The following is a 61,818-nucleotide window of genomic DNA, read 5'->3' as shown; positions in this document are numbered from 1 at the left end:
ATTAAGTTGCTGGCTTCGATCTCTTAGGCACAGGCTAAAGTACAATGTAATATGCTTCATCTTGTTAAACCAGCTACAAGGCTTCAAATATTTCAAGAGCTGTAAAATATGCAGAAATGCCCACAACTGCATATGCACAGTTTTTTGCACAATTTGGTTCTTGGATATTTTTATTATATCAGTTGATATGTTTTTGTTTTGGAAACTTTGTTGCATAGAACAAATTCATTGTTATGTTAAAGCCACAACATCAATGAAGGTATGCTATCCTTTAGGGTATGGTAGGTCCGTGGGGCTTAATCAGGACTCAGGAGGGTGGGATACATGGATATTGTTTATAGTTTATGAGAAAGCGTTACACGGTTACTGTTAAATACAGACCCTCTGCAGAGATTCCCTACAGAGTCCACACCACTGAAGCTTGTAACTAAATGCCTTAGATGTTGAAGGCAAATAGGAGAGTGAGAGTAAATGGTTATAGAAGTCCAATGATTCCTGAAATCATTTCCTATCCTTGTTGACTGTCTAATGACTAATGGTCGTACCCACTGGTTGGGACTGTTTTCAGGACGTAAAATTGCAGGACCTTATGATCACAGGCTTGGGAGATCTGGGAAGATCCGAGAATGCGCTCACTCTATCACGTGAGCTGCAGAGAAGGCTTTCCCTTGATTTCATGACTTTTATAGTTGTATTCCTGCAAGTGTTTGCTGCCTATGGCCATAGTATTGGGGAATCCTGAATTCTGACAGTAAAATCTTCGTTCTGCTTCCTAATCTGTCTAAACTCTCTAGATCTCTGAATGGATTTCTCTCCTTCACTGTTAAAATCACCCGTGTTGTCGTGCTATGTATTGGTACAGCAAATACAATTTCAGGCTGTAGTTTTGTTATATTTTCAGAACAGCATCTGAACTAAGGTTTTTATTCTGCTCAGATAAATCTCTATGACCTGTGTTTACTCGTTTTTTTGGGAGAGACTAATGAGTAAAAAAAAGAAACTCCGTACTAAACGCAAATCAATAGTAAGTTGAAATTGCATTATAGAACATACTTGTGTTTAACTCGAACTGAACTGAATATTTTATGAAAGGGGATATTAGGAACGAAACTGAGCTGAACTAAACTGAATTGAACTTAAGCTGAAGAGAACAGGCCCTTAAATTTGTATTTGGTTAAAACCGTATTGAAAAAATATACTCCGTGATTGAAAGTTAAGACCAATCTAAATTAACGGGTAACGTTAATTTTTTCAAAAAAAAAAAAAAAAATCACATTTGTTTCAAATTATGTGCAATGATTAATTTTTTTTTTATTTATTTATATTTTATGTCAAATCGTTACAAATAATTTAAAACGAAGGTAGTAAAAAGATCGACGATAGAGATCGTTTGGTCTCATGTCTCAAATTATCCACACATATATAAATTGTGGCCAGATTTTAGAGAGAGAAAGGATAATAAAATTTTGATACACTCACATTTTCTATCTCCTCTGTTTCTCCACACTTAACCATGGCTTCAATCTCATGTCCTATCCAATTTGCAATCAATTCAAAACCTTCAACTTCTCATTCATCAACCTCTCGAGTTTTGAACTTGCGAAATGGGTTTCTGGGTATGCCCAGAAACGTAAGTGGGCCCAATTTCAAGCCCACTACGAAGCTGGGACCCACTAATGGTGGCAGAGCTAAGTGTTGGTTCAGGTTTAATGCTGAAGGTGCTGGCATTTATGGTAGTCAATCTCGTGATGATTTTGATAGAGATGATGTTGAACAAGTAAGTTTTTTTTGTAATTTTATCATAATTCTCTGTTATTTTTTGGAATTAGTTGTTCTATTGATATTTAAATTTATGTTCCAAGAATATAGTTGGTAAGTTTGAATTTCTATTTGAGTAGAACATGTTTTTAGATTAGTAGTTTTGTGCATATGTCAATGTATAATTGGTACTTCAGTCTGAATGTAGTTGTAACATACAGCGTAATTCGTGATTATTAAATCCTGCCGAAGTTTAGTTGTTTGATCCTAGTAGTTGGTTGCATATGTCAAATGTATAATTGGTACTTCAGTCTGAATATAGTTGTTACAGCGTAATTTGAACTAGTAACGTGCTGATTACATCCCGCCGTAGTTTAGTTGTTTGATCCTAGTAGTTGGTTGCATATGTCAAATGGTATAGGTAGAAGTTTAGTTGTTTGATCCTAGTAGTTGGTTGCATATGTCAAATGGTATAGGTAAATTTAATAATCAAATGTCCGGAGACAAAAAATGTTTAGTTGATCCTGAGGGTTACTTCATGCCGTCATGAAGATGGCATAGGCTACATTGTTTGATGTTTAATAAACTTAGCTTGGGTGCCTAATTTTTGCACTAACTGCACTGTGCACACTATCTCAATTGTTAACAAAATGCATGTCTCACATTTCGATTTTTATTAGCAATTGAGTTAACAACTTAACACTTCTTTTTTTTTTGGGGGGGGAGTTGCATAAAAGACCATAGAAGTAGTTCATCTAGGTGATACATAAAAGACATAGGTTCAACATACAAATAGCTTAAAACACCTACGCATAGGAGAAACCACTGTTGCTGCATTCAAAGGGACTGGCAGCCAAATTCCACAGGACATCATGCACACCACGCACCTGACTAGCTTGGGACGCTAGAAGATGAGCTTGTTTGACCTGCTCCTGGTTAGACACTGAATTTTCTTCACCTGGCTCCCTGATAGATTCTCCCTACAAGCATAAGTGATAAGAAGTATTAAAGTAGACGTCTCTAATTTTCTAGAATCAGAGCTAATGGCAATATCATTCCATTGTTTAGTTTTAGGCTTTTAGCTCATGCCGAGGCTACCAGAATAGCCAAAAACTCAGCATAATTAGCATCACAAGCTTAGGTTTACATTAAGAGGAGGCATCCACTAGAATATTGGTCTGAGTGTTTATTGTCTCGTAAACCCAATCCAGTCACATAGGGGCTTAGCTTGTGAAGGGAGTGGTATATTTCAAAGAGGTGCTAAAAAAGGGATGAATTGCCAGCCAACTAGGTACTGCAGTGAAACCGGTAAACAAGAGTATACTTATCATATAGCTGTAGTCTGTAGAAACTGGGAGGAAGGTCACGACTTGACAGGTTAAGAAGACTCATCAGGACAGCATATAGCAAAAGAGAAACAAGAAAATAGAAAATATGGTGGCTTTTCACCAACATCTTTAGGGAAGAAGACAGCAAAAGCTGTGGTTGTTCATAGCCTGTTAGTCACAAGGATTAGTTCTGGAAAAAAAAGTGCTCTTCGTGTAGAATATCAATTTGAAATTGTTAGGGTGTAAACAAATCGCGCCTATAGTTTGTTTCTGTAGTCTAAATTTCAGATGCATCCAGTGCAAATTAATGCTTGTGCTATGTTTTTGTGATTCTCTATTTGCTGGATGAGTCTGTTAGTCACAAGGATTTGGTTCTGGTACAAATGTGCTCATCGTGTGGAATATCAATTTGGAATTGTTAGGGTGTAATCAAATCGCGCCTATAGTTGGTTTCTGTAGTCTAAATTTCAGATGCAACCAGTGCAAATTAATGCTTGTGTTATGTTTTTGTGATTCTCTATTTACAGGATGATCTGCAATGTTTTTGTTTAAATGTAATCATATGATAGTGCTAATCTTAAATAATGTTCATTGCATTGATTGTCCATTGCTCTTGCAGTACTTTAACTACATGGGAATGCTTGCTGTGGAGGGTACATATGATAAGATGGAAGCACTTTTGAACCAGAACATCCATCCTGTAGATATCCTACTGTTGATGGCTGCCTCGGAGGGTGACCAACCAAAAATTGAAGAACTATTGAAAGCCGGAGCAAACTATGACGTAAAGGATGCTGATGGAAGAACTGCCCTCGATAGAGCTAGTGATGAGATCAGAGATTTTATACTCAATTTCAAAGCACAAAAGGCTTAACATAGCAGTAGGCCTAGTAGCAGTGTTTGAGCCCTGCCTTTTCTTACCATCTTCTGTTTAGATGATTGAGATTGTGTTATCAATATGATGATACCACCTTCCTTTTTGTGTGAGAGAGTCTAGGAAGAATTTTAGCTACTTTGTGTAAAATCTCAGGTTTTGCTGTATAATATGGCTATATCGATATTTAGATGTTTATTTACTTGCTACCTCCGTTCCCTGTTATCAGCAGACTGCTTAGAAAGTCATTGAACTGTTTTCTATTTAATTTACCATTGCAGTATAAATGTCTGTTTCGATACCATGTAATAACTAACAACTTCTTAATCTATGTCACTATGTGTTTAACCTAATCATCGCATGCTGCCTAAGGCATCAGTCACATTGTAGATTTGTTTACAGCATTGGACTGAACCTGTTTGTATAATCGCTTATTAGTCCTCCTATGTTACACAGCTTCATCACTACATTCATTGAGATAATGAGAATATGAGATAGGAGCGAAAATAGAACAGTTGGTTAGCTTTCCGACTTGTAAGCAAAAAGCTTAGTTAGATCTCACCAAACTCATTTTACAATTGGTTCTTCCTTTGATAGATGTTCCTGTATCTTGCTGTATAAAGTCCATTATCACTACAACCAGTAAAAGAGAGCATGAAGATAAGCAGAGCCTGTTTTCATGCCAATACAACCAATTACTTATTGAAATCCACATACAAAATGTTTTGATCAATTTCAGTTTTACATTGACACCTTAAAGAGTAACAGGCTCAGATTCACCCCAATGTATATGGAGCCCCTGTGCGAATAAGAATAAATTGGGCCCTCTTTCAACTTATAGTATATAAATGCAACTTTTCAACAATCACAATTACTCCCGCCAAAAAATTAATTAAACGAGTCTAGCAATCCTCGAACACATGCTGCTTATAAACATGCTAAAGTGTTTAACCATTGAGCTACATGCGTACACCCCAATATTATTGAAATGCATGTAACTGTTTTTTATATTATCTAACTGTTTTGAGGCCCTATTAGCAAATGAGCCCTGTGCAATAGCTCACCCTACACATGCTAAAGGTCGGGCCTAAACAGGCTTAACCTATATTATTTTAGTCATTGGATATAAACTAGGGGTAAGCAAACCGGGTACCCGGTCAAAATTTTAGGACCCGGACTTGGAATTGGTTGGAACCGGGTCCTAAAATCCGGAACCGGAATTGGAATTGGAATTGGTTTAACCGGGTCCTAAAATTTAGGAATTGGAATTGGAACCGCCGGGTACCGGTTCCGGTTCCGGGTACCCACTTATGTATGTAATTTTTAAAATATAATACAAATTATAATTCTTATTTTAGTTAGTATCATTATTAGTTTTTAATACTTATATTTATATATGCATTAAGCTATTTGTATTCATGTTAGGTATTAATAATACTTTTTTATTTTACAAATTAGATACATTTAACATAATTTTATTATCTAAAATTTATTTAGTTTAGGATATATTGGGTAACCGGGTACCCAACCGGTTCCGGTTCCAAAAAGTTGAGAATTGGAATTGGAATTGGTTATAATCGGGTCCTTAATTTATTACCTGGAATTGGAACCACCGGGTCCAATCTCGGTTCCGGACCCGCCGGTTCCTAACCAGTTCCGGTTCCAATTCCTGGTACCCGGAATTTTTGCTCACCCCTAATATAAACTAGTAATCTTGTCTTAATTGGTCTATGAGTGTGAGTATACAGTACCTTGTTTGTTGTGTGGGAAGGGGAGTTGTAGGTGGGATTGGGAATGAGAATCAAATTGCTCTATTTCCATGATTTTATTACTAAGGGGGGTAAGTAATAGAGATGGTAATTGGGAATAACAAGAAAAAGACCATTTTACCATTAATGAAAACATAAGGATATAACATTAGTTAGTAAGGGTGCAATGTGTTATTGTAAATTTGATATTTATTCCAATCTATTCCCTCCACAAGAATCACAACTCAAACAAGGTGGCGTGTTGCCTATAGATTTGATTAGCTGATATTTTTACTGAAGAAGTTTCTAGTTCGTATATGAATTTATATGAACCAAGGTGTGGTAGAGGATATGATGTGGATATAAATGAAATTGAGTGTTGATTAAAAGGATGTTAGTTAATGAAAACAAGTTATATCTTCAAAAGTTTACTAATAATGTTGAAAAATCATTTTAGGTAGCTAGTTGTTTTCTTAAAGAGGCTTCTTACTTTCTCCACACACACACAATAGACTAGAAGTAGATAAGTTGAATTACAAGATGCTCTTCCTTTTCCTTTATTTATATCTCCAATGATTCTTTTTTGAGTAATTGTTATATAATGATTCTCAAATTTGGTCAATCCGAGGGTGTCAAATATATAAATATTTACAAGTGGTCTATCACAGACGACAAGCCTAATCCACCCAATTTAACAAGATAGTTTATTTTAATTTATTTTTGGTTAAGTAATCAAACCTTACTAATCAATGCTAGAATAATTATATAGCCACAAAAAAGAGCGATTTAACTTTGCCCATCCTGTATATTAGGATTTAAAGCTTTCCCCTCCCAACAGTATTTATAGAGATAGGCAGGGCTGGGGAGCTGCACACGGGCTACTTAATTTGGCTCAATACGATCTTATTGTAAGTCTGACATGACATGAGAAGCTCATCAACAATGGGTCATGAATAGCACATAAAAATCTTTTTTAATATTTAGCACAAGCTAAGCATGAAGCTAAGCTAAGGCTAAATCCACTCATTTTTAACCAACTAATAAAATAATTAAAAATTGTTGAGAAGGTAATTAGGCACAACATCGTGTAATATGAGCCTCATTTATGAAATATCAACACAAGTTTGACATGATACTATATTTCCTTAATTAGTGTGTTACGCATGACTAGCTTGAATAAGAATCCCGTCTACACATGACTTTTGATGTAAACTTTTTTTACATAATGAAAGTAATGAAATGTACAGTAGTAGTGAAAACCTTTTCCTGCTAATTAGTAGCACAAGAATAGTGAGGATTGATCTTCCATCCTCATGACACATGATTCTAGATGACATGATAATATAAAATTAGTAATTTACTTCTTGTACTACATTTGATTAGACCTACGTGGCTACGTACTAGATCTAATTACCACTAAAGTAAATTATATTATCAATCAAGTTAAATTGACTAATGTCTAAGGTTGCTAAAGCAACACATGTTGACCCTCTTTAGGTAGTTGATAATAAAAATTAATAGTTAATCCATTGTTTAAGGATAGAAGTAAAGCTCTAAATGGTCACTAGGAAGTAAAATTAAAAGAAAGATTATTTCACCAAAAAAAAAAAAAAAAAAAAAACTATTAAAGGGAAGATTATTATCTTAATGATCAATAATAATCACCCAACAAATTATGTTTTCTCACATGGAAGTTGTAGTACACACGGTTTCTTGGACACTTTTATAGCAAGTTTCTTAATGTGGGACCCATGCATGTCTTTTATAACAAACGGCCATTTCTGTTTGATTGATAACATTGAAATTTAGGTTTATGTCACACTTGCAACGTGATCAAACGTTGTTGTCAATGTTGTACTACACTACTACGTAGACTTGTAGCACAATTTAGCAAAACTAATTGATTAATTATTATAGGGTGATGATCAATTGATAGCTATATATTCTCTTCATATGTATATTACATCTTCCTATTTTTAGCTATTTTTAGGAATGTATAGTTGTGAGATTAGTTACTATAATTATATAATCATCATCAATATTATCTTGTTTATCTTTAAGTGTGATTATGTTTATTTCTTGAGGAACAATTTTGATCGGTTCAAATTTTCAATGATTGCTTCTTTAGCGAAGTTCGTTGGAAGTTGAAACAGGTACATAGAGGTTTTAAGCACAAAGTAAGCCTACTCCCAAAGTCTTTTGGGAACCTTGAGAAGCATCTCAAAGCCTAACTTTGTCAATTATGAAAATATTCACCAAAGCAAAGTATGAAGGTTACATAATACAACAATTCGGATCATTATTTATAGATTTCAAGATCCAGTGTATGTGAAAACTCAAGCGATGTTGGGGGATGCATCTCGATGACATATAATGTTGTTTGAGATCATATATAGTCACTAGTCAGTCACATAAAGGCTTGTTGTGACCTTAAATTAATTATGAGAGACGTGTACGTAGTAAACTAAATTGATAATTCAAAGACAAATGAATATAGTAAAATAAATTAGTTTTTTTCAAGCCCACCAACTACATTTGCTGCTTGGAATATTCTTAAGTGTTGACATGTGAAACTAGACTGACTTGACTTGTGATGTTGGTTAGTTTGATATTCCATCTTACCTTAAAAAAAATAAAATAAATACATATTTCCATACATTATTTAATTTCTAGTGCAAATTAACTCTTGCTTTGATGTGACATGCATGATTGCACAGCCCTTGCATTGTAGTGTATGTTTTCCATGCCACATATATACCTTAATACTAAAATTTTTTAACATGACGAAAGAAAGGAAAGGCCAAAAGAGGGTGGGTAAACCAGAAACTTAGAAAGGAACCAATTCTGTAGAATTATTTAGAAGTTCTTGGATCTATCAAATTAAATTGTGTATACTATATAGTCTTTAAATTAAGGTAGTTGTTATGGGATGGAGGCTAGATGGTTATATGATGATGACACTAAAAATGTTTTAGTCATCTTAATTAAGACAAACAATGACTATGCTAGGGGGTAGCTAGGGCCTAGGGCAATCAATCCTTTTTTCCTTAATATATGTTCATTAATACATGATTACAATGATAAACAAAGAGACTATGATTGATTGTTGGTGATCGTGGTGGATACGAAAACATTTGTGAGAAGGTATGGGACGGTAGACTCATCAAACACAACATGTCGATCAAATATATAGAGTTTACAACGCTAGACCTAATCACGTTAGGAATTCTAGATACAATAAACATACAAAATATACATTTAATATATCCTAATCTGCGACAAATATTATCCTAAATATAATACTTCCTCCATTTTCTTTTAGATGCAACACACCCTTTAACGCGGTAATTAAGAACGGTGGGGTTTACATGATATAATAAACTTTAAAATAGGATGAGTGGTTGTTAGGAGTGTAATTTGGTGGGCCATGTGCTTTAAATAAGGGATATAGAATAGTTTTTCCCTAAAGTAACTTTCCTTTTATAGTGTGTTGCAAGTATTGTGACATTTCCTTTTTAGGGAACTGTTGCAAGTAAAAGAAAACGGAGGAAGTATATATCAATTTGATTCTTATCACGCATCAATTTCTAAATTTATGTTTGACGATAATAATAAATTGGACAACGGATAGAAAGACTTGAGTGCAGGTCATTAATGCACAAGAAGGAATTGTCTATTATTCTACGTACAATTTTAACACCCCGTAATGATGCATCCTCGTTTATCATTGTCTTGAGATATGCCAAACGTAGTTAGTAGCAATATTAGAAGTTGTTAAAAACGTATAGGTACTAGAAGTCGGGAATTATAGGCTTAGACATTCAATGATATGATCTAATAGAGTACTCCATGCTATACAACTATATTATTGGATTGCTTTCTCCTATACACTCGACATTGACATTATAACCTAAGGTTCATTTTATATACCATATATTCTTCGATCAAAGGAATCAAAAGCATATAGTATAGTGTAAACAAGCAATCTAGCATCTACCAATTTGGTGGGTCAGGTAATGTTAGTGTCAATTACAAGTTTCTAAACTTATATTTTCCTACCTATAGTTTACTAACATTAACTTGTAGGGCCCATGCATGTAACAAGATTAAGACCTAACTTTTGTCACCTTTTCGTGTTACACTATCCAATTGGATTTTTTATTTTTTATTTATTTTTTTTTTATAATTTGCTTTTGGCGTCGCCAAATTTATATTTATACAACCCTAAGCCGAATTCTTGGATTAATTTAGGTTATAATAATAATAATTATTATTATTAATGAAAGTGCTAGCTTGGAGATGTATAACTAACGACCTAATCTATTACTTGGTAGTTTGGCCCCAATTAGTAGAATATCATATCTTAATGTAACGACCACATTATATTTAATTTAAGATTATGGTAGTCTTATACATGTATTTTTAATAGGCATATCAGTTGAAAGTTGGGGGGGGGGGGTCCATGCAAATGTAAGAGAAGTAAAGTCATTCTATGCAAATTTTTTGTGGGTCTTGTTTGGTGCCACGTTGTAGTTTGGTAAACTTCAAACACCTCCCCCCTCTTCATCTCAATCATTTTGGTTTATGAATTTTTAAAGAGTTAATTAGTGCTGATGACAAAATCTTATATGAGACGATCACTCGTAATTTGTTACTGATGTTGGAAGTAGATTTTGAGTGGTATATATAAAACGGTTCATATATGTATGCAATGAATCATCACAATATTTATTGAAAAACAAATTACTACATATGTGTTTTCTTCATCTTATTTTATACGAAGTAACTAGCTTGTGGGAAGATTTTTTTTTTAAAAAAAAAAATCTTTTAATCAAAATATAGAAGCCAACTAGTATCATTTTCGAATTAAAATCAGAAATTAAATTAAAGACTAGTGCATATAACAAATTAAATCAAATATTAATCATTAGGCATTAAATTTGAACATTTGAAATCACATTTATTTTGTTAGCAACCAAAAAAATATTATGCTACAAAGTAAAAAGTAAATTAAAAGGAAAAAGTGAGTATACTCTATTGCCCCATTGGTTGGAGAAATGAGAGTTGTACTGTTGCTTATGCTTTAATGTTTTTAAAGCTAAGAATCAAGGAATTCGTGACATTGTGACCTAATGCCCTATTTGCAGCTTTATATCTTTCCTTTATTCCAACTTTTCTAACATTTATACCATTGTCTTCACCTATTTGATCTAGATCTACCAATCAATGTGTCAACCATTTCTTTAATTTTGTTAGTGTGTATGTTCATCATTAGTATTTAATCCACTTCCTAAAATCATAATGTTAATTTTTAATCATGGAAGGATTAATCTCATTGAGAATCAATGATTAATACATTGCATACATCATATGATCCCTTTGTTTCTTAATTTATCTTGGCAATTACTATTTGCACAAGAAGTATATAAGAGGTTGAAAGAAAGTGGAAAAGTGAGGTTGTAATTGAAATTCTGAATAACCGATATAAAAGTAAGTACGTGGGAAAAAGTTTTCACATACTCTATTTTGACTATTGTTTGTAGCTCACACTTGAGAAAATGCATAATCATGTGGATCTTGTTAGGTTTATCTTAAAAGGAATGCTTTCACTTTCTATTTTTATTTTTTATTTTTTATTTTATTTATTTTTTTTATTTGAAACCAATTCTATATATATTTATTTACTTATGATGTTTTAAGGATATTAATGCTCCAATCTCTAAATTGATAAGCTTGAAAGTAATAATAATAATAATAATAATAATAATAATAATAATAATAATAATAATAATAATAATAATAATAATAAATAATAATAATAATAATAAGTACTTGTAAGAAAAAGTATTCATCTAACATTAGCATGAATATTTCTTACTTTGCACCAATTAATTAAGAATTTGCTTCTTTATAGAGGTGATAAAAAATCGGACCGAATTGAGCCTTAGTACAAAATCTTGTGCCTAAATCTTTTACACAAATAATATCTAGCTTATTGAGTTTCAAATTTTTTGAGTTAGACTTAGGGCCTGTTCTCATTGACTGAACTCAGCTGAACTGACCTGAACTGAACTGAACTCAGCTGAACTGAACTGAAATGAATATTTTATATGAGAAGGAAATTAGGAGCTGAACTGAATCGAGCTGAACTGAATAGAACTGAACTCAGCTGAACTGAACTGAACTGAATTTCAACGTAAGAGAACAGACCCTTAGGTTTTAAACTAAAATGATGTAGAATTGTAAATTGGTTTAGTGGACATGCCACATAATTTAAATTGGTGGCAAACCCTAGGTGAAACATTTGATTAAAAAAATGGTGCCAAAATTAATCATTCATCAAAAGTCACTATTTGTTCCCTCCAAGAATTTTCCTTTCCAAGCCCCATCCTTGCAATTGAAATTAACGTATAGCAAGTGTTTTTTTCATTATTGGTCCACGTGCAACTTTTTTTTTTTCTCTATATTTACTTAATTGTAACAATGAATATCTTGATTAACTACTGATAAATTTCATCAAATAAATTTTAAAGCATCATAAATGAGTCAAATGACCAAACAAAAACTGTCATGAGAGAAAGGAATTGTTAGAAGTTTATCTTTTGTTCTGTATGTCCGCCACGCCCACACTTCTTTTTAAAGCTTTAAGCCTTTGCCTTTCTTTGTCTTAAAAAATATAAATAAATAAAACCATACCTTCAATTTTCTTTCTCCCAATAAATGACCAAAATAATTTTCCTATATACTCCATTTTTTTAAAAAAATAAATGTTACTTTATTTAGATGTATATAATTCAAAATAATTAAGGGTCTGTTCACATTTACTTAATTTTAGTTCAGTTCAGTTCAGATCTGATCAGTTCAGTTCAGTTCAGCTCCAATCAGTTCAGTTCAGCTCTTAAGTTCTCTCTGACATAAAATATTCATTTCAGTTCAGTTCAGTTCAGCTCCAATCAGTTTAGTTCAGTTCAATAAATGTGAACAGACCCTAAGATTTAGGCATGTTCACTTCACTTTTAAAAAAATAATATTAAATAAAAAATAATTTCAATTCAGTAAAAATAAGTTTAGTTCAGTAAAAATAATTTCAGTCAGTAAAAATAAGTCCAGTTCAGTAAAATTCAGTTTTCTTATAGAAGAATTACAATAGAAAATCAGTAAAAACAAATAATTTCAGTTCATCAAAAAAAATTAGTTCAGTAAAATTAATTTAAATTCAGTAAAAATAATTTAAGTTCAACAAATATAATTTTGTTTCAATAAAAATAATTTCAGTTCAGCAAAAATAAGGTGAAATGAACGGGGCCTTACTTCAACATCATATATCTAGATGTAATTAAAATTACACCATTTTTTTAAAAATACATAGTACTTCTTTATTTATACACTTTACATTGACGCCATATTAAATATATGAGGAATGGAAATTCTAAATATAACTTTACACTCGAATATACAAAAGTAATACATGTAAAAATTACGTTTATTGTTTATTAGAGCTTGATAGAGTATAAAACATATTACTGGGCCTACCTCAACCATTAGTTTAAGCTTTTGGTTGAGTTGATCTTCTAACATGGTATCAAGAGCTAGTGTGACACAAAGATCACGGGCTCGAATCTCATCCACCCCTCCTCTAAAGTGGAATTAATTCACACATCAACTTGTATTTACTCTGTAATTTAATTATTTTTGTAGACTTGTAGTGAGTAATAAAAATTTTCACTTGTTGTTTCCTAGACAAAATAACGCATGTGTATGTCTTATCCCCAAGCGTTAAGACAATAAGTAGATGCATCCGTTCGATGTAATATAACATTTGTTTACTCAACTTAAGCTAATGCATCAATGCATAATTAAGTACAGTATATTTTAATTACCGGATTCGTAGCCGATTAAGGATTCAAGATTCAACGATAGGCAGATTAGTTTTTTTTTTTTTTTTTTTTTTTTTTTTTTTTTTTTTTTTGACAGATGCAGATTTGTTAATTTTGTATACGAAGTATATAACAAAATCCAAATAATATAAATTAATGGAAGCATCATATACATTATACGTAGTATTTGTCGAATTCCTTGAAAAATATTAGATATATTTGTCAAATAATAGTAAGGTTTATTAGAAACCACGATCCATACTTAATTCTACAACAACAAAGCGACAAAATACTAAGCTAAGACAATTAAGAACAAACCAAGTCACCAACTTTATTTATTTATTATCATTTTTGAATAGTGACTAACTTTTTTATAATCACAATTATGTTTGTAAAAATGAAATTCTTCGTTATTCCCTTAAGGCCTTAATATAAAATTTATCCAGGTAGCAATGCAGCCTACTTGATATTATGGTTTTTAAAGTCTAACGTAAAAGGGAGAAATAAATTTAGAGATTAATCCAAGAAAAGGTTTCTCAAATAACTTTGAAAAAAAATATAAGATACCATAATTATGAACATTATAAAATATACGGTGTATGTCAACATAACCTCAACTTTAAATCCAACAAAAAGATAAATCTACTAAAGATATAATTAAATTCCAAATATTGTACCACTTAATCTTTATAAGAAATTACGAGCTATTAATCGTCAATCCAATAAAAATTCCGTCAACTCATCATCTATCAAAGATTCAATTTATCATAATAATATATAATCCATATATATCCTAACTCATCGTCTATCAAAGATTCAATTTATCATAATTATAGTTTCATAAAATATAATCCATATACATCCTAACTCATCATCTATCAAAGATTCAATTTATCATAATTCTAGTTTCATAAAATGATTAATATGTACTCGTATATCAATAATCAACGAGATAAACCCACCCTCGACTCGAAAAATCTCAACAAGGGGTCCATTATCTTCACCCCATCAACAAACTAAGGGTCTGTTCTCATACGTTTATTTTCAGTTCAGTTTAGTTCAGTTTAGCTCAGCTCTAATAAGTTAAATTCAGCTCCTAATTTCCTTCTCTTATAAAATATTCATTTCAATTCAATTTAGCTGAGCCAATGTGAACATGCCCTATGTAACCAACATCATGAAATATAGGAAGTAGATAATTATTTTCAACGAACATTACCTCCCATCAGCCATCTCGTGGTTGACATAAATACCCCTACTCATCCACCTTCAAAACTCTACTTTAGCCGGCTATTTGGACTCTAACTTTTTTTTTTTTTTTTTTTTCTTTTTTTCCTTTTATAATATTAAAAAAACCCTCTAAACTAAAATTCAAATTCAATATTCTTCCTTTAACAATGAAAACATAAAAATCATCTCTTTATTTTCTCTCTCTTCTTCCTCCATTAATACATTTTATGGGACAAACCATCAATGAAGCCACCGGAAAAATGACACAACTTTGCCGGAAAATCGTCCGAGTTAACATTAAATGGCCGGAAATTCTCGACCGAGTCGCCGTACTCCGGCGATTTTTCCGATTCATTTGGAACAGAATTATTGTTTGTTCTTGTTGTACTAGTAACTTCAAACCGCCGTCAACGGCTAATTACCGACGGCTTGACCGGCCAAACTCGCCGGGAAACGCTGTTGAGTTTGAAGTAGCTGATTTACGAAGTGGGTATGAGAGTGATTCTAATTTGGTTAATCTCAAGATTAGTTTGTTGGGTGATTGCCAAATTGGTAAAACTAGCTTTGTTGTAAGTTTTAATTTTTTGATGATTTTTTTGTTTAATTAATGTGTTAATCTTGAATTAGATGTTAATTGATTGTGTTTATTGATTTAAAGTTTTGATTTTTTGTTGTGGGTAGATTAAATATGTAGGAGATGAACAACAGAGGAAAAGTTTGCAGATGAAAGGGTTGAATTTGATGGACAAAACTTTGGTTGTTAAAGGAGCTCGCATTGCTTTTAGTATATGGGATGTTGCAGGTAATTTAATTCTTCGGGTTTTGTTGTCGCGTTACTAGTTCAAATTACACTATCAACGCGACTATTAATTTGCAATAATCTGATAATTTTGTTAATTTCAGGGGATCATGGTTCTTTGGATCATGTACCAATAGCTTGTAAAGATGCAGTTGCAATCTTGATTATGTTTGATCTTACTAGCAGATGTACTTTGAATAGGTTTGCTTCTACTTGAAACTCCAATCATGCAGATTTTTGTGATTAATTAAGTTTTTAAGATGCATTTTTATTTGTAAAATTGATTAATTAGTGTTGAAAATTTGTGTATTTGCAGTGTAATTGGATGGTATAATCAAGCAAGAAAGTGGAATAAGGTACTAGATTTAAAACCAGAGCTTTCTTTTCTTTTAGCTTTAACTTTTCCCCTGAAGTTACATTGCATAATTAGCCACTTAAGAGCTTAAAATTTCAAATTATATTACTTGTATAAAAAGAAGTTAAAAATAGAAACTTAGAAAGTAAACTAATTTGTGCATATTTTAGTATTTTACTATATGAGTATATTTGGTCAAGTTATAAATATCTAGTATAGATAATTAAAGTGTATAAAATCAAAGCTTTCCATTCATCAAATCAATCCTAATTCTATTACGAGTATAAACTTAGGCGTAACCTCTGGTGTCATGTGGTACACGTGCATGCCATACGCTACCTAATGTTATGTTGTCGAAGTATAGATACAAGAAGTTGACTTGGAGACATGTAAATAAACATGGGTATATTACTAATTATGTACTTGTACTTGATAGATGGGTATATATGTATATTGTCATAGTTAGTGGAACTCCATGAATGAAAATGAAGCTTAGTAATGGCATTCATTACTAAGAAAAAGATCTATTTATGGGCTATTCTCTCTCTGTTAGGTAGAATTAAGACAAAAGAGAATATAATGTAACACTTGAAATGTCTCTTTAGCTAAGCTATTTAGTCTTCATCATAACGCTACATGAGAAATGTCAATTTTATCAACATACTCTTTAACTCTATAATTTTCATAATTAAACTAGTTGAAAGGTCTTAATTTCAAGTCATTTGGTTGACCCACGTTTGTACGAATGTTGTTTGTACTATTCCAAGAATTTGACGACTTAATTGTTTTATATCAATCTTTTTCTGAATTGATTTTACTTGGATAGTTGGATGGCTTGGGTGTATAACTTTTACCCTATAACTTTTTTCCACTTCTATACTTTATGTATATGTAAATCAAGTGGTAATTTCATAAATAATTTACGAAGTAACAACATTTCATTACATGTGGGCCTCATGAATTTTGATTTTATATTAAAAATGCCACGCTATTTGAATTTTTTTTGTTGATTTATTTAGGAAGTTGTCACTTGATGTACCTATTTTTGTTTGCCAACTTGGATTCTTGGAGTATTCTCTTATGTATTCTTTCCTCTCTTTAATTCGAGTGAGGTTAAATGGCTAACAATTAGTCATTAAGTGGGAAAACAATTTATGTGACTGCTTTTTAATTTTATAAACTCTAACATGTTTAAAAAGTTAAAAGCATATTAGAATTAGACGTTTTTATTTTTTTTATTTTTTATTTTTAATTTTTTATTATTATTTTTTGCCTCAAATTCCTTAATATGTGTTCCATGAATCATCAATAATTGCAGAACGCAATTCCAATACTAATTGGCACCAAGTTTGATGATTTTGTTAGACTTCCTCCTGATTTGCAGTGGACTATCGTCACTCAGGTACATATCTATTATCTACAAGTATTTTTTACAACAAATAAACAAAACTCATAACTATATATCACTCTCTTATTGAAAAAATGAAAACTTAACGTGTCATACAAATATATTCGTCGTAATGGATGATTTTCGTTGGAGTTTCTTTAGTTACCTCGGCCTAGTTTCCTTTCCTCGTCCATAAAAATAATTGAGGGTAACATGTATGTGTGCATCTTCTTTATGCACGAGTATTTTATTATTAAAGGTCAATTGGTAGTTTAAAATGAATATGACACCCCTGTAAATGACTTTACCAGGGTGTAAACACCCGTGTGGTATAATTTGGCTAGATTTGAAACATCTGGGAAATCTCTTACTACTATTGTTAATATTTTCTTTGTATCTTTATGATTTTATGTCTTTTTAAGTCTGATATAAGAAAAAAAAAACACGTTAACATCTTTTTGTTTTACAAAGCTGCTTTACTAGTTGGTTGGATTTTGATTGCTTTCAGATTTACAGAGTATTGCTTTACTGTATTGGATGATTTGGATTGTTACATGTAGATTGTATGTGTGACTGTAGAGTGATACGCCTAACACGGTGTGTGTGACTCATTTATCCACATACAAGGGAAGATAAGTAATTTCGTGAGATTTGATTATTGCTTAGATGTATATGAAATCGTTTGATGATATATTGCTCAATGTGGAGGATCTGGTTCGACAAATATTGTTCAATCATAATTTTTACCATGTATGCACGGATTGTGATCCTTTTTACATGTTTTATACAAGGGTGATATCTAGTGTATCAATTGACATTATAATCTACCTTGTGTTTTCGATATGTTATACAAGGGTGATATTCTAGTGTATCAATTGGCATTATAGTCTACCTTGTGTTTTTGATATGTTATAGAAGGGTGATATTCTAGTGTATCAATTGGCATTATAATCTACCTTGTGTTTTCGATATGTTATACAAGGGTGATATGTAGTGTATCAATTGACATTTTAATCTATCTTGTGTTTTCGATATGTTATACAAGGGTGATATCTAGTGTATCAATTGACATTATAATTACCTTGTGTTTTCGATATTTTATACAAGGGTGATATGTGGTGTATCAATTGACATTATAATGTACCTTGTGTTTTCGATATGATCATGTCAATATCTAATATATGTTTAATCTTAGTAAAACCTTTGATCTCGTGTAGACCGGACTAGCTAATAGCTTGATGATTTTGGATCTGTTTTTTGATTCAGGCAAGAGCATATGCAAAGGCAATGGACGCGACTCTATTCTTTTCGAGTGCAACTCATAACATAAATGTGAACAAAATCTTCAAGTTCATCATGGCCAAGCTCTTTAACTTGCCTTGGACTGTACAGAGGAATCTCACTATTGGAGAGCCCATTATTGATTTTTAGTGTAATTTTGTTTCCTTGTATGTACCTTCTTCCAAGTTAACTAGCTGCCCCGGTCGGGGTGTCATCATGTACATAGCTTCAAGATAGAATCATAGATACATGAACAATGCGATTAAAATTAAAAAAAAGCCACGAAAAAAAAGGGAGAAAAAAGACACGTAGTAAATGAGAATTTTGAATGTTTTGATCTACGAATTGTGTATGAATAGAAGTTCAATTTGTCTGTACTATAAATCTTGAATCGAAATGCATACCTCAAGAACAAAGTGCATAATGATATGAAGTGCCGCGTTCGATCAACACTATACATACACGCACAGCAAAGACTCTAGTTGCAGAGTAAAATAAAGGTTGAAGTCCATTGTAGAGCGAGGTTAGCTAAAACAAAAACTAAGGGCTTCGATGAAAATAAGAATTACAAGAACCAAAAAAGGGAAGAAAACTAAATCTAACCGTATATTTTGATTATTTGATCAAATTCACTTAGTTAAATACGTAGTTTACGCTTCGTGACTTGAATTGCACGGGCACAAAATCTAATATATAAATTTTAAAATGATAAGTTACTCGTATCTTGATTGAACATACTATAAATATTACTCCGCAGTTCTTTAATAGAATGATGAATTGGAAATCATTCAACGGCGTTGGCTTTTGTCATAAATTAAAATTCAATTTATGGGTCTATCCTTTTTAAGAATGTATTTGATACTTACATGTGGGAAATTTCAAAGCTTTAACAAGCTTTAACAAAGCTAACATCATGCCCTATGTACTGTTATTGACCATAAATTATGTCTAGAACTCTAGATAGATCGAGCTGGTTTATGTTTAAGGTGGATTTCCATATACAAGATGAACCAGACTACTAGGAAACTGTTTTTTTACGCGATTTTGGGTGTGAGGTAGGGTTCATGCACCAATTATGGATATGAGATATGAGTTACACTAGCAACAAAAGGTTTTTGATAGTGTACTGTCTATAATATAGTTATAGATTATACCACCAGAGTTGAATTTGTACAAGTTTAAAAGGACTCCAAAATTTTATTGTTAATAGTGGTATGTTTATACTAATCGAATGGATTTATTCACCATGTATGAAATTGTACAATCTCAAAGTGGACAAAGTCGAGAGATTAGAGATAAAATTGAATAAAACAAAAATTCTCAAAAGAAATTTATGTCATGTAAAAGCTCTGAAAATTCAAAGAAATAAGCTTATAATTCATCAAGAATATGTGACTACATGCATAAAAATAAAACTTAGACTTAATACTAGAAGATTAAATCTTTCATAAAACAAACAAAGAAAAAAAAAAAAAAAGACCGTAAAAAAGACATTTATTCATATTCATTGATGAAGCAAGAACTAGGTTGAACCTCTTCTACTCGCGCCCCTTCATAGATGACATCTATGAAGTTTTCGTCGATTACTCATGTTCATTGATGATGCAAGGCTTAGGTTGAACCTTTGTTACTCCCTTGGCATTATATATCAAGGACACCATCTTCCGAATAAACTTCAACCTTCAATTGCTTACGCTCTTGTGCAAGAACAGATTTTACGCCTCTAGCATATGCAAATCCCATTTGATTATCAGCCCTCAAGACGAGTTTTTGTAAGACACCAGCTTGAGTACTTAAATAAGGCAACAAATTCATTTCAAACCAAGTTGCTTGCATTCCTACAATCTCCACAACTTTCAACATGTTTGGCAAACATCCATGAATTGATGGTTCTACTTCAGCAAAATCTGTTATAGGAGGCATGACATGGAAGTAATCTTCCTCCATGTCTTCCTGTTCGATAGAATAAATTTAAACAAAGAAATTAAACACCTTTGAATAATTGTAACAACATACGAAGTATAATCAAATAAAACCAATTTGTAATAAATCATACGTAACATGAGTAAATAATTTATTTAATCTAAAGTGCTAATTTAATTATTTAATTTTACCAATCCATTTGTATAAAAAGTTTCAATTATGTACACGAAATTTTAATTTAACAACAATTTTTATAGCACACGGCCGTCACAAATTAATTAAATACATTATACAAATCTTTTATAGTTAAGTATTTCTCACATTAGATAAGTTACTAGCTTAGCATGAATTTTTTGATGATTAATTTCGATTTAGAGATAATATAATAATGGTTCTTTTTTTTTTTTTTAATGAGTCTCACGCGACTGTTATTTTTAAATAAAGCTTTCGATAATAAATTAATAATTGAGGTTAGGAGAGTTATTGAAAATATATTACATTACCCTGAAAATTACATGGTCTCCATGCTCGAACCGGACTTCCTCCAGGAAAGGGTAATTATCTAATAGCATACGTATTCCATCAAATTCCGATTCATCAAAAGCTGTTTTAATTGTTAGGTTTTTCGCACGGTTTTGTCCAAGGGGATTTAGTTTTACCCTCTCAAAAGAAATCACCTACAAGGTAGAAATAAAGTTAATTAATTATTACATGAAATTAATTAAAATAAATTAATAGAAGATTTTTTTTTGAGAGAAATAACTGAATAAAATAAGGTAAAAATAAAAACAATTTTATTTTAACAATTGAAAAAGAATTCAAAGTGACAAACGTAAAAATTTAATGGTTGAAAGATAGGGTGTTGTACCACAGGCATGTACACAACTATTGATGATTTTTTACCATTAAAATGCCAGTTGTCATATATAAGAGGACCGTTATGTTACGACCCATTTCACATTTTACATAAGCAATGCATAGAATTATACCTTTAAAAACCATTTAATGTGTCACATTAAAACAGAAAAAAACCATTGACGATTCAATTAAAAAATAAATCATGTTTATAATATACAAATTTCTAACAAATTTAATTAATAATTTAAAAATAGAGATAAAAATGATCCAAAAATTTATAAAACATAAATAAATAAATAATTTACCTGAAGGACGTAACTATCAACAATCAAAGACCTTGCGAAGTAGAGGCTATTAAGAAGATTAGCAATCTTTGCACCATCTTCCAAATCAAACATGTCGACGAGGCCGAAATCTAACTCGGCCTTCTCCAAGTTCTCAGACACGATGACACCAAATTGTACAACTTTGCCACTATACTTGAAACGAACAAGATTTGGCGCAACAATTATTAAGGTTAACAAATCAACGCATTTGTCTACGACAATCGTCTTAAGAGTGTTAGATTGGATATCATAATGTGCTCCTTGAAAACACTTAGACAAACTTAAGTTTTCGAGTAATGGACAACTTTGCAACATTAGCCTAAGGTTTGTTGCGTTTATAATCTCAACCCACGCTAAGAAGAGAGTTTTTAAGGTTAGACCAATAGCCGCGAAATTGTTCATGTCAAATCGACAAGAAGCCAATTTTAAGGACTCTAAGAAGGTGTAATTGTATACATCCATTGGAAGGTTAAACCTTTCAATGAAATCATTGTTTAAAGGGAGTTCATCTTCCCAACTCGAAGGTGAAAAATCGAGTTCTAGAGAGTTGGGGTGGTGATGAAGGGAATGCCTTATAAGATGCTCAATATTCTTTGGGCAAATATGAGGGTCGGAGAATCTAAGGCTAAAAGATGAGATAGATGGTTCAGCATTGGCGAACCACTTAAACCCGACTCTTTTTAGATAATATTGTTGGTATAATTTGTGAACTTCCTTTATTTGTTGAATATTTGGATGTTGTTCATCAATTCCCGTGAGAGGGGTGAGGAAAAGGCGGTCATTTAATTCGATATCAGGCCGGGAAAACCATAGCGTCCGCCATGGCTTTGCCAAGACACTTGTCCTAACAGCCTCTTTGAGTGAAATAAGTGAAAGGATGGTAATGAGAATTGAGTCTGGGAGAAACGTCAGACGATCTTGAAAGGGGGACATTTTCAAGACGAGAATAAAACTAAAGATTGGAGAAGAATCGGAGTTTGGGAGAAGGGAGAAAAGAGAGGGGAAGAATGCTTTTGGTGTAGGAAAAAGGAGGCTTTTAGGTGCAATTTATAGCTAAGAAGGGAAATGTAGTTTTTGCATGAGATATCAAAATATCATATCCTTGATATTGGTGGTGCTTCACAACAATGAGAATAATACAATAATGATTCTATAACAAGCAAAAAAAGGAATGTTGGTGTCCAAATCTTTTACTAATTGTTCTTTGTATTATTGGATGAATGTATACACTGAATCACACTATCACTAATAGAAATAGCGTGGATAGATCTTGGAATGATTGGCGTATTTATAATTTTGAAGCATAATGTCAATAATTTCGTTGAACCATAATAACTATTAACCATATCTATGATTCTTTCCATGATGGATTGATGTCAATAATTTTAGGTTAAAGGGCTTGGCAATCCATAGCAAAAATAAAATAAAATAAAATTAAAAAATGAATGATGAAAAAAAAAGATTCAAAAATAAATAAATAATTCTCGATTACAAAAGTTATTGAGATTTTGACGAACTTCTAAAAGTTAAGACTCGGTTGTAACGAATTATTAGAAGTTAAGATTTTAATTTAGTGGACTTTTAGAAGTTAACATTCAATTTAAATATGTTAAACGAACTCGTGAAATTAAAGATAAGTCTTGAATTTGACAAACTGTTAAAAGTCACCACTCAATTAAAAATAAAACTCGTCATACAAATTAAGATATGATTTTAATGAACTTTAGAAGTTAAGATTCAATTTTAACGAACTCATGGAAACTTTTGTAAGATTTGATTTTAACGAACTCGTAGAAGTTGAGATTTAAATTTAACGAACTTTTAAAGTTAAGATTATATTCATTTTTAATGAACTCATTAAAAGTTAATAAGATTTATTTGACTTTAACGAACTTTTTAACTAATTTTAAGATTTAATTTTAACGAACTTTTAGAAGTTGAGATTTAGTTTTAACGAATCTTTTGAAAGCTTACTATATACGTTAATATTAGTCGTTGCTACATACCAATTACTGGCTGGATTGCAAGGCAAACAAATGACCTAAAAACAAAATTTATGTTTGACGTGAATCTATATACGTTAAACGATCAGGTTTTTCCGTTATTATATGCTACCATGTTGTACCTAGGAAATTTTAATCACTCCGTTTTTTTTATTCTATGGTTATATTTTGACTTTGATTTAAAACTTTGACTATTAATATATATTAAATAAAAATTAAAACCTCCTGCCATATCATGTGGGATGTTATTAGATCAATTCGTCATGTAATGAATTTTCAAAATATCTTTTTAGTATTTTTAATCAAATTGATGAATACATACGTGCTCAAAGATGTGCATTGGAGACCATGCATGAAAATCAAAGTGTAACCATAGAAAAGAGACGAGGAATTAATTTATATACAAGGAAAAATACTTTTTTTCCCCTTTTGTTTTAAGAAATTAGAGTACATAGTTCAATATTTTTTTTCTGAAACAAAACAGCTCAGTATTTGAGTGGGAATCATTGAGGATATTCTGAATCAAGATTTTGTATGAAGTTGGATAAAATCGTATAGTAGGAAAGATCCAGTTAATTCTTATGCCATGAGAAGAATAAAAATAATGTAAAACAATTATATTACGTACTGTTGTAAAAATGTTCAAGTGGCTTAATTTCTAGTGGGTAACTATCTAGGTGGATTAAAATTTTCATATCATGTATCTCAGTCAAATAACGTCATTTTTTATATAAAAATATAATAATTATATGGGTTTCAAAAAAAAAAAAAAAAAAAGAATAATTATATGAAGACTTGTGCACTACCTCTTAATTTAAGTACTGTATGATCAACTATCCTTTTACAATTTTTGTGATTTTAATTAGAGAATGATTAGTAATTAATGTATATGTAAGAACAATAAGATTTATGTGGGTCTGTTATTTATGTTCATTTCATGTTTACTACTCGTACTTGTTAAACTCGTGGCTACCTAATGAGTTTTTCACTCACTCGGGTTTGTAAAATGTTTTAGGTTGTTCTATATATAAAACTTCTAGCTTGTTCTATGTTATATTTTATTTATTTTAACCCTATATTAATATAATGTAAGATAAATACACAGTACTACATATATTATGTGTCACTCTATAGACCCCGATAAAAATGCTTCCTAAGATAAACTTAAATTGAATGAATTACAACGTACTGCAACTTAATTATATAAACATAACAAATCAGACGAACATTGTGCAAATTGATAACAAATCAGACGAACATTGTGCAAATTGTGGTTAATTACTGTCATAGACAAAGAATTTTCCAAATTCACATTGTTTGTAGTTAAGGTTAGAAAAGGAGAAGAAGACAAAGAAAGGGTTAGAGGAGGAGGGATGAGTGGTGTATTAGAGAGAGAAATCTAGAGGTAGAAAAACGTGAACAAGTGTGAAGGACATGAAAATCTGGAAGAAAAAATGTGTAATAGTTTTAATTTAGTATGGCCCACCCGGTTCATCAGAACTTTAATTAGCTTTAACTACATTCACCCATCCGGATGTATGTAGTTAAAGCTAAAACCAACAACATATTTTCAGGATGAAGTTAATAGCAAAAACCAACAACATTAGCAACAACTACAGCAACTATAAACTTTAGCGGCTTAGCCCCATAATAATTTGGGATTGGCTAACATAATTCATCATAAGTAGGCATTTGCAAAAAAATGAAACATCAAGCACCAATTATTGATTAAACTAAAAAAGTACTATTACATAAAAATTAAATTTGACAAAGTCTTCAAACTGAGTTTTAAAAGTACTGATAACATAATACTATTACGAAATTCTCGGAGTATATAATAACTTGAACCATTTTCGACGATTTCACGCTAATAACTTGAACCATTTTCGACGATTTGACGCTGCTTGAACATCTTGTTTCACTAGTAGATGACACCATCTTGAGAGATAACTTGTACCTTAAATTTAAATTTCTGTTCCGCGACATACTCTTTTAAGAGGATAGCAAGATCCTCTCCCTTTTGATTAGCAGCCCTTAAGACGAGTTTTTGTAAGGCACCTGCACCTGCATATTTTAGCAAATAATTCAACAGATTTTTTTCATTTGGTAATCCTTGAAACCCTATCATCTCCACAACTTTCAACGTCTTTAGTACACATCCTTGTGCCCTTGGTTTCACTCCTTCCCAATATGTTAAAGGGCTCTCAGGCGCGTAGTAGCCCATGTCCGCCATGCCTTCCTGTTCGACAAAATTAATTTAAACCATCAAATTAAAACCCGACATTAAAATTTAATTTGTATCATCATATTTCAAATATATGTGACTATTATTTATGAATGAAGTATTTGATAATTGACTAATCAATTGAGGTAAATGATAATGTTACATTACCTCCAAAATGATGTGTTTACCATGCTCAAACCGGAGTTCCTCTAGCAAAGGGGATTTATCTAACAGGATACGTATACCCTCAAATTCCAGTTCATGAAAAGCAGTTTTAATTGTCAGATTTCGCACTTTGTTTCTCCCAGGGTTTTCTTCAGCAACAGGAAGTAACTTCATTGTAGAATTTAAAATAAAGTTAGTTTTTCCGCATTTATTACATGAAAATAAACAACTAACTGATTAAGAGTTGACAAAAAATAAATTAATTCAACGGAAAAAAAAAATTCAACGTAGCAAAAGTAATGTAAAATACACAAGTTATAAGATGACCTTCCTCCCTCCATAACATAATATACGAAGTAGTGTCTTTTTTTATTATTTTTATTTTTTTATTATAAACTGTTTTGAAGACAAGACTATAACCATCAATATATTTAATTAATTACACAAATAATAATATAAAAAATATGATATTATAACCTTAAGATGTTTCCAACAAAATGTCACATGATTATGTACGGTATATGTTGGAGATCAAAACTTAAAAATTTGATCATGAATATAGAATTAGACACGTTATCATCAAATAGATGGAGTACAATTCATTTCACATTGTAGGTGTATCATTTTCACAAAAATGCATAAAATCATCCTTTAAACACCCCAATGAAATTTTAATCAAAATTAAACATATGGCATATGCAACGGTTATGTATAGTTTTTTTTTTTTTTTTTTGGGGGGGGGGGGGGGCTAATTTAATTTTTAAGACAACTGTCATTAACCCAGTTGTCACCCTAGTGGCACAATCCTTTCACAATTCACAAAAGGAAAAAAAAAACAATTCTATGACACCAATTGGCAATAAAACCTCTCACAAAAGGGGGAAAATAGGGCAGTTTTCAATCAGAATTATTGTTTAAAAATAATAGTAATATGTATTCATTTCCTGAAAATTTAAAAGACGGTACAATAGTTATACCGCGTGACATATGCAACAATTACATATATATATATAATTTTTTTATTCAGTTTAAAAAATATATATATATAGTTTTTTATTCGATTATAATGATAAAAAAAATTATTTAAGAAAGAGAAACAAAAATAAAACTTATACCTGCATGACGTAACTGCTTACAACCAAAGACCTTGCGGGGCTGAGGCAGTCAAGAAGACTGACAATCTTCTCGCCACATTCATCATCAAAAAAATCGACGTACCCGAAATCTAAATCGACCGTCTGCAATTTAGAGGACACGGTGATACCGAATTGTACAACTTCACCACAATACTTGAAATGATTAACATTAGTTGCAGTGATTGTTAAGCTTAACATATCAACACATTTGTCCACGACAATCGTCTTCAAAGTGTCGGATTCAATCACAATATCTGTTGCACCAAAACACTTAGACAAACTTAAATATTCGATTTTCGGACAACTTCGCAACATTCTCATAAGGGTCGATACGTTTTGTAATCTAACCCACGCCAAAGTCACACTTTTTAAGTTACGACCGATAATCGTGAAATCTTCGTCTACAACAATTCCGCATGATACCAATTTTAAGGACTCTAAGAGGGTGTAATTATAGACGAATTCCGGAAGATCAAACCTTTCATGTTTTATATCGATTATAGGGAGTTTGTCTTCCCAACTTGGACTCGAAAAATCGAGTTCTAGAGACTTGGTGTTACGTTGAAGGGCAAGCCATATAAGTTCCACAATTTTAACTTCCCAATTTTGAGGGTTGGAGAAAGTAAGGCTAAAAGATGAGATAGGAGATTTTTCATCTAATAGCCATTTTAACCCGAACTTTAAGCAATGAAACTCTTGGTTGAGTTTGAGATTTTGCCTTTCAACTTCGAAATTTGGGTGTTGTGGATCAATTCCGGTGAGAGGGGTGGCAAAAAGGCGCTCGTTTATTTCGACATCAGGATGGGAACGCCACTTTTGCCACAAGTACTGCCACTTCTTTGCTAAGATGCTTGTCCTAACGGCGTCTTTGATGGGAAGAAGTGCAACAATGGTGATGAGAATTGCCTCTGGGAGTAAAGAGATACGGTCTTCAAAGGGGGCCATTTTCGATTCAGGGAGAAAAAAAAAACTAAAGATTGGAGAAGAATCGGAACTAGGGATAGAGTAGGGAGAGAACTAAAAATTTGAGAGGAATCACAATTGGATGGGGAGAAGAGGGGAGATTAGAGAAGACTAAAGATTTGAGAGGAATCGAAATTGGGGAGAATTGGGGAGAAGAAAGGAAAAAAAGAGAGGAATAAAATGCTTTTGGTGTAGGAAAATGGGAGGATTTAAGGATCAATTTATAGGAAACGAAATGTAACTTTTGCATGTAATATTGAATTGAAATATCATATCCTTAATATTGGTGATATTGGTGATGTTTCATGACAATAAGAGAGTAATAAAACCATGATTCATTTACAAGTAATTTTTAACCATCATATCCTTGATTTTTTTGAAACAATCATATCCTTGATTTTGGTAATGGTTCACAACAATAAGAGAATAGGAAAAAAAAAAAAAAAAAAAAAACCACCACCATGATTCGTTACCAAAGGAAAGTTGATATCTTAATCCTTTTTTTTTTGGATGCTATTGGATTGAATATATGAATGTATGCACTGATTATAGACACTTTCATTACATGGTAATAGCATGGATAAGAGCTTAGTATTATGGGAGTATTTATAATGTAACGAATAATGACTATATGAATCTATGATTTCATATGTTCATTGTATATAAAAATAGTCAACTATCACTATGATTTCTTTCCATTACGGTTTGATGACGATTTTTTTAGGTTAATGGGCTTGGCTCTCAGTTAATTGTCAATTGCCAAAAAATAAATAAAAAATATTCACAAAAGTTATTGAAATTTCAAAGAACTTTTAGTAATTTAAGATTGAATTATAATGTAACCAACATATAAGGGTTCGTTTGGTATCATTGTGGTTTTCTGTATTTTGGTTTTTTGTTTTTTAAAAGTATATTATATATGTCACATAATGAATCAAAAATTGTTTAAACTAATTAAAATCATGATAATTTTGAAAACTGACAACAGAAAAGTGAAAACACCTTTTTCTTGTTTCCTATTTTTGGTTTTTAGTTTCAAAAACAGAAAACTGAAAACCAAAAATAATGTCAAACAAGCCCTAAAAGTTAAAATTCAGTTCTAATAAGATTTAATTTTACCGAAGTAAAGAATAAATTTTCAAGAACCCATAAAAAGTTGCTCCATAATAAACTTTAAATTAGAAGTTAAAATTCAATATGTTCACGAACTCATAAATTTAAGATTTTAGTTTAACGAACTTTAAGTGGTTAAGATTCGGTTTTTAACGAACTCATAGAAGTTTAATTAAGATTTCATTTTGATGAACCAATAAATTAAGATTTAATTATCACAAACTTTTAAATATTTAAGATTTTATTTTAACGAACTTAATAAATCGTTAGCGGTTGAGATTCAATTTTAACGAACTCATGAAAACATTTGTATTTAACGAATTTGTAGAAGTTGAGATTTAAATTTAACGGACTTCTAAAAGTTAAGATTATATTCACTTCTAACGAACCCATAAAAAAAGTTAATAAGATCTGATTTTAATGGCCTTTAAATTTAGAAGTTAATATTTAAGTAGAGATTTAGTTAGTTTTAGCGAATCTTTAAAAGCTTACTATATACGTTAAAATTGTCGTCTACTGGATCGGAAGGCAAACTAATCACCTAAAAAACAAAATTCATAATTGGCGTGAATCTATATATGTATGTTATTAAACGAACAGGTTTTTTATATGCTAACAAGAATGATTTAGTAATACGTGAATTTTTAGGACTATTTAATTTTATAAAGATTCAACATGCTATACGTCAGAAGTTGTAATCCCCCGGTTTTTTTTTTTTTCTATGTTACATTTTGACCTTGGTTTAAAGTAAACTTTGACTATAAAAGTCATATCATATCTTTTGGGATGTTATTAGATCAATTCATATTGTAATGAATTTTCAAAATATCATTTGTTTAGTATTTTTTTTATATCAAATTTGTTGAATATCATTGAGGATATTCGATCTGAATCATCAAGATTTTGTATGAAGTTGGATAAAATCGTATAGTAAAGGATAGATCCAGTTAATTTTGAGGCTATGAGAAGAATAAAAGTAATGTAAAACAATGGCACCACTAAGTACTAACGTAAAAATGTTCAAGTGGCTTGATTTCTAGCTAGTGGGTATATATCTGGGTGGATTAAAATTTCGTATCATGTATCTCAGTCAAAAAGTCTCTTCTTTTTTTTTTTTCCTTTTTTTTTATTTATTTAATATATATATATATATATATATATATATATATATATATATATATATATATATATATATATATATATATATATATATATATATATATATATATATATATATATAATATGTGGATCAATAATCCTTTTACAATTTATCATTTATGTGTTTTTAAATAATAAAATGTTTAGTAATCTTTATATACTACGTATAAGGAATATTATATAATTTCATGTAAACTACTACTACTACTTGTATTTGTTAAACTCGTGACTACCTAATGACTTTGTAAAATGTTGTAAAAAATACATTTGGGAAATTTAAATTCTCATATGTATAAAACTTTTATCCGATAGCCATACTTGAAGTATAAATCCTCTAGCTTGTTCTACGTTTCATTTTATTTATTTTAATCCTATATTAATATAATTTAACACAAGTACACAACATATATATGTGTCACTTTATAGACCTTAATTATATAGATGCTCCACTGATAAACTTAAATTGAAGGATTAACATACTGCCACTCTTATTCATAACATAACTAACATGTATTGTGTAAGTTGTAGTGACATACCATAGACAAAGATTATCCCAAATTCGCATTGTTAGCAGTTAAGGTTAGAGAAGGAGAAGAAGACAAAGAAGGGGTCAGAGGAGGAGGTTATTGAGCAAGTGGTGTGTTAGAGAGAGAAATCAAGATGTAGGAAAATGTGAACAAGTGTGGAGGACATGAATACTCGGAAGAAAAAATTAAATGTTCACTTATTTGTTTTTAGTATGGCCCACCCACCCGGTTCATCAAAACTTTAATTAGCTTTAACTACATTTGCCCATCTGGATTTGAAAATGTATATTACAGAACAAAAGTTTTAAGAAAAATGCTAACTACATAAGTACTTCAGTATTTTGATAAGGAAATTGTTGAAGGCCAACGAACGATCCACCAACTTCAATATTTGGCCTTTACTGAAATATTGCACAACACACCATAAAATCAAGGCAATGTATTGATTAACACAAACTTTTGTATGCGGCTGACCACATGGTGCGGCAGTGGTTACTTGTGATACTGGTTTTGTCAGGGGCTGCTTGTAAGTGTTACTTATATTATGGGGTTACTTGTATGGGTGATACTGATTTTGGTCAGGGGTTACTTGTAGAGTTGTAGGTGTTACTTATATTCTGGGGTTACTTATATGGGTGTGTTACTGGTTTTGGTCAGGGGTTACTTAATTGTAGGGTGCTACTGGTTTTGTTTGGGGTTTTGGTTTGGGGTTACTTGTAGGGGTTACTCAAAATACAAGTAACCCCAAAATAATACAAGTAACACCCAACAAGTAACACATGCAAGTAATTCTAAAATACAAGTAATCCCTGCCGCATTGAAAAACCTCAGATTAATTGACTTTGAGAATTCGAACAAGCCCTTTCAAGTTCAGTTGATCAGTAGCAATATATATGTGACAAATTTGTTCGCGAACTTGCAGGCTTGCAGCACATATTTGCACTGATAAAAATATAATGCACCCCTAAGATAAATGATAGAGTATATAAATCAATCATAAACTTCAACCATCAAGCTTAACCTTTGTGATATAAATAGAAATCATTGTGATATAAATAGAACATTGTTCTCTTAGCCTATGTAATATTTTAAATTAGGCATATGCATGCGTCATATTACAAAAGAGCTTAGATGATTGCAGCATGCAGCTTCGGTCTTCCTAGCTTCCGTTGCTGTCTAGTCAACTTCATGCACTTGGTTTAATGATCCTCTTCCATTAGTTTAAGGATAGCTCTCCTTCCTCCCCGCGTCGTAACTCCTTGCATTCAACGTATGCATTAGTTAAATCATCCCACGACGAGGAATGATATTGAACCCCTTGACACAATTTGATTTAATGATCTCCTTTGTGTCCCTTTTAGACCCCGTTCACTTCACCTTATTTGTGCTAAACTGAAACTGAATCGGAATTATTTTTTAAAGGTGAAGTGTACAGGACCTTAGTTTGCACCACTATAGATAGGAAAGGATGGCCAGAGTTTCTCCCCATATAGGAGAGGAGCATAGAACATGCATAGCCATAGCCGGTCCTAACTTCAATTACGCACACCTTTTATATGGGCATAAAGTTTGAATTACAACTTATTGTTCCACGAAAAGAATTACATCTTCCAGCCAACCTTCCATGGGATAGCATGTCTAATCTTTAAATTCAAAAATTATTCTTAATATTCACGGATCACTTAATTCCTGTAATGCATAAATTACACGTACGTAATATACAACAAATTTATTTTCTACTTGATTGTATGTGTAATTAATGGCAAAGCATGTATGTTTAACATAGTTAGATTTACGTCAATCATAAAGTTAACCTTATTATTAGGTAACTAGCTAGCTAGTTTATGTTAAAATACTAAATTAGTAACAACAATTTTCAACAAACATTTCAATCTAGCCGTAAGCTTTTAAAGTCCGTTATAGCAAAATCTTAACTATTAAGGCTTCGTTTGGTAGGGCGTAAAACATTTTCACTGAAAAGTGTTTTCCGATTTTACATTGTTTGGTTTTGTGTAAAACATTAATAATGTAAAATTTGGGGTGGAAAATCATTTTTTCACCTTACTGAAAACATTCTTCCCCCAATTTAGAAGGAAAATTTTTTCCATCACAAGTGGAGGGAAAACATTTTCCCTCACAATTGAAGTAATTGATTTTCAGTTCAACTAAACAATGAAAAATGCTTAAAATGGAAAATCATTTTACATGCAACCAAACAACGAAAAACCTTCATAAAAATAAATTTTTTAATGTAAAAGGTTTTCCATGAAAAATTATTTTTCATCTAAAAATGTTTTACACCCTATATACCAAACGAGGCCTAAATGATGTTTAAACTTGAAACGATCTCAACTTCTAAAGCTCTAAATTTAATATGAATCTTAACTTCTAAAAGTTCATTAAATCACGGATCATTTCATCACATCCTTGTAAAATGCATATATTGCATTCTGTGTATAATAAATGGTCAGAATATCTATTAGTTTAACGGACTTAAATTAGATCCACGCAGTAGCCGTAGATCTTGCTTTCAACAACGAATTTCAACGTCTCTAACAGTAGGAGTACGTCATCGCTCGTCCGCCATTAGCGCTTGGGGCTCTTTTAAGATAACTGTTAAGAATCATTCCAATTTAATTTAAACTTTTTAATAGTTCATTAACTTGAATCTCAACCTCTAAAAGATCATTAAGTTCATTAAAATCAAATCTTAACTTTTTATGAGTTCGTGAATATTGAATCTTAATTTTTGCAGGTTTATCAAAATCAAACCTTAACTTCTATGCGTACGTTTAAATCGAATCTTAACCTCTAATAAAGGTTCGTTGAAATAGAATCTTAACTTTTATGAGTTCGTTAACATTAAATCTTAAATTAACTTCTAATTAAAAATTTATCAAAATTATTAACTTTTATGAGTTCTTGAAATTTGATTATTTACTTCCGTAAAATTTAATCTGAACTTCATTAGTTAGAACTGAATTTTAACTTATATATAATTTCGTTACATTATATATAATTCAATCTTAACTGTTAAAAGTTCCTTAAAACTTCTTTTTTTTTTTTTTTTTTTTTTTTTTTTTTTGGCAATGGGCCAATGGATAATTGCCAAGCCTAGTAACCTTTAAAACTTGTCATCAAACCATAATGGAAAGAAATCATAGAAATAGTTAATTATCTTTATGAATCAATTAAATTGTAGACATTATTCTGTAAATTTTGAATAATACTCCAATTTTAACTTTTCTCCTTTCTCCCTTCTGCTACCTAGTTCCGATGCTTCTCCAATATAATCTATAGTCTTTTTTATCTCCCTGAATTGAAAATGGCCCCCTTTGAAAACCGTATCTCTTTACTCCCAGAGGCAATAACCATCACCATTATCTCACTTCTTCCCATCAAAGACGCTGTTAGGACAAGCGTCTTAGAAAAGCAATGGCGGTACTTGTGGCGTTCCATACCTAATGTCGCAATAAAAGAGCGCCTTTTTGCCACCTCTCTCACCGGAATCGATCAACAACACCCAAGTATCAAACTTAAAGGGCAAAATCACAAATTCATCCGAGAGTTTTATTTCTTAGAGTTCGGGTTAAAGTGGCTATTACATGAAATATTTCCTATCCCATCTTTTAGTCTTACTTTCTCCGACCCTCTAAATTGGGAAAATAAAATTGAGAAACTCATAAGACTTGCCCTTAAACGTAACACCAAGTCTCTAGAACTCGATTTTTCGTGTCCAAGTTGGGATGACAAACTCCCTTTAACCGATGACACCCTTGAAAGATTTGATCTTCCGAACTTTGTCTATGATTACACCCACTTAGAGTCCTTAAAATTGGTATCATGCCGATTTATGAACAACGAGTTCACGACTATCGGTCGCACCTTAAAAAGTGTCACTTTGGCGTGGGTTAGCATAGAAGACGTATCGACCCTTAGGAGTTTGTTGCTAAGTTGTCCGAAAATCGAATATTTAAGTTTGTCTAAGTGTTTTGATGAAACAGATTATGTGATTGAATCCAACACATTGAAGACGCTTGTTGTGGACAAATGTGTTGATTTGTTAAGCTTAACAATTGTTGCAACTAATCTTATTCATTTCAAGTATTGTGGTGATGTTGTACAATTTGGTATCATTGTGTCCTCTAAATTGCAGACGGCCGATTTAGATTTCGGCTTCGTCGGGATGTTTGATGATGAACATGGTGAGAAGATTGTCCGTCTTCTTGATTGCCTCAGCCCCGCAAGGTCTTTGATTGTTAGCAGTTACGTCATGCAGGTATAAGTTTTATTTCTATTTCGCTTTATTAATTAATTTTTGTATCATTGTAATTGAAAAGAAAAGTATATATAACTGTTGCACATAACACGCGGTACAACCCTCTGCAGTATGCACCCTTTTTAAAATTATTAAAAAAAAAGAGAGAAGAAAAATAATTACGAGTATTATTTTTTAAAATAAATATGATTGAAAACCGCCCTATTTTCTCCCTTTTATGAGAGGCTTTTATTGCCAATTGACGTTGCACGGTTGTTATTTATTTTTATTTTTTTTCCTTTTGTGAATTATGAGAGGATTGTACCACCAAGGTGACAACTGGCATAATGACAGTTGTCTTAGAAAATTAAAAAAATTATATAACCGTTGCATATGTTATGTGTTTAATTGTGATTAAAATCTCATGGGTTTCATAAGTGTATGATTTTATGCATTTGTGTGAGCATGATACACCTATTAAAAAATGTGAAATGAATTGTATTCCATCTATCCTATAATAAAGTGTCTATTTCTATATGCTTAATCAAATTTACAAATTTTGACTCCAATTTATACAAAATACATAATCATGAGACATCTCGTTGGAAACGTCTTAATATGCAATTTTATATTATTGGTCATTTTTTAATATAATATTATTAATATATAATTAAAAATATTGATTGTCAAAGTCTTGACTTGAAAACAATTTGTCATCAAAAAATGACACTATATTATGTGATGGAGGGTGTAACGTCATCTTGTAACTGATGAATTGGTTTATATTTTACATTAATTTCATTAATTTGTTTTTGTGTCAACTTTTATTCAGTTAATTTTTTAATTATTCATGTAATAAATGCAGAGTATATAACTTTTTTTTAAATTCTACCATGAAGGCACTTCCTCTTGCAAATGTAAACCCTGCGAGAAACCATGCGAGAAATTTGACAATTAAAACTGCTTTTCACGAATTGGAATTTGAGGGTATATCTATCCTGTTAGATAGTTCCCCTTCTGTGGAGGAAGTCCGGTTTGAGCATGGTGAACATATCATTTTCGAGGTAATGTTACATCAATTCTCAATTAATTAGTCAATTATCGAAGACATTATTTTAAAATAACAGTCACATATATTTGAGGATACATATTGGTACTTGTACTTGATAAAAAATAATGTCAAAATCTGCGTACATTAATGCACCTTTTTATACATATTGGTGGACAAATTAAATCAACTACTTGGAATGATTTAATGTTATACAAATTGGTTGTTATAAGTATGTTGGATATAATTTATTCTTGTACAAATTATTTAATTTGATGGTTCAAATTAATTTTATAGGAAGACATGGCGTACTATGGCTACTACGCGCCTGCGAGCCCTTTAACATATTGGGATAGATTGATCCCAAGTGCACGAGGATGTGTACCAAATACGTTGAAAGTGGTAGAAATGATAGGGTTTCAAGGAACACCAAATGAATTTAATTTGTTAAGTAATTTGGTTAAATATGGACGTGCCTTACAAAAACTCGTCTTAAGCGCTGCTCATAAAAATGGTGAGGAAATTGCTATCTGCATAAAAGATTTTGCCGCAGAAAAGAATGCAAAGTTTAATGTTCATGTCATCTCTCAAGATGGTGTCATCTACGAAGGGGCGCAAGTGAAAGAAGTTGTTCAAGTCATCTGATTCTTGCTCCATCAACAACGTGCGTGAAATCGTCGAAAATGGTTTAAGTTATTATGTACTCCGAGAACTTCGTAGTAGTATTATGTACTAGTACTTTTTAAGTTTAATTAATCAATATTGTTGCTTTATGTTCCATTTTTTGCAAATTCTACTTATGACGATTTATGTTAGCCAATCTCAAATTATTGCTTCGTCAAATTTAATTGTTATGTACCAGTACTTTTTAAGTTTATTTTTTTCACAGAATGCTTATTATATATTCTAGTATCTTAATTAACTTCTTCCTGCAAATATGTGCTGCAAGTTTGCGTACAAGTTTGTCACATATTGATGATCAACTGAACTTGAAAGGGCTTGGTCGAATTCTTAAAGTTAGTTAAATTATTGCCTTAATTCTATGGTATAGCTTGTAGCAATGTTTCAGAAAAGACCAAATATTAAAGTGCCGTCAACAATTTCCGTATCAAAATATGTTGTTAGCATTTATCTTAAAAATTTTATTTTGTGTTGTACATTTTTGAATTCCAATGGACAGATGTAGTTGGAGCTAAGTTCTGAAAAAACCAAGTGGGCCATACTAAAAAATAGAAAAAAGAAATTAATGCATATTTTTTCTTTCAGGTTTTCATGTCCTCAACATTTGTTCACGTTTTTCTACCTCTAGATTTCTCTCTTCTCTAACACACCACTCAAGACTCCTCTGACCCTTTCTTTGTACTCTTCTCCTTCTCTAACATTAACTACTATGTTGTTAGCGTTTTTTCTTAAAAAAATTGTTTTGTACGGTACATTTTTGAATTCCAATGGGTGGATTTGGTTGGAGCTAAAATATGATAAACTAGGTGGGCCATACTAAAAAAATAATTAATACACATTTTTTCTTTCAGGTTTTCATGTCCTCCACACTTGTTCACGTTTTCCTACCTCTAGATTTCTCTCTCCTCTACCACAACACTCAAGACTCCTCTAACCCTTAACTAATATGTTGTTAGCATTTTTCTTTAAAATTTTGTTTTGTAATGTACAAAAAAAATTAATGCATATTTTTTTCTTTCAGGTTTTCATGTCTTCAACACTTGTTCTCGTTTTCCTATCTCTAGAGTTCTCTCTTCTCTAACACACCACTCAAGACTCCTCTGACCCTTTCTTTGTATTCTTCTCCTTCTCTAACCTTAACTACTATGATGTTAGTGTTTTTTTCTTAAAAAATTTGCTTTGTACGTTACATTTTTGAAATCCAATGGGTGGATGTGGTTGGAGCTAAGTTCTGATAAACTAGGTGGGCCATACTAAAAAAAAAAATTTAATGCACATTTTTTTTTTCAGGTTTTCATGTCCTCCACACTTGTTCACGTTTTCCTGCCTCTAGATTTCTCTCTTCTCTAACACACCACTCAAGACTCCTCTGACCCTTTCTTTGTATTCTTTTCCTTCTCTAACCTTAACTACTATGATGTTAGCGTTTTTTCTTTAAAAATTTGTTTTGTACGTTACATTTTTGAAATCCAATGGGTGGATGTGGTTGGAGCTAAGTTCTGATAAACTGGGTGGGCCATACTAAAAAAAAATTTAATGCACATTTTTTCTTTCAGGTTTTCATGTCCTCCACACTTGTTCACGTTTTCCTACCTCTAGATTTCTCTCTCCTCTAACACACAACTCAAGACTCCTCTAACCCTTTCTTTGTATTCTTCTCCTAGTTCTCTAACCTTAACTACTACTCCCTCCGTTTCTAAATACATGCTCCATTTCTCTTGGGCACGTATGTCAATACTAATCTTTGATCAATAATATCTTTAATTATCAATAAGTATAAATTAAACAATTGAAAATTAATAATCTCTTCATTGAGACGATTCCAACAAGTATCCACAAGACTATATTTTTTCTTATGTATGAATCAAACATTAGTCAAAGTAAAATAAATGAAAAGTGCAAAAAATAGAAATGGAACAAGTATTTAAAAACAGAGGGAGTATGTTGTTAGCATTTTTCTTAAAAATTTTGTTTTGTACTGCACATTTTCGAATCCCAACGGTCGGATGTAGTTGGAACTAAGTTCTAATAAACCAAGTGGGCCATACTAAAAACATTTAAAGCACATTTTTTCTACCAGGTTTTCATGTCCTCCACACTTGTTCACGTTTTCCTACCTCTAGATTTCTCTCTCCTCTAACACACCACTCAAGACTACTCTAACCCTTTCTTTGTCTCCTTCTCAATTTATACGATGTTCGTTTGTTATGGTAATAAAAGTGGCAGTACGGAATCATTCAATTTAAGTTTATTGATAGAACCAATCCTAGGCTTGAGGCTTCAACCATAAGCAAGTTTAAGCTTTTGGTTAAATTGGTCATTTAACATGATATCAGAGCCAACGTGACACGAAGGTGACGGTTCAAATCTCATCCACTTTCTCCTTTCAAAGTGGAATATTAAACACTGATTATGGAGATACTTCGTGTATTATGCTAGTATGTTAATATTGCAAGAACTTCATAGACAAGAAAATTGTGCACAAAGCTCTAAATCTAAACTCCTAGGATAAAGTAAAATCAATTTATCATCACTTTACATTCAAAGTAAAATTTAAGGGTTAGAATAATCAAGTAACCTTTATAAAAAACACACACAATCCTTTGATCGCTTATACTATTTCGTATGTCATAATAATACAATATTCTAACCTTAAAAAAGAAAAAAAAAATTAATATTCAAACATCAATTACATTTCATAATGATCCAATCATAAGCCATAGCACAAACAATTATAGCATGCATGCCAGATTGGGAGAAACTGGGAAAGGAAAGATATGGTAATAACCCTGTCAGATTGCTACTAGATAATAGAACTAAGGTACTAATCTAATTTGTCTTTAAAAAAAAAGGTACTAATCTAATTTTGAGTACAAACCTTTTCAAGTTCTGTCATCTAACAAAAACAGTCCAGAGAGATCAGCAACATGAGCCAAACTTGGTTGCAAACTAGCAACACATATTTGCAGGAACAAGATCCTGGAAGAATTCTTGTGCATATTCTCGCGTCTTTAAAATCAAGTAAGACTCAGGAAGCTGAATTAGAATAGGTATTGGAGTTTCCATATTGTAGCACATATTCTTGACTGGAAGAACCCGTATATCAGGTCATGAAAGTAAATTAATAGATGCAGGATAAGAACGTTGTGGCATCACCAAATGTACCTACTATTACCAAATTTAATGGTATCCTTCTCAAAGAGCTCATAATAACGTTGTGGTTCAATAAGATCGGATCTTCCTGTGAATGCAACAGATTGAATCAAAGCACCTAACAAACGTTATGAAGTTTAAGACATTACCACAGAACATGAAAGAAGATGATAAGTATGGCTTACATTAATGAAGGTCGTATTCGTGCTTCCAAGGTCCATCAAGTATGGCCTGTCAAATAACAGGAAAGGACAAAACCAAAGCCAATGCATATATTTTGTACTTTATTATAGAAACAAACAGTAGTAAATAATTAAATAAATGGCTGTTCGGAAATAAAAGGCCAATAACACTTGCATCCTAATTTTGAGAAAATCTAATTTAGTTCTTTAGATTTTCAATCAACATGCATTCATTACAATGATTATTTGGTTCAAGCCATGCGACTTTCAAACATTTCACTAATAAGAAGCTTTCTGTAGACACTTCTCAGCAAATTACAAAAAAAAAAAAAAAATGACAAAAAACATGAGAAGCAAACTAAAGGGAAGTCCTGGGAAAATTTACAAAGTTATCTGACAAGAAGCGATGAATGAAAAGTAGTCTGCTCTTCAGGGAGTCTTGAAACAGATATAGTGACTAGTTTTTCAAGGATAAGGGCAAATAAAGAAAGTGCTTTACCTTGCTGCCTTTGACACCATGCCCTCAGGTTGCTTATTTTCAAATTGCCTGCCTAGAAGTACAATTGGTCAAACAAGGCTACCAGTTGATAACCGATATTAAAGGACTGCATGTTGTTTGCTACAAGAGGGATGATCTGTAGGGATATCGGCTACAATTCGCTCTCTTCCAAATAGGTAACAACTCTGGCGATGCACGTAAAATGGCTCTGAAGAATATGAGATGTAATTACATCAGGAACCAGCATTACAGAAGCTAAGCATTACCTTCCTTGAATAAAGCATTTAATAAACATAGGAATGTAGGAGTCCAGCCTGTTTTATGAAAGCAATGACAAGCACTTGGAAGATAATCCAGTCTTAAATATTCCCAAAACACATATCAGCAAAGAGTTATAAGCAATAAAAGAAGCTACCGTATGTCCATATCCAAATAAAGTTTCAGTCTTTCTTTCACAAGTCTTAAATATTCCCAAGACACAAGTCCTCTTTCACACTGCTCCTTTCACTGGATTAAACTTTATTTGTTATAAAGAATTTAATAGCTGTCCTAACAGAGAGGTGAAAATGGCATGTCACTCTCATTAAGCATATTCACCCTGTTACTTGACAGCCAAGAAACAGGAGAAGATGACTGGATAAGAATGTAAGGAAGCTCCCTGTTTCCCTGAAGGAAAATGGACACTAAAATCTTGGTGAACTTGCAGCGCACAGAAATGAAGATTGATAGGCACATGATCCCAAATGACCAGGCATCTTATCCCAAATAATGGTCGTATGGCTTGACCATCTAGAAGGTTATCTCAAAAACCACCCCTGCTCCTCTTGTAATCTTCATAAAAATAGCCTAACTCTACAAAGACTGTCATCTATCCCAACTACTAACAGCACAGCCATGCAGCTTCAACAGCCAGTTGACTGCACAGTACAGGACAAGAGATCATCTACATGAGATGTGTACCAAGATTATCAGCTTTCTGGTCCCTTAGCACTGTTAAGGCTGTGCCAGCAGCACCTTCCCCAAAAAGGCTCAGCAAGATTCCATCACACAAAAACTGGAGACAACCAGACGAGTTAAACCTTGATAGGATGAAATCTTACCCAACTTAAATGTGTCAACTCTTCAAGTGCTGGGTTGCTGCCACCTAAATCACCTATAAATACACAATCCATTATGACATCAACTACATTCCCTTACGTCAAAAAGTGAATAATCCACATCCCCTTAAGGCCTTCATTCTAATTCCAAAGCTTAACAGATATAGTCTCACCATGTCAAACTAGAACATACCAACTAAATGGTTCAAATAATTAAGATTTTCACTAAATCTTCTTTTCCTTTATAATTACATTTTCACAGACAATAATAATCATCATTATAGAGAAAGACAATAAAAGACCTTTTTCATCATCTATGCTGCTGCAATGCATGATATTGTTCAGCTAGAAAACTAAAACTCCCTTTGTGGCTAAAATGTTTTCACATTAGCATTGGTACAAATATGTAGAATGCTTGTTAAAAACATACAATTAAACACAGTTTTGGTAGGAGATGGACAGAGAAGAAAACGTGTTATGATAGAAAGTATAGAGAGAGAAAGAGGGTTGATATGATAAACAAAGAAAGGAGAAGAAGCAATTATAATGGAAGTGTTATTTATTTTAATATGATACAGTGATAATCTAGTAAAGTTATTGCAAACAATATTAAGTGGAAGAAGTAAATATGATCCAACACAGGAGCATCCTTCTAGATTTAAGACTATTATAGTAATGATATCAGAGTTCACATGTTTTAAGGAAACAAAAGAAAGTTACAAAATAGCTTGCACTGCAATAAGCCAAAAGGACCACACAAAACCACATTACCCGGGGACATAGATAGAATACGATGAACAGCTCTTTACAACCTACCGGTTAAAGCTTCACCACCCTTGAAAACATACAAGAGCCATCTTATAGTAGGTACCCAAGTATCAGGAGGTTCACTGAAAAGTAAAGTAACACCTGCCACAGTAAAATATTGTATTTAAAAAATATATAAACTTCAGTTTAGCAACTAGGTGTCCATCTGCAGGTAAGAAACTCAAGTGGATAAGTTGCCCAGCATGGTCCAAATTTGATCAGAAATAAAGATGAAGCGATTATCTCAAAAGTGGTTTAACAATAAAGGCTCCCTATAAGCCTACATATATCAGCGCATTCTGTCCTGCACATGTTACTAAGCATATTTTCCTCTCTTTCAAATTGCCAATGTAATAATTGGATGTGACTGCTCGGATTCTCAGAACCAGAAGCTTCTCATAGGCTATTAACATCACTATTTTACTTGCTTTCTACCTGCCAAGTTTTTCAGTCTTGATCCACCACTCATCGTCCTGTTTAATCAGGAGTATAGTGGAACTAATAGTGCTTGGTTTAAGAAATCATGATACAAGTGCAAAGCTGCACACTAACATCTTTCTAAATGAAGTTCACAGTTTCTTTTTCTAGGGTGTGGATCTAACCCTAGCACCTTTAATGAATCTGGTAACTTCATAAACAAGTGTTTTTATTCAGTTAACTAACACTGTTGATGTGCAATAGAAAGGTCATCTCAAAGAGATCAAAACTTAATGCCACCATAATATACAATACAACCCTCTCCTCTTCACTACAAGGGTGCTCAATCACTCAACCACTCTCCTCTCCCCAACCACCGGGTTCCCTGCTAGTGATCAGTCTATTCCCTAGACATTCCTTCTCAGAGTTCATTTAGATGGCTGTTGGCTGTTGCATCATCCAGTGGATTGCCATGAAAGGTGAAAGGCACAGCCACAGAGGTCCAAATATACACGGCCATAAACTGACTGGGCTCACTCATCAAACAACAAAATGTTTGCACAAGTTCCCTTTTTGGTTCTTATTCTAACTGTAGATGATCTACCTTTTGGGAAATATTCTTATCTTGGCTGTTTTCCATGGTTTAATCCTTGTTGAAACTTCTTGATAATTAATTGATATCGCTTCATTAAACTTAATTATAATCTCATGCCATTAGTATATATATCAACAATAATAATATTAATTATTCCCACCATTTTTCACATTCAAGTTTTATACAATTACCAAAGAGTTACTAGTCCAATTTGTTAGATCCACAGTAGGATAGTAGCCATAGGTAGGGAAATACACTTATAGTTGAATTAACCACGCCATGTAAATATACAACAAACATGTATCTAGCTGTTGGATGTTTCTCGGTGAGTTAACATAGACCAAGTATCTTTCTAACCAATAAAGACTTGTAGGAAACTTCCAAGAAATCCAAAGAGCTTGTTCAAAAGGGGAAAAACAGAAGACTTAGATATCATACTTTAGACGAGATATGAGATAGGGAAGACGACCATTAGACGAATTAGCAACTGGACTCCACTGGCTACTGCAGCCTCAGACCAAGAACAACCCCTTCCAACCCAGATTACCAAAACCCACCAGCACCTCTATCCATGGCTCCCTGCCTACCCTCCCCTGCAGGAAAGGAATAACAAAAAGGTAAGCCACTCTTTTAGTTTGCCCACCCAAATTGCTGGATTGACCTCCCACACGTTCTTCACCAATCCAGGAGATAAATGCTCTTCAATTCCCTTAATTCTCTATCTATCCTTGAGAAGGATCAAGGATATATTGTCAATAAAGGGGGATTAAGAATTCGGACATAACCCAATAACGGCACTAGCTATACAATCTATGATTTGTAAGTTGCTGGTCCAATACTTGGAGCCAAAAAAGGAAACTTGGGTAACGGCCCACCTCCCTCCAGCCCCACCCCCACCCCCACCCCCCCTACACACACACACACACACACCCTCCCCTATTTCTTCTTTTTTTATGCTGTTCTAAAATCATCATTGCTGTTCATTCTTTAAAAACAATTACAATTAATTGACGTTTGTCTACAAGTGTTCAACCAAAACAAGTAGGACACTAAGCTATATACAAGGCTGATTGTCTCTACTGTGCAAAATCCTCAAGTAATAAGCAAAACCAATATCCAAAGAAAAAAGACAATAAATCAAGGGATTGGATTCTTGATAATTACCTCTTACTCGATTGGTTTCTGCAACAAGCTTTCCATACAGCTCAAATGAAGGTTTTTGCTGCTTATGATAAATACATAACTGGATCAGCAAACTCAAACAAATAATTAGAAAGATACAGTAGTATAGAGTAAATTAAATACTTTGCAGTTGAAAAAAATTAAGTACCAAGAAAGACTTTTAACAGATATATACTTAAGCGGATAAGATATTTCATCCAGAAAATAAAACATAAACATATAAGGAGTATTAACTGTCTCCTTTTTCAAGGGTCCATTTCTACAAACAAGTCTATTCTATATACCTTTTCCTTTGTATCCAATGCCTGATCAGTAGCTTTCATCATTGATAGTGAGTCAGTTGCATCACCTCTGCTCAAGCAAGACAAAATGAGAACAGAAAACTGTCAAGACCCACCACCAAAGGAAAAAGTAATTGCACATTAATAGCAAGAAATCAAACACCATAGAAACAAACAGCCACAGATTTTCAAGGCAGAATATATATCAGTACCATCAAAGAAAGAAAGAACCAGGGAGAATTAACCCAAATCAGAACATGGATAATAATAATTGGCAAGACTTCAGCTTGGGAGTTTTACCAATGAAATACTCACCGGTGCTCAGCTCCTCTGGATTCTTCATCCTGTAAAATAGAAACCACAAGAATTTTAGATATAAGAATCAACTCCCAGACATAAATACAGAGAATATTACAAAAGTGCCAACTTCATGCACAAAGTGGAAGCTATATAGGAAAGGACACAAAATGACCAAACAGCTAAAAGCACCAAAGGACCTAATATCCAACCACAACAACACAGCCTTAGTCCCAAGATGATTTGGGTTTGGCTTACATAGAATCGTCACAAGGAACCGTCCAATATAGAAAAAAGGACATGACAAAATCATCAGTCAAAAGAGTTTGAAAAAAAGGTGCATAAAGTGAGAAAAAGAAAGAGCATCCAATCAAAATTTAACAAATTTTTAAAAGAAAACCAAGAAAAAAATTCAAGGAAGTTTTAAAGGAGTGGTAAAAACATGTGCGTAAAAAACATAAAGGACCTAATAACCCAAAAGAAAAAGAAAATAAAAAGAAAGAAAAAAAAAACTTGCTAAGTTATACGAGTATCTACAAATCTTTGGGAAGTACTTTAATATTTACAGTGGAATCTCAGTACTCAGCACTTGACGACATCATAACCAGAGGTTGATCCACGGAATAATATCAATATTTAATCATTTCTTAAAGTAATCTTGAACCCAATATCCAATTATACTATTTAGGAAACATTCAAAATTCAATTACTTTTGGCAATTAAAGAAGTGATGGTGTGAAAAAGTAAGGGTTTAGGAATAAATAATGGCATAATCAGATACCAACAGACTTTGAACTAACAAATATTCATTTCAATTCTAAAATCAAGTGTTCATAAATAATCTAAGGACTTGATCCGTGTCAAAAATTTGAACTCGATCACATTTGTTACGCTTCTCATATTGCTAGGACAAAACTACTATTTAGTATCTACCACTCATTCTGAAGAAAACCCAATCACTACACGTTAAGAGTGTACCTTCACACATATATCAAGCACAGAGCCAAAACACATGATAACAAGATAAATGACTCGGTTAAGCAGACAAGTGAAATTACCCACCCATAAGTCATGATTTCCAACCACCTATTTCCACTAAAATTACTAACATGAAAAACTTCCCTGACCATTACCAAAGATATAAGAATATAAGTAGACCAATAAGATATCTAAGGTTAATAAATACAAGGTCCTTGTTATATTTAGATTGCAATTTATAGAACTCAAAAGAAGATAGCGTGATAAGGCTATCAAAACCAAAGTAAAGATTTTGGATATCAGCACACATCTCATCAAGAGCTGTGGAGTAAGATGCCGGCAAAGGTGAATTGTGCAGACTCTGGTGATATGGTGAACTGATGGTGACTTGTATAGCCGGTGTCTTTGTCTAGAAGATTTACCATCAGTGCCATCTCTATCTTTGCCCTTTTCTCCCTCAAACTTTCGCTCTCTTCTATCCCTAGGAAATTCCCTCTAAAAATCCCTTTCCTAATAATTCCTCTCATCCTTATCACTTCCTTTACCAACATTGATCTTTTAACAGCACCCATTTCAACCTGAACCCCCTTTAACCATTTTGTCCTAGGTTATGAAGACCTAGGCATAGGAGAGCTCGATTTCTCTCGTATGGGTGACTTAACTTGGTCAATATGTCTCTTCCTCACTGGCTAACTACCCATATCCCTACTACAAGAGGAGCTCACAACAGGCAATCTTCCTTTATTGCCAGTTTCACCTCGGCCCCTCACCGGGGAAACCGAGTGCTTGGAGAAATGGCGCCTTCTAGGAGATTTCCAAGCCACCAAAGGACTCATCTACACACCATAACCAATATTTCCTATCAAATAGGATCATAGAAACATTCACAATTTCATAGTGCCCATATCAAACATTTAAAAGCAGATAATGCCAATTGTTCAATGAATTTGTAAGCAATATTCGCAACGATTTAGTAAATTACACAATAATCAAATACTATCAGTCAAACAAAGTACTCCAATATATAGCTAATTCAAGTAATTAATGCAAAATTGATAAAGATGATAACTAACATAATGCATAAAGTTGATAAATTTTGAATAAACAAAGTACATAATTCAATATTAACCCAACACAAATAATTCAAATGCAAAGAATCATACTTTCCCTTAATTTATATAAGAAAAAATTATAATAATTTTATAAATGTAGATGAATTATAAATTATCTCAAACACTTGTACACTGGATGAAGTAAAAATTGGATTATAATTAAAATCAAATTAGAAAATAAATAGAGGTAAAATGGTGAGAATTACCGAGAATTCAAAGTTGAAGGGTTTTGGCTCAGACACGGCGGCAGTGTAGGAGGCGATGAGCGGCCGGAAAATGGACGATAAATCGGCAGGCGGTTGAGGAAAGTGAAGAAGCGATGAGATCATGAGGCCAACTTTTCGGAAAATGCTTTTGACACAACATAAATTCATTTTGGTACACCCTTACACTCGTATGAGAATAGCATAAGGTGTACCAAAATCATTTCCCTAAAATTTCTGTTCGGTTTGTTATTGTGTGGCTGTGTCGGACAATACTCATCAGGTGTAGTTTTAGGAATTAGGCCCTATTTGATTCACCTTAATTTTGCTGAATTGAAATTATTTTTACTGAACTGAACTTATTTTTACTGAACTGAACTTAATTTTACTGAACTGAAATTATTTTTACAGAACTGAAATTATTTTTACTGATTTTCTATTATAATTCTTCTTTAAGAAAACTAAATTTTACTGAACTGAACTTATTTTTACTGAACTGAAATTATTTTTACTGATTTTCTATTATAATTCTTCTTTAAGAAAACTGAATTTTACTTTACTGAACTTATTTTTACTGAACTGAAATTATTTTTACTGAACTGAAATTATTTTTTTAAGGTGAAGAGAACAGGGCCTTATACTCCTTCCATGTCCTCTTCTATTTGTTTGACCCATTTGACTTTTTACAATCATCAACTTTTTGCGTATAGAGTTGTATCTTGTATGTAAACAATTTATTTGACTCAAAAATCAATAAAGTAACATCACATAATGGGGTAAAAAATAAAAGATAGGGGGAGACGGGGAGTCAATAGTAAAAGCTAATTGTCAAACAAGGTCAATACCTCATATTTTTAATTTCTTTCTTCTTTTTTTACAAATATGTCAATTTCAAACGGTAAAAGGTATTCATTTTGCGGAATACAATCATTAAAGTTTATTTTTGCATAATACAACCAAAAAAGTCATCAAATATATTAAACTGAAACCAAAATCTGTTTTTGGCCACTTTTATCGAGATGTAACGTAATTAATCATTTATTGATATAAAAGATGAACCCGAGAATATTAGTTTGAAATCATTTATTGATATGATGCCATCATATTCCGATAAAAATAGCCAAAAATCGGATTATGGTTGTAGTTTAAATTGTTCAGTTACTTTTTTTTGGTGTAAATTGCAAAAATAAAAAGTGATGGTTTTTTTTTTAACATAAGGTACACGAGGAGCCACCTCCTATCACAGGAGGGGGATGAGATTCGAACCCCCGTCACATGGGGGAAGATTTTCCTCCATTTCCTAGATCCTCATAAATAGTGATGGTTGGTTGTAATTGACAAGTTTATTTTACTTTTTTTACTTGAACAAATTCGTTATTTCGCTATGTAAATTTGGCCCTATTTTGTGGTAGCGTTTAAGGTAACGGTTAGCGTTTTGACCAGTCAAAATACTACTAGATTAAAAATAATAGTTTGTGGCAAAATAGTGATTCTACTAGTGGTTAGCGATAGCGGTAGCTTTTTTCAAACATTAAAAAAAGTAGCGTTTAAAAGTAGCGTGTAGCATTTGACAAATTTTTATTACTTTTTAAACAATATTTATATGAATTTTGATATATTTTACTGTTACATTGCAAGATTTGCAACCACTACTTTTGCCAAATATTCATACTACCAACCGTTACTCAAATAGCTAACCTCTACCTACTACTAATTAATCACTACTCGCTACCTTAATTAACAGCTATCGTTACCGTTACTTTTGCCAAACAGGAAGAGTAAAATAACTAGCGGAAAATTGAAAATAGACTACTATAGAGTATAGAGCACATGGTACGGAGGCGAGGCTTTTTCCATATTTGGTGGGGATGCGAATGACTAATGAGTAATGACTAATAAGGATGCTAACGTTGCACCCTGACAACGATGATTCTTGAGCGCAGAAATATTAAACGTGTGAATATGGTACACCGTACACTTGTGTAAGATTAATCTTTTTAAATTTAAATCAATTACATGTAGTATTGACGTATTGTAGTATGTACGATCGGTTAAGCTTTCTTCTTATCTATCCAAAAAAACAAAAATGTACTGTGCTTCAAAAAACTCAATGAAAGAAAATCAAATATTATTACATTGCTTCATAATTCGTGCTTATATATAAATTAGTATAGAATATAGATTGTTCGAATTAAAGAGGCTTGAAGTTAGAAACTTACATAAAAATTAAGTAGATATTAGAGACTTAGCCTCTATATTCTTTATTAATTTTCCTATTATAAAATATCAATTAGTATAGATTGTATGATATTATTTTATCCAATATTTTCATTGTCATAATATCATAGAGTAAAAGGAAAGATAAGATATAGTTTGTACAATAATTAAACCCTGTCTAAAGATTAAACACTTTTAGCTTATCCATTGAATTATGGCATGTCTTTTATGAAAAATAAAATAAACACTGGAGTAGCAGAGTCGCAGAGATGAGGATCTCTAAGACTAAGTGGATAGGGAGGAAATTCAAAAGCTTATATTTGTTGCATTTTTATCGAATTAAATCAGGATTTACAAAAATCGATTACTTATTAAGTCACTATGTAAGGGCGTGTTCTCATCAGATTATTTTCAGTTCAGTTCAGCTTTAATAAGTTAAACAACAACAACAACAATAATAATAATAATAATTTTGATACAATTCATTGTTCAAATGGTTATATTTTTTGATACACTTTTTTTTATTAATTTTTTTAAAAATTTTGACAATTTTTTACAAAGGGTTTTGTGTTCTTTTGTCATATTAATATTTTATTTATTTTATTTTATTATTTTTTTTATTTTGATAATTTTTTACAAAGGGTTTTGTATTCTTTTTTCATATTAATATTTATTTTTTTTAATTATATAGTATATGTTTTTAAAATATTTTGGGGTTCCATGTTTTAAATATATTTTTCAAAAATATTTTGATTATATAGTATATTTTTCTTAAAGATTTTAATATGTATATGTAACACCCCAATAATTCTCTCTTTAAACCTCTGAGGACCCTGAACAATATTCAAGAGAATTACTGGCGTGCTACCGCCACGTGTTCAAACGTTAAGGCTTTATCAGAAAATAGCAGCGGAAAAACTAAATCAGTTATAAATAAGTTTCAAAACCAACGAATGAAACCAAATTAAGTCATACAACTTGGAACCATTAAGGCCCTTATTCAAAACCCAATAAAAGTAGTAAGTGATTAAATTCAGTGTTCAAATAAATTCAAACCGAAAAGAAATAGTGTCGAATAAAATCGAATTAAAATAAATTCAAACTTGCAAAAGAAATAAAATGAAACAACCAACTCTCTACTCAAGATCCCACAACCCTGATGAATGCTGCATGTGTAAGAACCTGTGGTAATTCTGCTCCCCAATATTACAAGTGTAAAAATTGGATCGTCACAGGGTCATTGAAAGGCGAAGGCCATGACCAAAGAAAGACACACAAAGCACGCAATCAGCAAAGCTGAGTACATACAAGCTGCAAAATAAATTAAGAATTCCATAACATGCTACTAATAATCAATCATCATGCATCATTAAATTATAGACTCAACACACGACTCAACTATTTATATTACTAAGACTCCATTAATTAATAATAGGTAAATCATTATTTTTATTCATTGGATTACGCAATAGACAAGGTTGTCCAACCCATGCTCCATTTGGAACATCAATAAAAGAAAAACCCCATGCCTCCTTTCGGAAACATCAATAAACATCCAACGACCACGGGCGCGACTCCGTGACCGTAGTTAGTATGAGATCTCACCTAACTCCTAGTTTTGAAAAATATTTGAAATAAGAGACTCGTAGATCAGACGGCCTCGAGAAAAGTACACGGCTAATACCCCATGTACCCCAACCCCTAATTGTCATTACTCCAGAAGTGCACCAATCCAGAGTTTTATTGCTCATCCATCTTGCACTTTACGTGATTTACAGGTTTAGACTTGATGATGACTCATATGCATAACAATACAATCAATCCAATATCAATTCAATCCAGTAAAACAACTTTTCAATTTCAATTCTTTATTTATTAGTGGCAAGCAACATTTATTATTTATTCTTTTACTACCTCGGTGTATAAATACCTTGAGTGCATAAGGCACCCCAAACTCTCAACCTTGTCTTATAAGACATGAACCATTCCTTTACTCATCCTATTTCATTAAATCATGAATGAGTAATAATTAAGTCATTTCACCAATCACATACCTTTGCCTTTAAGCGCACCTTGCATAATTAGAACATAACCAATAATTACAATAAGGAATAGTGCACGTCAAAGGAAATTCACAATGTATAACCAAACAATTTAACCCAGACATCCCTAGACATGATACTAAGTTCTCGATCCGTCCTTAAACATGCACCTAAAAGCAAGGTTTTGTAACTTGTACGTACCTTGAGCAAACGAATTGGTATGCCACTTTACTAACTAGAAATCACCTTCAATAAACTCCTCTCCTTTTTGTTAAAATTAAAGGCTTATATATAGTTCTTTAAATTTTTCTTCATAAAAACCTTAAAATACACTCTTATACATGAAATTACAGCAAGTTCAAAGTCTAATAAAAATCTAAAAATTATATAAAAACCCCTAAAAATCTCCCTTTTAATAGGTAATCACACCCTTTTATTAAAATCACAATTATACTACTTTAAATAAAATACCAGCATTCTAAACTAATTGAAAACCACTTCAAAACTTCATCAAAATACATCTTTATACTTAATTTATCCATAGAAAAATTAAATTAACTCTTACCCTTTAAACTCAAGGATAAAATTTAAAAAAAAAACTTCGTTAAAAATCAAAAACTGCCCGAAAATCATATTTAGAGGCTGAATTTGGCCTCGAGAAGGTGGTGCTCACTACCATAGGTAGTGAGTCTTTCTTAAAACGTGGTTTCCACATGGAAAACACTACTTTTTTGTCAAAATCGGATGAGTTTAGAACCTGATCGGGATTAAAACGGGATTAATATTAACGAACGGAAATCTAAAAATTAAAACACGAATCTATGTGTTCAAAATAATCTGGAATTAAGTTAAATTAATCAGTAGTTATAATCACCAAAATTTCAAAACATCATTACTATAAAATCCCTAAATCAATTGTTCATAAAAACCCTAAAATCATGATTTTCAATAAATTGAAACCCTAGGTTTATAATTCATAAAATATGAAATTTATACATAAATATAATCTGAAATTTATAATCTTTATACCATTAAAATATAATTTGATACTAAAAATATAATCTTTATACTAAAATCAAAACCCAAAATAATTAAATTAACATTAAGCAAAATAATAAAACAAAGGAGGATGAAAATAAGACTAACCTTTTTGTGTGGGAAATTTTTGGAGATTCATGGGATATTTATAGGAGAGAATTATTGTAGGGTAAAAAGAAAGATTGGGCCTCATAAAAATAATGGGTCGATTAAGTAAACAAATGGGTTAGGCTTGTATGATTGGACATAAACTGTAGAATAAAGGTGCATAAAATAATTTGTTCAAATAATTTTCGAGCCAGATTAATAATTTGAAACTTTTGAAATTAAATTATGAAAAATAACAAATAAATATTATAAATAAAATAGATTTTCATTTATAAAATATTTAAAAAATACGGGGGATTACAGTATATTTGTACATACACACATATATATAATAATATATAATCAAAGATCATTAATCCGTAGTTAAAAATCACTAATTAATAAGTTCAGTTTAGTTCAGTTCAGCTCTAGTAAGTTCAGTTCAGTTCAGCTCAGTTCAGTTAGTGAGAACATGCCCTAATTGTTTCGTGTTTATCTACATTTATCATTCATAAGACTATTTTTTAAAAAACGAATAAACTAATAAAACTTAATTAGACTATTTAAATGGACACATCCCTTAGTTTTCATTAATTCTGTTATGTTCACCGTATTTACATTTATTAATGAAACATAAGTTTGAAAAGGATTAATAAGGAATGTGTCTTGTTCATCCACTTATTTCATGTCTTTAGATAAAATAAGTTCAGGAAAGGAAATTTTGATTTATATATAAGGATTATTCATAAACAAATCTATACTAATATATCAAAAGGCGTTCTAAAAACGTCTTTATGCCACGTAGACCCCCTCATTACGCCACATTACTAACTCAACTCCTTATTATGGAGTGTCATCTACTCAAGTTCTCAATATGCCACGTCAGATCACCCACACTACCAACAGTACTCCATACATGTCTCAATTAATATATTGAAAAAAAATATATATGGATGAGGAGGTTTAAATACTTAACCTCTTGGAAGCAACGTTATTACTTAACCAGCTAGGCTAATAGCCAATTTCGCTTTAATGTTGCACACTAAATAACATTATACTATAAAGGAATTGAAAATACATACTACATACATATTATTACATGGTCTTAAAAATCGGTAGTTGCACAACTATAAAAGTAGTATCATTATATACATAAAAATAAGTTATAATAAGATATATATCATTCAAATAAGTTTAGATGAGTAAATAAAAGATGATGAATTAATTAAACACACCTTAAGTTTTAAGGTTTAAAATCGAGAAAAATAAGTACGTTAAATTAAGATTTAGAACTTATTTTATATCAAATTAAACATACTTAATTTAACGTACTTATTTTTCTCGATTTTAAACGTTAAAACTTAAGGTGTGTTTAATTAATTCATCATCTTTTATTTTGGGTTATGCTCATCTTCTCTTCACGCGGAAGCCTTAGCATATTGCTATGCCTTGCAATGGGCTTCAAAAGCAGGCATTCAATCGCTTCTTCTGTTTACAGATTCTTATAATCTGGTCACTCTTCTGCGCGGCGATGGACGCGGAGATATTCGGTATTTATGGCTGGTGCAGCAGATTCAACTGGTAGGGTCTACTTTCCAACACTGTAGTATATATAAAGCAGATCGGGCACGTGTCCACAGGATGCACCAAATTGCAGGAGAAGCTGCCGCCCATCTTATATGCTTTAGTAGTAATTTGTTTTAGGTTTCTGTCCTTTTATCCTTTGTCAAAAAAAAAAAAAAAGTTCTAATAAAAAGTTTTTTTACAATGAGTTTTTTTTAAATGCATTATCTTTATCCCATAAAAGTGACTAAGGAATTATTATTTGTGAAAATACTCTTATCATCAAGGTGTAAAAAATAAAAAATCATATGGATAATAATGACATCAAATAAAATTCTAACAATTTAAAAAGGTAAATGCCGTTATTTTTCATAATTATTAAACAAGTTTTAAAGGGGCTTAATAAATTAAAAACACAAATTGTTGGGTCAGTCAAGCATGACCAAATAGTTTGTGCGGCGGAGGACATGACAATAAAGACGATAATGACAACATTGGTGGATCTCATTCTCTCCCTGTAGGCGACGATGACGACATCAATGGTGAATGAGAGAGAAGCGAGGTCATTCAGGGAAGAATATAGATACAATTTGATTCTCGGATTTTTTGAAAAATGCCCAAAAAAATCGAATTGGGACTTTTTTTTATGTGATGTAAATTGTTAAAATTGTTTGTTGTCCCATATGATTGTTGTTGAATTGTGAGCATTTTGAATGATATTCTCCAATCATTTATACATATCATTGTTATACATTCATCAAACAAATTATACATATCCTCAAACCAGTTATACATATCCTCCATCAAATAATTTATATCCTCCAATCATTTATACATATCATCTACTGACTGGATGATATTCTCTATTGGATGAATGATATTCTCTATTGGTTGGATGATATCCTCTACTGATTGGATGATATCCTTTATTGGCTATATGATATCATGGCTGGATGATATTCTCTATTGGCTATATGATATCATTTATGATCGTTTCTATGATATCCTTTATTGGCTGGATGATATCCTCTATTGGCTATATAATATTATCCGACCATAATATCATATAGCCAATAGAGGTAGGATATCATCCAGCCAATAGAGGTAGGATATCATCCAACCGATAAAGGATATCATCTATCCAATATAGGATATCAAAAATCCGCTGGATTGACGAAATAATTCGTCATTTTGGATTGATAATGTTAGTTTAGATGAACTACTACGAGAGGGGGGGGTGAATGGTAGTAGGTTTCAATCGCGGAACTTAAGCGGAAATAAACAATAAAAACATAAAGAAACTTAAAGCACACAGTAAGTTTTACGAGGAAACCATCCAGTGTCTAACTGGAAGTAAAACCTCGGCCCTATTGGGACTTATAAACAAATTCCACTATAATAGGCAACTCTCCTAGTACAACCTATTACACAGACCTTTGCTTCGCAAGTTCCTCTTAAGACACTTGCTAATTGATAAGAACCTATCCTATCAGACCTAAGACAAACTCAGGCACCTTTTTCGACCCAAGACACACTCAGGTTCCTTTCTCGACCTAAGACACACTCAGGTTCCTTTTTCCCACTTGCAACCCAAGAGAGACTCGGGGTGACTGACTACCACTCGAATTTTAGAGAATTCAAACTCATACACTTGTGTGAATTTAAGAGAATCCACAATCTCACCCCAAAACCAATTACAACTCAAAGACACACTCTAACACATAAATGGAAAGCTACACATGAAACCCGAAATCAAAATGATAAAGCTTAAACCTTTGGCAAACTTACTCTTAAGCACTAAGTGGTTTTCACGCTTAAAACTCTCATTTTGCTAAGCTGAAACACTTCTATATTTATAGGAGTTCCTCAGCTTCTCAAACTAGGGTTTTCGCAAATAAGATAGATCAAACCGAAATCTGATCTTATCTTCTTTAAAACCGAAACCAAACAGATTTAATTTCGTTTTTCTGAAAACCAAATTTTATCAAATTTGTTTTTATTAAAAGATAAGATTTTATAACAAAGATAAAACCAAGTTAAACCAGATTTTATAAGATAAAATCAATTAAGTACTTTTTTATAAAACTTATAATTATCTTTTACGAATTAGTTAGTTTGCCAAGCTTTATCTGATTTCTAATAAGTTCCATGCATAACTATCATTTATATATTTACATCATCCTACGAAAACAAACTTATCTTTTACACAACTATAAGTTATGAAGTCCATCTTCTTCGGTTGATATCTTGATCTTTGTGTTGATCCTTGATTGTTGAGGCTTGCCCCAGCATTACACCAGAACTAGGTCGTTACAACCCGTTTTGAAGTTCCTGTTGAGAAACTTCGGGAAGTTCCATTGCTGGAACTCTTCTTCTGTTCTTTACTTGTCCTCATGGATCTTCTAAAGTTCCTTTGTCCCAGTTCCTACTTCAGCCCTCTACGCTTATTGAACCTGCCAACATCACAACACTAGAAAATCCTTATTAAAAGGAAATTTGCTCAATTCTTAGTATCATCATCAAAACCTCATAAGGGTCAACAATTTCCCCCTTTTTGATGATGACAAACTGAGCAAACTTCTGAGGATGATAAGTAAAGAAACAAAAGGTTAATTTTTCATTTTTCTATTTTTTTCTTTTTTTCTCATATAAGCAAAGCAAAGAAACAAAACTAAATAACAGAATGAAAAGAAAATGAAAAACAAATAGAAAGCAAAGAAAAAATTTTAGAGAAGAGAACAACCTTTGTTACTTACTCAACTGGAACTAGAACAACTTCAGCTTTCAAGTTTGCTCCTGCTTTTCCCCCTTTTGGCATCATCAAAAACTTGACTTTTCAAAGTTTTATTCATCTACTCACAGCCCCACAGGCAATTCATCGAATGTGGGAAGCTGGAAGCAGCGCTGGCTAGCTTTCTTAAGCTAGTGCTTTCATACAAAATACCCTGTTTTTCTTAACAAGCAATGCATGCATATATAGACAAAGTTCCAAGATTCAAATTGAAAAGCATACAACCATCCAGAATAGTTAAAGTTATTACAGACCAAGTTTCCAAAATAACCAACAAAGTTCCAAAATCAAACCAAGTTCAAAAACATAGAAAACATAACATTGTTCCAAAAGTCATATGAAATAGATTAATCTAAGGGATGGCTGGGTTAGGCTGCAAGGATGGTCAGGCATCAAGCGCTTTCAGAATTTGCTCAAGATCTGCCTTGTTGTCTTCTTGAGCTTTTTTGAATTTTGCTTCAAGGCTTGAGATGGCCTTGTGGAACTCCTTAGCTTGAGCAGCATCCGTCCTCTCCATTGCCTTCAACTTCCCTGTTAACTCAAGAAGCTGTCCTTCAACCTGCATAAGTCTGTTGGACAAGTCAGCAATTCCTTCTTGAGTTCCTTCATCCCTGTCACTTAATTCCACAGGTTCACTTGTACTTGATTTTGCATGAGTTCCACCAGAGAGTCTTCGACTTTTCCTGACAGGCTCTCTTGGCAGAGGACTCACTTCCTTTGCCTGTGGTGCAACATACTTAATACACTTCCCCCTCACCACTTGAAGACTTAGCCCCCTCAAAGTACTCTCATTGATCACATTTTCTCCTTTTTCCTTCATTCGGCCATAATAATCCACAAGTTGTACACCTAGTTCCTCAAAAACTGAAGCAAGGATAGCAGCATACCCTACTTTTATCTCTCTCTCAATGCAGTGCTCTAGGTGTTGTATCATCAAAGATGGAAAATTTATTTTAATCCTTTTTGACATGCAGAAAATTAAGACCATATCCAAATAACAGAGTTCATTTTTCTTTTGTGTTCTAGGAACTAAGGATTTCTTCACAAAATTAAAAAGAAGCTTATGCATAGGAGACAAATCATTGTGATTCATAATACTCACACCCTTTTTCCCACCTAAGTAAGTTATTACTTCAGTCTTAGTGTGCCCTGCAATCTTTACAGACATTGCACCCTTCATGTAGGTGTCAAACCCCTCACACGGAACTTGCAGCAAAGTTCCCAACCTCTCAGCATCAAAATCAATTTCTACCCCATTAATTTTACTGAAACACATCCCATCTTCAAATTCACATTCTTTGCAAAATTCATCCATAGCTAAAGGATACAAGTAATTCTTAGCTTTAACCGAAAACAGAATTTCCCACCCCTGAAATTTAATCAGATCTAGAAGTTCCAGAAAATTCACTTTCCTACACCAATCAAAATCTATTCTATAACCTACAACATACCTCTCAGCCTGCTTAGCCATGGCCTTCTGATCATCTTCCCCTTCAGAGTCGTTCCTCTCTTTTTGTTCTTCCCCCTTTTCCATGGCATCGACTTCCTCCATTTGCTCTTCAAGAGTCTTCTCCATCTTCTCGGACTTCCTTTTCTTCCATGCACTGAGTCGATCCAACACATTTGGTAGGCTTGCAGTTGAAGATGTTGCGGTTTCTTCAACTGCTTTGGGCTTAGTGTTTTTGTTTTCTAAGGTAAGAGGAGCAGGGGATTGGGGTAGTAGCATGGTAATTGGCTGGGTAATTTCAAGATTTAGTGACTTGGTGGGTGAATTCTCGTTGTGGCTCTTAGGGTTTTGGTTTTCGTCTTCCATGGTTGGGGATGGTTTAGCTGTGAAAATTGATTTTTGTGGGTGAGAGTGTTTGAGAGTTAATTGTGATTTGACGTTTGTGGTTGGGTGAGTATTTATAGTGGAGGTAATTTATTTGAGGCGGTGCGTGGGAGGTGAAGAGATAGAATTTTAGGAACAATGTATTTTACTTTGATTTCAAAACAATTAATCTGGATGGATAATCATATTCAAAATTTATCTAAAAAGATTTTTTAAATTCGTAAATTTTTGAAACATAATTTTTGTAAAATACATCCTGGAACGTGTCACATTCATGTCTACATTAACTTGAAAATTATGTACAGTCTCTTAAGTATTAATTACACTAACCTCCAAGATTTTACCAACGGTGACATTCCCGTTATGTTTATCACACCAAGTTTGTGATAGATGTTTTATTCTTCTAATTGATCTTGTTACTTGACAATGCCATATCTAGGAACTTCAGTTGCAATCAATTCAGCTTGATCATCCCAAGTTCCAGTCTCATGTTCTCAAAGCGTTCTCTGCTCAAAGGCTTAGTTAGAATATCAGCAATTTGATTATCAGTAGGACAAAATTCCAACTTAATATAGCCTTTTTCCACATTATCTTTTAAGAAGTGGTGTCTAATGTGGATATGCTTAACCTTAGAGTGTTGCACTGGATCTTTAGATATATAGATAGCACTAGTATTATCACAATAAATTGGAACACATTCAAATTTTAAACCAAAATCACATATTTGTTGTTTTATCCACAACATTTGTGAGCAACAAGCTGCAGCAGCTACATATTCAGCTTCTGCTGTGGACCAAGCAACTGTATTCTGTTTCTTGGAACCCCAAGAAACTAAGCATGGTCCAAGAAATTGAGTCATACCTGATGTGCTCTTCCTATTCACTAAATCACCTGCATAGTCAGCATCTGTGTATCCAACTAAATCAATTGATTCATTCCTTGGATAGTAGAGACATAAATCATCAGTTCCTTTGAGGTACCTAAGTATCCTCTTAACTGCCTTGAGATGAGATTCCTTTGGATTTGCTTGGAACCTCGCACATAAGCCTACACTGAAAGATATATCAGGTCTACTAGCAGTTAGATATAATAAGGAACCTATCATACCTCTATACATCTTCTGATCTATGCAAGTTCCAACTGTGTCTTCATCCAGTCTAGTGTTAGTTCCCATAGGTGTTCTTATAGTTTTGGAACTTTCCATCTTATATTTTTTTATGAGTTCCTTCACATACTTTTGTTGGTGAATCATTATTCCTTTCTCAGTTTGCTTAATTTGCAATCCAAGAAAGAGGTTTAGCTCACCCATCACGCTCATCTCGAACTCACCACTCATAAGGTCAGCAAAATACTTCACCAAAGATTCGTTAGTTGCACCAAAAATAATATCATCTACAACTAAAATGTCAGTTCCTTTAGATTTCAAAAACAAAGTTTTGTCTATTTTACCTCTTTTAAAATCATTATCTAACAGGAACTTGGACAACCTCTCATACCATGCCCTTGGTGCTTGTTTCAGCCCATAGAGAGCTTTATCAAGTTTATAGACATGATTTGAGAATTCTGGATCTTCAAATCCAGGAGGTTGTTCCACATAGACGTCCTCTTTTAATAGACCATTTAGAAATGCACATTTGACGTCCATCTGAAACAACTTAATTTCCATAAAAGCTGCAAAAGCAATAAGAATGCGAATAGCTTCTAACCTGGCAACTGGAGCAAATGTCTCATCAAAGTCTATGCCTTCTTGTTGATTGTACCCCTTGACAACCAGTCTAGCCTTGTTTCTTACTATGATTCCATGTTCATCAAGCTTGTTTCTGAACACCCACTTTAGACCTATGACTTTCTGATGTTCCGGTCTAGGAACTAGGTGCCAAACTTTGTTTCTCTCGAATTCTCCTAGTTCAGCTTGCATGGCTATGATCCAATCTGCATCTTGTAAGGCTTCATCATAGTTCTTTGGTTCCAAAGTAGATAGGAACGAGAAAATGCACAGAAGTTCCTTAGCTGTGACCTAGTCTGAGTTCCTTTGGTTATGTCACTGATAATCATGTCCACTGGATGAGACTTTTGATGTTTCCAACGTTTGGGAGTAAAGTCTTTGATTGGATACAGCTTTTCAGGTTCAGCATCATTGTTTCCTGTCTCTTGATTCAGTGGTTCCTGATTCTCAGGTTCTGGATTCTCAGGCTCAGGATGTTCCTCTTGTGGAACTTCTGTTTCAGTTGCAGTTTGGTTTTCAGCTACTGGATTCTTGTTTTGCTGCTTCATTGATATTGTTGATTCCTCATCAGGGTCATGTCTTCTTACTAACCCTATCTCGAAATCATCATCATCCTGTACATCAATCACAAAATCAGTTTCATCAAAAATTATATGTACAGACTCTTCAACACACATTGTTCTTTTATTATAAACTCTAT

The 61,818-nt window shown here is 32.4% G+C and overlaps 7 protein-coding genes across 7 annotated transcripts in view; 3 read left to right on the top strand and 4 right to left on the bottom strand.

The window, feature by feature from the left end:
- The first annotated feature begins 1,450 nt into the window (after window positions 1-1,450).
- On the top strand, window positions 1,451-4,269 carry LOC145604718 (protein LHCP TRANSLOCATION DEFECT-like). Its single transcript, XM_081660642.1, has 2 exons — window positions 1,451-1,777; window positions 3,706-4,269. Exons 1-2 carry the CDS (start codon window positions 1,514-1,516, stop codon window positions 3,958-3,960), a joined length of 519 nt encoding a protein of 172 aa, XP_081516768.1. The 5' UTR covers window positions 1,451-1,513; the 3' UTR covers window positions 3,961-4,269.
- A 10,670-nt stretch (window positions 4,270-14,939) lies between these two features.
- LOC145605153 (septum-promoting GTP-binding protein 1-like) lies at window positions 14,940-18,978 on the top strand. The gene is made up of 6 exons (XM_081661180.1): window positions 14,940-15,384; window positions 15,497-15,617; window positions 15,719-15,815; window positions 15,931-15,970; window positions 17,288-17,371; window positions 18,623-18,978. Exons 1-6 carry the CDS (start codon window positions 15,043-15,045, stop codon window positions 18,785-18,787), a joined length of 849 nt encoding a protein of 282 aa, XP_081517306.1. The 5' UTR covers window positions 14,940-15,042; the 3' UTR covers window positions 18,788-18,978.
- Window positions 18,979-20,278: 1,300 nt separating this feature from the next.
- LOC145604351 (putative F-box protein At3g29830) lies at window positions 20,279-22,677 on the bottom strand. The gene is made up of 3 exons (XM_081660267.1): window positions 21,724-22,677; window positions 21,064-21,237; window positions 20,279-20,590 (listed from the first exon to the last, which is right to left on the bottom strand). The coding sequence occupies exons 1-3, from the start codon at window positions 22,675-22,677 to the stop codon at window positions 20,279-20,281; spliced, it is 1,440 nt and encodes a 479-aa protein (XP_081516393.1).
- A 2,991-nt stretch (window positions 22,678-25,668) lies between these two features.
- LOC145604350 (putative F-box/LRR-repeat protein At5g54820) lies at window positions 25,669-28,217 on the bottom strand. Its single transcript, XM_081660266.1, has 3 exons — window positions 27,252-28,217; window positions 26,140-26,304; window positions 25,669-25,986 (listed from the first exon to the last, which is right to left on the bottom strand). The coding sequence occupies exons 1-3, from the start codon at window positions 28,215-28,217 to the stop codon at window positions 25,669-25,671; spliced, it is 1,449 nt and encodes a 482-aa protein (XP_081516392.1).
- A 6,141-nt stretch (window positions 28,218-34,358) lies between these two features.
- On the top strand, window positions 34,359-36,984 carry LOC145604349 (putative F-box/LRR-repeat protein At1g56400). Its single transcript, XM_081660265.1, has 3 exons — window positions 34,359-35,312; window positions 36,191-36,355; window positions 36,637-36,984. The coding sequence occupies exons 1-3, from the start codon at window positions 34,359-34,361 to the stop codon at window positions 36,982-36,984; spliced, it is 1,467 nt and encodes a 488-aa protein (XP_081516391.1).
- A 2,647-nt stretch (window positions 36,985-39,631) lies between these two features.
- Window positions 39,632-47,994, bottom strand: LOC145604348 (FHA domain-containing protein DDL-like). Its single transcript, XM_081660264.1, has 6 exons — window positions 47,827-47,994; window positions 45,549-45,577; window positions 45,237-45,303; window positions 44,935-44,992; window positions 42,768-42,860; window positions 39,632-41,062 (listed from the first exon to the last, which is right to left on the bottom strand). The coding sequence occupies exons 1-6, from the start codon at window positions 47,992-47,994 to the stop codon at window positions 40,953-40,955; spliced, it is 525 nt and encodes a 174-aa protein (XP_081516390.1). The 3' UTR covers window positions 39,632-40,952.
- A 13,318-nt stretch (window positions 47,995-61,312) lies between these two features.
- LOC145604347 (uncharacterized) overlaps window positions 61,313-61,818 on the bottom strand; it is a 3,544-nt gene continuing 3,038 nt past the window's right edge. Inside the window, exon 6 of the mRNA XM_081660263.1 lies at window positions 61,313-61,732. Within this exon, the coding sequence (XP_081516389.1) occupies window positions 61,313-61,732 (420 nt within the window). The remainder of the gene's footprint in view (window positions 61,733-61,818) is intronic.

The sequence above is a fragment of the Chenopodium album genome, chromosome 22, assembly GCF_948465745.1.
Source record: "Chenopodium album chromosome 22, dcCheAlbu1.1, whole genome shotgun sequence".
In the NCBI taxonomy this organism is placed as follows: Eukaryota; Viridiplantae; Streptophyta; class Magnoliopsida; order Caryophyllales; family Amaranthaceae; genus Chenopodium; species Chenopodium album.
This window is presented reverse-complemented; position numbering and strand designations above follow the sequence as displayed.

Bases quoted from the DNA above. Each gene is read 5' to 3' on its own strand.
- LOC145604349 (XM_081660265.1), top strand. From the start codon at position 34,359: ATGGCCCCCTTTGAAAACCGTATCTCTTTACTCCCAGAGGCAATAACC. The intron at 35,313-36,190 runs GTATAAGTTTTA...TCTACCATGAAG, and splicing joins TTAGCAGTTACGTCATGCAG to GCACTTCCTCTTGCAAATGT. The intron at 36,356-36,636 runs GTAATGTTACAT...TTAATTTTATAG, and splicing joins GTGAACATATCATTTTCGAG to GAAGACATGGCGTACTATGG.
- LOC145605153 (XM_081661180.1), top strand. From the start codon at position 15,043: ATGGGACAAACCATCAATGAAGCCACCGGAAAAATGACACAACTTTGC. The intron at 15,385-15,496 runs GTAAGTTTTAAT...TGTTGTGGGTAG, and splicing joins TTGGTAAAACTAGCTTTGTT to ATTAAATATGTAGGAGATGA. The intron at 17,372-18,622 runs GTACATATCTAT...TTTTTGATTCAG, and splicing joins AGTGGACTATCGTCACTCAG to GCAAGAGCATATGCAAAGGC.
- LOC145604351 (XM_081660267.1), bottom strand. From the start codon at position 22,677: ATGTCCCCCTTTCAAGATCGTCTGACGTTTCTCCCAGACTCAATTCTC. The intron at 21,238-21,723 runs GTAAATTATTTA...TCTACCTTGTAG, and splicing joins TTGATAGTTACGTCCTTCAG to GTGATTTCTTTTGAGAGGGT. The intron at 20,591-21,063 runs GTAATGTAATAT...TCTATCGAACAG, and splicing joins GAGACCATGTAATTTTCAGG to GAAGACATGGAGGAAGATTA.
- LOC145604350 (XM_081660266.1), bottom strand. From the start codon at position 28,217: ATGGCCCCCTTTGAAGACCGTATCTCTTTACTCCCAGAGGCAATTCTC. The intron at 26,305-27,251 runs GTATAAGTTTTA...TCTACAATGAAG, and splicing joins TAAGCAGTTACGTCATGCAG to TTACTTCCTGTTGCTGAAGA. The intron at 25,987-26,139 runs GTAATGTAACAT...TTTGTCGAACAG, and splicing joins GTAAACACATCATTTTGGAG to GAAGGCATGGCGGACATGGG.
- LOC145604718 (XM_081660642.1), top strand. From the start codon at position 1,514: ATGGCTTCAATCTCATGTCCTATCCAATTTGCAATCAATTCAAAACCT. The intron at 1,778-3,705 runs GTAAGTTTTTTT...TTGCTCTTGCAG, and splicing joins ATAGAGATGATGTTGAACAA to TACTTTAACTACATGGGAAT.
- LOC145604348 (XM_081660264.1), bottom strand. From the start codon at position 47,994: ATGAATTTATGTTGTGTCAAAAGCATTTTCCGAAAAGTTGGCCTCATG. The intron at 45,304-45,548 runs GTGAGTATTTCA...TTGCTTGAGCAG, and splicing joins TCCAGAGGAGCTGAGCACCG to AGGTGATGCAACTGACTCAC. The intron at 44,993-45,236 runs GTATATAGAATA...TATCATAAGCAG, and splicing joins CATTGGATACAAAGGAAAAG to CAAAAACCTTCATTTGAGCT.